The sequence below is a fragment of the Ictidomys tridecemlineatus genome, chromosome 11 (genome assembly GCF_052094955.1).
Source record: "Ictidomys tridecemlineatus isolate mIctTri1 chromosome 11, mIctTri1.hap1, whole genome shotgun sequence".
NCBI lineage: Eukaryota > Metazoa > Chordata > Mammalia > Rodentia > Sciuridae > Ictidomys > Ictidomys tridecemlineatus.
In genome coordinates this window covers 72407232-72479320 of record NC_135487.1, presented here as the reverse complement: position 1 = coordinate 72479320, position 72089 = coordinate 72407232, and the positions used below count along the sequence as shown (strand labels likewise).

General features: G+C 34.6%; 1 non-coding gene and 1 pseudogene across 2 annotated transcripts; both read right to left on the bottom strand.

Annotated features, from left to right (window-relative positions):
• Positions 1 to 12822: 12822 nt before the first annotated feature.
• Positions 12823 to 46346, bottom strand: LOC101976533 (rho GTPase-activating protein 29-like; annotated as a pseudogene). Its single transcript, XR_013427892.1, has 19 exons — positions 42175 to 46346; positions 39408 to 39456; positions 38988 to 39126; positions 37461 to 37525; positions 36941 to 37048; positions 36758 to 36841; positions 36384 to 36572; positions 35907 to 36044; positions 29747 to 29904; positions 29091 to 29226; positions 27758 to 27882; positions 25424 to 25522; positions 23976 to 24115; positions 23277 to 23465; positions 22881 to 23018; positions 19279 to 19511; positions 16349 to 16665; positions 16116 to 16224; positions 12823 to 13957 (listed from the first exon to the last, which is right to left on the bottom strand). The product of XR_013427892.1 is annotated as a rho GTPase-activating protein 29-like (transcript).
• Positions 46347 to 48135: 1789 nt separating this feature from the next.
• LOC144368786 (small nucleolar RNA SNORA40) lies at positions 48136 to 48263 on the bottom strand. The gene has a single exon (XR_013428366.1). It is a non-coding gene; the product is annotated as a small nucleolar RNA SNORA40 (small nucleolar RNA).
• Between the last annotated feature and the right edge of the window lie 23826 nt (positions 48264 to 72089).

The following is a 72089-nucleotide window of genomic DNA, read 5'->3' as shown; positions in this document are numbered from 1 at the left end:
CAAATTACTCAGGCTCAGTGCTAAAGAACCCCCAGAAACTGCTTCTTGGAGCCTGCTCCTATTAGAACATACACGGAGCGGAGCAGCCAAATTCCATCTGCGGGAAGTGCTCTGGCCCAGGGCTAAAGAACCTGCGGAAACTGCTTCTCGGTCCAGGTCCTGCTGAATACTGTGGAGGTAAATACCAACCAAGCCTTTATAGGCAGTGGCAACAGGATTGAGATGGGGCTTGTGAGGGCCGGTCAGGACTCACCCGTTGCTTTGGTCAACTGGCAAAGGGAATGAAATGCTGCCATTTGCATGGGATACCAACATGGCAGAGATCTGATGTCATCAGAAAGTGGCGGAGGAGATAACTTCATCAATACCAGTGTCGACAGATACAGTTGGTCTCCTGGAAAAGAAAGTGAGTCACATACACCCGAGTCTCTCTCACTTTGTCATCAAGCCAGAGAGGCAGAGCAGAGCCGCCACCTGAGCTTGCAAGGTAGGAAGACCTGCGACCCACTGGCGGAACAGGCCCAGTGGCCTGCCAGCATGGTAGTCACGTCACCCCAGTTGGAGTAGGGGCAGAGCAGAGCCACCGCCCGCGCCTGGAACAGGCCTAGAGACCCACTGGCGAGGTAGTCACGTCAGCTCAATTGGAGTAGAGGCAGAGCAGAGCTGCCACTTGCGCCTGCAAGGTAGGCAGACCTGCGACCAACTGGCAGAAGAGGCCCAGCGGCCCATCAGCGTGGTAGACAGATCACCCCAATTGGAGGAGGAGCACAGCCACCACCCGCCCCTGCAAGGGAGACTTTTCAACTATACAAGAGCAATATAAATATATAGGGGGAAAATTTCAAAAACACAACAGTTTCACCAAACAGAAAGAAACGCGAGCAGTATGAATAGACAAGGAAAGAAAGGACCACAAGCAATGCAGTTCAACTCAACTTTAGAAGAGGTAATAGCTGCAGCAGATGGAATGTCAGATAAAGAATTCAGGATATACATGCTTCAGATGATCTGGAGTCTCAAGGAAGACATTAGACAGCAAAATCAGACAATGAAAGATAACTTCGACAATGAATTACATAAAAAAATCCAAGAAGCAAAAGATCAACTATACAAGGAGATAGAGGTTATAAAAAACAAACAGAAATCCTAGAAATGCAGGAAGCAATAAACCAATTTAAAAACTCAATTGAGAATACTACCAGCAGAGTAGAACACTTATAAGACAGAACATCAGACAATGAAGACAAGTATTTCAACTGAAAAGAACATAGACAGCTCAGCAAGACTGTTAAGAAACCATGAGCAGAACATCCAAGAAATATGGGATAACATAAAGAGAACAAACTTAAGAGTCATTGGGATACAGGAAGGTATAGAGGTCCAAACCAAATGAATGAGCAATCTATTCAATGAAATGATATGAGAAAAATTCCCAGACTTGAAGAATGAGACAGAATCCCAAATCCTAGAAGCCTACAGTACGCCGAATGTTCAAAAGCATAAGAGATCCACACCTAGACACATTATAATGAAGATGGCCAACATACAGAACAAAGAGCGAATTTTAAAAGCTACAAGAGAAAGGAAGCAGATTACATTTAGGGGTAAACCAATCAGGATGACAGCTGATCTTTCAACACAGACTCTGAAAGGTAGAAGATCCTGGAATAACATATTTCAAACACTGAAAGAAATGGGTTCCAACCAAGAATCGTGTATCCAGCAAAATTAAGCTTCAAGATGGAAGATGAAATTAAAACCTTCCACGATAAACAAAAGTTAAAGAATTTGCAGCTAGAAAACCATCTCTTCAAAACATCCTCGGCAAAACATTACAGGAAGAGGAAATGGAAAATAACAATGAAAACCAACAGTGGGAGGTAGGACAGTAAAGGGGGGAAATAGAAAAAGAGGGAGAACTTCCAAATTCATTCTATGAGGCCAAAATCACCCTGATTCCTAAACCAGACAAAGACACTTCAAAGAAAGAAAACTACAGACCAATATCTCTAATGAACCTAGATGCAAAAAGCCTCAATAAAATTCTGGCCAATCAGATTCAAAAACATATCAAAAAAATTGTGCACCATGATCAAGTAGGATTCATCCCTGGGATACAAGGCTGGTTCAATATTCGGAAATCATTAAATGTTATTTACCACATTAATAGACTTAAAAATAAGAATGATATGATTATCTCAATAGATGCAGAAAAAGTATTTCACAAAGTACAGCATCCCTTAATGTTCAAAACTCTCGAAAAACTGGGGATAACAGAAACATACCTCAACATTGTAAAAGCAATCTAAGCTAAGCCTCAGGCTAGCATCATTCTGAATGGAGAAAAATTGAAGACATTCCCTCTAAAATCTGGAACAAGACAGGGATGCCCTCTCTCACCACTTCTGTCCAACATAGTTCTCGAAACACTGGCCAGAGCAATTAGACAGATGAAAGAAATTAAAGGCATATAAATAGGAAAAGAAGAACTTAAATTATCACTATTTGCAGGTGACATGATTCTATACCTAGAAGACCCAAAAGGGTCTATAAAGAAACTATTAGAGCTAATAAATGAATTCAGCAAAGTGGCAGGATATAAAATCAACACACATAAATCAAAGGCATTCCTGTATATCAGTGACAAATCCTCTGAAATGGAAATGAGGACAACCACTCCATTCACAATATCCTCAAAAAAAAAAAAATACTTGGGAATCAACCTAACAAAAGAGGTGAAAGACTTATACAATGAAAACTACAGAACCCTAAAGAGAGAAATAGAAGAAGATCTTAGAAGATGGAAAATATACCGGGTTCATGGATAGACAGAACTAACATCATCAAAATGGCGATATTTCCAAAAGTTCTCTATAGGTTTAATGCAATGCCAATCAAAATCCCAACCACATTTCTTGTAGAAATAGATAAAGAAATCATGAAATTCATATGGAAAAATAAAAGACCCAGAATAGCAAAAACAATGCTAAGCAGGAAGTGTGAATCAGGCGGTATGCCGATACCAGACTTCAAACTATTCTATAGAGCAATAGTAACAAAACAGCATGATACTGGTACCAAAACAGGCGGGTGGACCAATGGTACAGAATAGAGGACACAGAAACCAATCCACAAAAGTACAACTATCTTATATTTGATAAAGGGGCTAAAAGCATGCAATGGAGGAAGGAGAGCATCTTCAACAAATGGTGCTGGGAAAACTGGAAATCCATGTGCAACAAAATGAAACTGAATCCCTTTCTCTTACCATGCACAAAAGTTAACTCAAAATGGATCAAGGAGCTTGACATCAAATCAGAGACTGCATCTGATAGAAGAAAAATTTGGCTACAATCTACATACTGTGGGGTGGGGCTATAAATTCCTTAATAGGACACCCATAGCACAAGAGTTAATAACTAGAATCAACAAATGGGAGTTACTCAAACTGAAAAGTTTTTTCTCAGCCAAAGAAACAATAAGAGAGGTAAATAGGGAGCCTACATACTGGGAACAAATCTTTACTCCTCACACTTCAGATAGAGCCCTAATATCCAGAGTATACAAAGAACTCAAAAAATTAGACAATAAGATAACAAATAACCCAATCAACAAATGGGCCAAGGACCTGAACAGACACTTCTCAGAGGAAGACATACAATCAATCAACAAGTACAGGAAAAAATGCTCACCATCTCTAGGAGTCAGAGAAATGCAAATCAACCACCCTAGGATACCATCTCACTCCAGTAAGATTGGCAGCCATTATGAAGTCAAACAACAATAAGTGCTGGCAAGGATGTGGGGAAAAGGGTACACTTGTACATTGTTGGTGGGACTGCCAATTGGTGCAACCGATTTGGAAAGCAGTATGGAGATTTCTTGGAAAGCTGGGAATGGAACCACCATTTGACCCAGCTATTCCCCTTCTTGTTCTATTCCCTAAAGACCTAAAAAGAGCATGCTACAGGGACACTGCTACATCGATGTTCATAGCAGCACAATTTGCAATAGCAACACTGTGGAACCAACCTAGATGCCCTTCAATAGACGAATGGATTAAAAAAATGTGGAATTTATACACAATGGAGTATTACTGTGCATTAAAAAATGACAAAATCATAGAATTTGCAGGGAAATGGATGGCATTAGAGCAGATTATTCTAAGTGAAGCTAGCCAATCCCTAAAAAACAAATGCCAAATGTCTTCTTTGATGTAAGGAGAGTAACTAAGAAGAGAGTAGGGAGTAAGAGCATGAGAAGAAGATTAACATTAAACAGGGATGAGAGGTGGGAGGCAAAGGGAGAGAGAAGAAAAATTGCATGGAAATGGAAGGAGACCCTCAGGGTTATACAAAATTACATACAAGAGGAAATGAGGGGAAAGGGAAAAATAATACAAGGGGGAGAAATGAATTACAGTAGAGGGGGTAGAGAGAGAAGAGGGGAGGGGAGGGGGGATAGTAGAGGATAGGAAAGGCAGCAGAATACATCAGACACTAGTATGGCAATATGTAAATCAATGGAAGTGTAACTGATGTGATTCTGCAATCTGTAAATGGGGTAAAAATGGGAGTTCATAACCCACTTGAATCAAAATGTGAAATATGATATATCAAGAACTATGTAATGTTTTGAACAACCAACAATAAAAAAAAGGACTCAATGCTAATTTGACAGTCCAGCCCTCACTTTTAAGACACTGTGGTCTTGATGGATATCCACTGGAGACTTTGCAACCAACTCAAATATATTTGAATTGTGATTCCAAAGTAGCCTGATTACAGATTTTGATGTATTTAGAAGGAGGAGTGGAAGGAGCCAAGTAGATGTGCACAGCCAACGCACCCTGGCCAACACACTCAGCATCTCTCCACAGGCCTAGGCCAGTCATGCAAGGCCTGGCTTTGAAGTACACAGGTGTGTGGACCCATCTGGGCTTGAAGATTGGCTTTTCTTTTGGAAATCAACAGGTCAATCTCACCAATGAGAATTTTAGTATTATTTTCATTCATCTGCAAATACGTCTGCATCGGTGAAAATGTATATATAACTATTATGTTATGATGTCTATTTTGATTGATTCTGGTGATAACTGAGAAGGAAAGAAGCAGAAAAGGAAAAGCCACAGTGTCTTTTTATCTTCTAAGGGCACATATAGAGATTCATATGGGTAACTTAAACGACCATCAGAGTTAGTATATTAGACACCAAGTGTATACCAGATCCAAAGTAAAGCAATCTGGCTAGAATAAATATTTCTAGATTTCCCACCATGACCTACTCATAGAAGCAAACAAACACACAAACAAGCCAGGGAACCACTTACATTTGTCCTTTTAATTAAATTTACTTCACAGAATCTAATGAAAGAAAATCTGCCTCAGGTTTTCAGTTGAAGCATCCTAAATATTCTCACCATAGTCCCACATTATCTCTGAATTCTAATGCTATTCATGCATAATTTTAAATTAGAAGTATTTAAATGCTCATGAAGAATTCCAGGAACTCCAGCTTACTCATATTTTTTGAATCTTATTTTAGAATTTCTGGAGTCTAAAACGCATATTAGCCATTGAGTTGCATGGGCAGTAGGTTGGAAAAATCTGATATGTAAATATTTATCCTCAAAGGAAAACAGAGGTGAGAATGTGGATAATAGGCAGTCCAAGTGGTAGACTTGGAGACGAAGATACAGATAAAGAGATACCAACAATGATGTAAATAATTATAAACGTGCAAATACCAGCTCAGGGAGGCTCAGCCCTGGAGTTAGTTCTAGCTTTCATTGGCTCCACAATTACATATTCATATAAGACATACCAACTAATGGTGTGACTTTCTTCCTCTTGGCTTCCTTGCCAGGGAATACATTGGCCACCTGTGACAGGAGTATAGCTGGGTCATCCGGGAGAAGCAGCTCTGGTCCCCCTGGCCATGGTGGGGCAGGAGGCCCCACCTGTGCCCCTGCCAGCACCCCGCATCTGAGGCCATGGCTTGAGAAAAAAGCACATCATCTCCATTGCTGTGCCCCAAGCATTCTCAAGGCAGGCCCAAGGCTATACCAGGAATCCCTGTCCTGATGCTCCTGGACTATCAAGCTGGCAGGAGTGAAGGAAGCAGTCGCAGCTGTGCCCCCTGACTCCATGGTAGTCCCACCTGTGGACTGAAGAAACATTATGAGTCCCCACTCAGAGAGGAGTACAGCTCAGTGTTTAAATTCCTTCCCCAGATCTACACATGGCTAGTCGATCCCAGGCAGGAATAAGAACTGAAGCTCCCTGGCTCCTCCTGTCAGTGTGTCACCTCCCTCTTAGCACACTCATGGCTGACAGGGACAAGATGTGAGAGGCACACCCACATATATGTGTGTGTGTTTAGGCTACTCTCATCACCAGACACCCATTTCAGGAACTTTGTCTCTTCCACAGCCCAGTAGAGCCAGGGCAGTGGGGTAGATTGCCGACAGACCAAAGAAAGTGCCCAGAGACAGCATGGGAGACTGTGGTTTATTGAGGAAAGCTTACAAGAGATCAGAGACTGCTCCAAGAAGAGTTCAGTGGGGACAGGCAGACAGTAGCACCTCCACCCCTCATCGGGCTGTGTCAAGCCGTGCCTCCTCACGGTGTTCTGTCCGGTGGTGGCTGGCTGGATGTGTGACATGTATTCTTAAAACAGTGCCCTCAGTTCCATGCCTGTCCCCACTCTGAAAGGTGTTTTATATCTGGAGTTGCAGAAGAGTTGCATCACCAGCATTAGCTTGCTAAGTGAGCTTGTCTGACAAGCATACCAAGGAGAACTGTCCAGGTGTACATGCAAGAAAGTAGCTTTCTACACATAACACTAACTTGCCCTAGTTCCCAATGTGCCTAGAGAAAGCCAGTGTCCTGCCAGATAGTACGTATCTGGACTTCCCAGCTCAGGCTTGCTTGTTGCTTTACCTTGGCTGGGTTCCTGAGAACAGAAAGGGGGCCTTCAGGGACATGTATTTTACAGTCTTCCTTGGTTTTAAAGATGGATACAAATTTAAATCATGGTCAACTTATCACAGAATCTGGACTTCTGAGACAGCATGGCTTCCATTCTCTTTAAGATGTTAAAATATAAAAAAATACATATGAAGTATTAAAAACAAAAAATTTAGAGTCACACACCTGGTGTTGAAATTCTATTCTGCTGCTTATTAGGTGCAGATCCTGGGAAAGATTTTTAAAATTCCATTTTGATCCAACTCATCATCTGCAAATGCGGATAACACTAACTGTTGCACAGAGTTGTGGATAATGGCTACTGAGAACTCTTGCATCATTGGGGTTGTGATTAAATGAGATGACATGAAAAGAATAGCTTATCACTGTGGTGAGTTTAAAGGAAGTGTCAAAGGATAGCTTCTATATTATTAGGACTTTGATAAGAAATATCTACTGTTGATGTCTTTCTTCTTATACCTTAAAAATCAATGATGACACAATTGCACTTTTAAAATGAAGCTCCATCTTCATACATATAAAAATATACTTGTGAGTCCAGTTATATCCAAACATTTTACTATTTACATCCAGATTCCAGGATTGAGAAAGTACATTCTCTCTCTTGCCTCATTTCTACACCAAATAATCTCCAAATATTTTCACAGCAAGAAAAATAATTTTTTGCACTAGGGATTGAAACCCAGGGGTGCTTAACCACTGAGCAATATCCCTAGCACCACCACCACCACCCCTTTTTTTCTTTTCTTTTTTTTTTTTTTTTGAGACAAGGTTTCACTAAAGTTACTTAGGGCCTGAGTTACTAAGGCTGGGCTCAAACTTTTGATCCTCCTGACTCAGCTTCCTGAGTCACTGAGATTACAGGTGTGTGCTGCTGCATCTGGCTTCATGTTTCTATAGGCTTAAAATGTGCATTAATTCAGATACACTAGCTTACCTATCCATCACACTTGCCCTGTGTTGCAGTTACTAGTCTTGTTTCACAGATGAGGAAACACTCTCAAAAAGGGTGGATGACCTGCCAAGGTGGCACCGTGTATTAGTAGAGAAGTTGGAATGGAAACAGCCCTTCTCATGCTTTCCCACCACACAAGTCTCTGACAAAGAAGAAAATGAATGGTTGAATATCCCTTTGACTTTTATTTTTCCCTTCCTGGTATGCAATGTCATAAGCTTCTGCAGAGAGCTCTCCAAGGCCTCAGTGAGTAGAGAATCATCCCAATTGCCATTGTCACCAGTGCAGGAAGAATGGTGAACTCTCCCTCCTGCTCAGTCATGGTTATATCCCCTTTATTTAAGCTGGGATATCAGGCAGCTGGAATGAAGCATTTTCTATAGGGGAAAACTGAGTCCATGTTTTTCACAGATTTTCATTCTAACCTTCCTCTGTGCTGATGAATGATGGCAAATAACTCACAGGTGACTCACCTGCATATTGGCAGCTGGTCTGTAGTTCCAGTTCAGTTCCAGATATTCATATGTGACAGTGGAATGCATTACAATTCTTTTACACATATAGAGCACAATATTTCATATCTCTGGTTGTATACAAAGTATATTTACAACAATTCATGTCTTCATATCTATATTTTAGATAAAAATGTCCATCACATTCCACCATCATTTCTAACCCCATGTTCCCTCCTTTCCCCTCCCACCCCTCTGCCCTATCTATTCCTCCCATGCTCCCCCTCCCTATTCCACTATGAATTAGCCTCCTTGTATCAGAGAAAACATTTAGATTTTTGGGATTGGCTAACTTCACTTAGCACTACCTTCCATTATCTTCTCTAACTCCATCCATTTACCTGCAAATGCCATGATTTTATTATTTTTTGCTGAGTAATATTCCATTGTGTATATATGCCACATTTTTTATCCTTTCATCTATTGAAGGCCATCTAGGTTGGTTCCACAATTTAGCTACTGTGAATTGTACCTCTATAAACATTGATGTGGCTTTATCCTTGCAGTATGCTGTTTTTAAGTCCTTAGGATATAGATGGAGGAGAGGGATAGCTGGGTCAAATGGTATTTCCATTCTCAATTTTCCGAGGAATCTCCATACTGCTTTCCATATTGGCTGCACCAATTTGCAGTCCCACCAGCAGTATATGAGTGTACCTTTTCCCCCATATCCTCACCAATACTTATTGTTGTTTATATTCATAATAGCTGCCATTGTAATGGGAGTGAGATGAAATCTTAGAGTGGTTTGGATTTGCATTTCTCTAATTGCTAGATGATGATGAACATTTTTTCATATGTTTGTTGATTGATTGTATATTATCTTCTGAGAAGTATTTGTTCAGGTCCTTGGCCCATTTATTGATTGGGTTATTTGGTTTTTGGGTGCTTAAATTTTTGAGTTCTTTATATACCCTAGAGATTAGTGCTCTATCTGATGTGTGAGGGGTAAAAATTTGCTTCCAAGATGTGGACTCTCTGTTTACCTCACAGATTGTTTCTTTTACTGTGAAGAAACTTTTTAGTTTGAGTCCATCCCATTTATTGATTCTTGATTTTAAGTCTGTACCAAAGGAGTCTTACTAAGTAAGTTGGAGCCTAATCCCACATGATGGAGATTAAGGCCTACTTTTTCTTATATTAGACACAGGGTCTCTGGTTTTATTCCTAGGTCCTTGATCCATTTTGAGTTGAGTTTTGTGCATGGTGAGAGATATAGATTTAATTTCATTTTGTTGCATATGGGTTTTCAGTTTTCCAAACACCATTTTTTGAAGAGGCTATCTTTTCTCCAATGCATGATTTTGACACCTTTGTCTGATATGGATAATTGTAATTTTAGACCTTAATTTTTGTTAGGTGCTCATATGCAGGAATACAACAGATGTCTACATACTAATTGTAAATGTAACTTTGCTAAACTACAGATATTAACTGAGTTGTCTACACATATAATCATACCAACACAGTACATTAAAAGTAGTTTAAAATACTCATAAACTCTAATTAATTCTCAGCATGTAAAACAGGCCCATGGAGGGAAAGTGTAATCAACTCTCCACAAACACTTCTCATAAAGTTGAACAATATGCTTTGCACAAGGCTTTCTGGTGGCCTAGCAGCTCTAAATGGAATCTCCATGATGCCCTTTCCCTTTGCTCACATCTGTTTCCAAGTGTCCTAAGACAACTTTCCAATGAACAATTTATACCACATTATTGGGTAGCAGGGCACTGTGTAAGCTCTGGGTACTCTAGAAACAGCAACCCCTTCTCGGGAGACACTTGCTTCAGTGCCTCCAGGAATCTGGAACATTTGGGCTGAAGGCTCCCAGCTGAACAAGATCCCAGGACGCCCTAAAGGCAGAAAGGACATGACAGTGCCGCCCTCACTTGTGAGGTCTGTATGCTCTGACTGGGTGATATCCACATATTAAAACGGAAGGAGTTTAAAGTCTATAAGTTTTATTACAGGATGATGAAAAGGTTCTGGAAATGGACACTTATAGTCACAGAACAATGTGAATATATCAGTGCCACTGAACTGTATACTTAAAAATGGTTCAAATGGCAAATTTATGTGTATTTTACAATAAAAATATCTAAAGATGCATTTTCTATTTTTCAGTGTTTCCTGCTATTATTTAGTAATCACAGTCATTAGGAGCACTAACCAGCTGGTGCAGTGACACATGCCTGTAATCCCACTGGGAGGCTGAGGAAGAAGGATCATAAGTTCAAAGCCAGCCTCAGCAAAATCAAGGCACTAAGCAATTCATTGAGACCCTGTTTCTAAGTAAAATACAAAATAGTGCTGGGGATTTGGCTTAGTGGCCAAGTGCCTCAATCCCTAGTACAAAAAAAAAAAAAATAGAAGTACTGGGCTGGGAATGTGGCTTAGGCAGTAGCGTGCTTGTCTGGCATGCTTGCGGCCCAGGTTCGATCCCCAGCACCACATACCAACAAAGATGTTGTGTCCGCCGAGAACTAAGAAATAAATATTAAAATTTCTCTCTCTCTCTCTCTCTCTCTCTCTCTCTCTCTCTCTCTCTCTCTCTCCCCCCCCTCACTCTCTCTTAAAAAAAAAAAAAAAGAAATACTAACCATCAAAATTTGACAGCCCTGTATTTGAGATTTGGTTGTGCTTGCTGCATCTGTGGAACTTAAAAGCATGTCACTTAATTAAGCCTCAGTTTCCTCATCTGTAACACAGGAATCATAAAATGCTTACTTACCCATTATAGGTTGATGTGAAATTTCAACTTGGTAGAGTTTTAGTACACAGAAGGGGCTCAATAAATGTTAGTTCTGATTTTCTTTTAGGTTTTCATATCAATATGATTGTACTTTGTATAAGGAAGACTTAAACACTTTAGCATAAAAAGGCTGTTTATGCATTTCTCCTTAGTTCTTAATATTACAGAGAACTATAAGACAACATACCATAAAACACATTTCATATTATAGTCAAGTGATATAGAGCCCAAGTGTTGACCACTGAGTCAATGGTTAATAATATTAAAAGTATCACTTGTTGGTATTTAAAATTGTTGGTATTCATAGAATCCACAATAACTTGAAATACTTGAAATAATTTAAATATATGTGTGTGTGTATAAGCCTATAGATATCATTTTTTAATCAATTAAAATCAATCCAGGAGGAAAACAAAAAATCAAAAAGTTCCAAATCTCCAATATCACCTTTGTCATAGTTCTACCATCACTGGGAGAAGGAAGTAGATAACAAAGTCCTTTCTCACAACGGTCTAAACCCAGATCACGTTCCCTATTAGTGGGTGAACAATCCAATGCTTGGTGAATTCTGCTTCACAATGATAGGAAGAGCCAACATCGAAGGATCAAAAAGCGACATTGCTATGAACACTTGGCAGCCACAAGCCAGTTATCCCCGAGGTAACTTTTCTGACAACTTCTGCTACATTGTTCCAACATGCCAGAGGCTGTTCACCTTAGAGACCTGCTGCGGATATAAAGTAGGTATTTGTTTAGACCATTATAGAAAATACCAAAAAGTTTGAAAATGTCATAAAATAAAAATTTATACAGATGAAACTAAGAGGTAAAAAACTATCAAATGTATTAAAACTATCTAAAACCTAATAAGATATAACTATATAATTTAAATTATATTCCATTATATGACATTATAATTTATATTATCATAATACTATAAATTATAATAATCTACATTACTTGTGATAATATAATTATTATATTATGTTATTTATATTACTATAATTTTTATTAACATAGTATATAATATATTATATGAATTATATAATTACATATAATTTAAATTGAATTATATAATAGTATATTAATATAATATATAATATTTTCTATAAATATACTATAATTTAAATTATATACTTTAATTATATCTTATTTGGCTTTAGATGGTTTTGATATATTTGATGGTGTTTTACCCCTTAACTTCATCTGTATAAATTTTTAGTTTATGACAGTTCCAAACTTTTTGGTATTTAAGTGCATTTTCTTTCTATAATTTAATTGACTACCACATCTAAAAACTGACAATTAGAATGCAATTAGATACAGATTAGCAAGCTTTTGGGCCATTATGTAATTAATATTTATATAAAGTTAATTGCCACTTGAAAAATAAAAGCTTATACATACCATATGTATGTATGTAAGCTGTAACAAAAGTGGTCAAAGATTCACTATAATATTGTATGGGAAAAAATATTCAAACCCTATAAAGATTTTTCAGGCACTTGCATTCAGAAACATTTTATAAATAAGCACTTAGTTTCACTCCATAATAAAGCTGGTTATCCCCTACCGCACCTATTTGTTGAAAACAATATCATATATAAGGGATGCATTTAAGTGGATCATTTTATAGGGAAAATCATTTGAAATTTTAAAATCACAATACTTATTTTATACAAAACTTCAAAAACACAGAATTTAAAGATAATACCAGTGAGGCACTATCATTCTATATGACTAAAACACTACCATTCTATATGACTAGCAAACACAATACAAGGCCAAAAGGCAAAATACATACTTTGGCAATTATATACAAAAGGGGTTCTGTCAAAACGTTCTTTCAAAAAATAAACACAATATGTAAAAATGAAACAAGAAAAAGAAAAACTGAATTTTGACAACCTACACAAATTGTGGGAGTTCAACTTCAAGGTCTTGTAACTCTTCCATTTGTTTTAGCCTGAGTCCCTGGCACATTGGATTCACATCAGGCCGGCCGTGTTCTTCAGAGTGCTCTTTAGGCTCAGGAGCTGGCTTCAAAGCATAAGCTGATGTGCTGTCTGCCTCTGGAAGGGATTTCTCCACATGACTCAGGGGAGGAAGAGCTGTGCTAGGAGGCACTGCTGCTGAAGGTGAAGCTGGTCTCTCCTCAGTCCCTCTGACTTTGCTGGTTGGGGAACGAGGTTTGTAAAATGTTGTCCAGTGATGGGGCTGCAGTGTTCTTGCTGCTCCTGCAGGAGCAAGATGGTAAGAATGAGAGGACCGTCTTTCTGAGGCTTCTCTTGCTGATCTGGCTGGCGTGTTGGGCTTTGTGGCACCAATGGAATGGTCACTACTAACTCTGATGCTCACTGTCATTTTTTCCTGGAGTGCACTAGGCACAATCACTGCACTCCTGCCAGTTCTTTTGTTCACATTGTTGTCCCTGAGATTTTTGTGGAAACTGCTGATCAAAGCCATAAAATTTGGAACAAACAGTAGTAGGGGTATCTTTGCTATTAAGCCCTTCAAAAGCAAGATTCTTGCAAAACTTGTCTGAATTTACATTTCCCACATTTCTCCTGTTTCTCTCACTAGGAGAGCTCACAAGATGGAACAGACAAAATTGCATGTCCAATCTTGGTGTTTGGTGTATGCCTCTGTATGTCATTCGTTGCCACATCAGATTTCAAACTAAGTGGTTCAGTGGTTTTACACATATCATCCATCTTTCAGGATAATGATTCAAGTTCTTTGTTATCTGAAAAAGAAAGATTTTTTTTTAACTTCATGGAGCTATGGTTAGTTATAAATGGTCACTCTCTCAAAACAACACAGTCTTTTATATTTTTCCCAACATGATATTCTCAGTCATTGATGCAGAGGTATTACAAATTCACATAGCATTAAAGGTACATTTTGAATTAAAGCATTACTTTTTAAAAATTATCTAAATCAATACAATAAATAACCACAAAGCACATCATGTGTTGGTTAAATAAAACAATAACAAAAAAATTAACTCTTCCTGAAGTAACTTGTTTTAATATATTACCTATGAATGAATATTTTATGGGTTAAGACTGTGCTGATTTCAACAGGCAGACACTGGTAACCGCAGAACAGTAACACTATTCTATAGACCAATCAGAGCCATGTCCTGAATCCCAAGAACTTTGCCTCCTCACTTCATCTGCTTTCCAGCTACATTCTGTCCATACAGAGGGGAACACACCAGAGAGGACTTGGATGCTCTCCCAGCTGATCCACTAATACATGGCAACATCCTCTGGTCAAAGGAAGGTTGAAGAGCTGTCAAAATTTCCATTCTGCTACTGTTTCTGGTGACTCCAGATTTACTTCCTTCTCTTTCTCCTCTAGTCTGGTCCCAAGGTCCCTGTTTTCTCACCTAGAACCCTAGCATCTCCCACTCTGTCTTTGCTGCATGTATCCCAGAAGCTGCTGTTGCTAGAAAGGTGCAGCCCTCTAGCCAAGATGCTCCTCGCCCTTCTGAGAAACATCAGACAAACTGTATGACTTGCCAGTGGTCTGACGGCTTTCCAATGGCCCTGTTCATAGCCCATGGTCCTCATCCCAGCCACCTGTTCCTCTTCCCACATTCTTGGACAGTGGTTTGTAGACAGGTGCACACCAGCATCACTTGCAGGTCATCATCTCATCTGACCTCCTTCTTCACCTGAGGCTGCTGGCCTCTTCCCTGGATCCCAGGCAGCACTCATGTGATTTGCTTTCCTGGGCCCTTCTCCCCATTGATAGAAGAGAGCTGAGCCATTGTGGTTGGATGGTAAACACCAGACCATAGTTACATCCTGCAGAACTTCTAGCACCATGAAGAGTGCAGGCTCTGCAGCCAGCTGCCTGGGTGCTGTCTCAGCTCCTGCTACAGTTCTGCCCTGGGCAATTCCATTGCACTAGCCCTTCCTGCCTTCCTCTGTCAGGACAGAGTCCTATGGAGCTATGTTGGCATGTGGTCTTAATGATCTAATAAAGAAAAGGCTTAGAATTACCTGGTATGTAATGAAAACTTCAAATATTTTAAAATTATTTATTGTTATTACTATACCTACCTGGGAATCCAATTTCACTGGACAGCAAAGCAAGGTTACATTTAGGAATGAGACAGGAAGAGGTTCAAATCCTGAATCAACAATAATTTAGGTACATGACCCTTGGCATTATTAACCTTCCTCAGACTGTTAGCTATGGCTTAAATGAGGCCAAGGTTCATAGCACAGAAGTGCTAATAAGATCAAATCAGGTAAATGGAATCAGTGAGTCCAGTGCTTTTCTTAGCAGATAGATAATTGACTCCTTTTGTTTTCAGACATTGTCAGGCTACATTCATTGATATTTCATTAATTTTAGACATCAAATTTAACATATATGGCTATATGTTGAAAAAATTGGAATTTAGCTCCAGTAAAGCAGTAACAAATGGAAGCTTTTTGATCACCTTAACAGAAACCATTCACTGAAATAAAATTAACAAAAAAATAATGAACAAAAGGACTGGGCCAAGAAAATGGAAGACATGTGTGCTTAATATGCTAAAGTTAGGTCACAGGTAAAGGGACATCAAAAAACTTTAGGAGTCTATTTTTTTGAGTTTCAGGAGTCCACTTTATTTCTTCCTTGACTTTAATTGATGACAAGAAGTAAAAATAAAAACAAACCTCAGAAGTAGAACAAAAAATGAATTCCAAGATATCTCCTTAGAAGAAACAAAAACATGATATTCATTTAAATGACATTCATTAAACTTTCTCAATGGCTAGCAAAGTTAACTAATAAAACCTTGAAGTTTGAACTTCCCTCAACTTCATTCACCTTGGTTTTTAATCAAGACTTATTTGCAAAGTTTGAAAATATGTAAACATATATGTTACATGACCACTCACCAATGAGATATGAATCACATATTTCCAATGCATTTTGCTTCCATTCTGATTCCTCAAATGATGTAGCTGATTTAAAATTTTCACTTTCACTATCTGCAGTGTGGATATCCTATTAATGCAAAAAAAATTTAAACTGAAAAAGCAAAATACACCTCAAAATAAACAGTTCAAAGACTGTTGTTAACATAAACATCACAAAGTTCTAATGTAATTCTGTAATAATCAAAACTCACTTGCTTTGAAGAAAAATATTGTGACTTTGTGGAATGTTCTGGTGATATCATGGGTTTGGAAGGACAGCTTTTATCCACCAGAGGTGCAATAACACCAGTAGTACATGTAACATTTTGTGACTCTAGAAACTCATCGAAGATCATCTGTGAGTTGGTAATGAGGAACTCTACCAACAGGGCCTGATTGGCATATGCAGCAAAGGAGGAGGAGATAGTAACAGGAGCAGTTGCAGGTCTTGGCCTCATGAGACATGGTCCAAATACCACCTCCCAAGTTTTTTGAATTCATCAGGTTTTCTTCAGAATGGTCTACTACCCTGAAAAGAAGAACACATAAAGTATATGAGATTTGCCTATTAGAGGTCCTCAATGGTAGTTTGCTATGAATTGAGAAGGGTCAAGAAAACATGGGCTATAGAAGTCTACAAAAGATTTGTTAAGGGTCAAGTTTGGTGGGTCTGGGAAAAGAATCATTTGTTTGATCATAATACCACACACCTAACTGAGTTTCAGAGTACTATATTAGGATAAAATTCATGTAAATAGAAGGAACTACTGAACTCTTACCAGCAGAAGGAAAAAAATACCCCTTAAAAAAATTGCTCCATCTTTGTATTTACTCCCAGTTCCTAGAAACTGAAACATCACTGTCAATTTCTCTCACAGCCCACAGTTAGTTTTCTTTTTTAAAAAAATATTTTTAGTTAGTTACCTTTATTTTATTTATTGGTTTTTTGCAGTGCTGAGTATTAAACCTAGTGTCTCACATGTGCTAGGCAACTGTTCTACTCACACTCCCAGCACCTGACAGGTAGTTTTCTAGCCTAGATGATTCTCTCTCCTGAACATCTCTCTGTTCTACTGCCACTATCAATGTTCTAGTTCTACTTCAAGCACTCGCTGCTTTTTAGTTGTATGACTATTCAAAGAGATCTGACGCTATCATGAATGGGGTAGTTTTCCTAATTTCTCTTTCAGAGGATTCATCACTGATATATAGGAGTGCATTGGATTTATGGGTATTGATTTTATATCCTGCTACTTTGCCAAATTGATTTATTAATTCTAGTTTTCTAGTGGAGTTTTTTGGATCCCCTAAGGATAGAATCATGTCATCAGCAAATAATGATAGCTTGAGTTCTTCTTTCCCTATTCATATCCCTTTAATTTCTTTCATCTGTCTAATTTCTCTGGCTAGAGTCTCAAGGACTATGTTGAATAGAAGTGGTAAAACAGGGCATCCCTGTCTTGTTCCAATTTCTAGAAAAAATGCTTCCAATTTTTCTCCATTTAGAATAATGTTAGCCTTGGGTTTAGCATAGATAGCTTTTGTAGTGTTGAGGTATATTCCTACTATCCCTAGTTTTTCTAGTGTTTTGAACATAAAAGGGTGCTGTATTTTGTCAAGTGCTTTCTCTTCATCAATTGATATAATCATATGATTCTTTTCTTTAAGTCTATTAGTGTGATTAATTAATTTATTGATTTCTGTATGTTGAATCAATCTTGCATCCCTGGAATGAACCCCACTTGATCATGGTGCACTATTTTTTAAATATGTTTTTGTATGGGATTGCCAGAATTTTATTGAAAATTTTTTGCATCTATGTTCATCAGAGATATTGGTCTGAAATTTTTTTCCTTGATGCATCTCTGCCTGGTTTTGGTATCAGGATGGTACTAGCTTCATAAAATGAATTTGGAAAGGTTCCCTCCTTTCCTATTTCATGGAATAATTCAATGTCCTTCAATATATGAATGGATAAATAAAATGTGGTGTATGTATACACAATGGAATGTTAATCAGCATTAAAAGAGAATTAAATTATGGCATTTGCAGGTAAATGGATGAAGTTGGAGAATATCATGCTAAGTAAAGTAAGCCAATCCCAAAACACCAAAGGCCAAATGTTCTCTCTGATAAGTGGATGCTGATACATAATGGAGATGATGTTGTAGGAAGAAAGGAAAATTTTTGACTGGGTCAAGGGGAAGGAGGTAAGGGAAGAGGGCATGAGGGTAGGAAAGATGGTGGAATGAGACGAACATCACTACCCTAGATGCATGTATGACTGCACATTTGGTGCAATTCTATATCATGTACAACCAGAGAAATGAAAAGTTGTGCTCCATTTGTGTATAATGGATCAAAAAGCTTTCTACTGTCATGTAAAACTGATTAGAACTAATAAAAAATTTAAAATAAATTTTTAAAAAGGAGATCTGAATTACAGAAGGCCTCCCCTCCAACGCATTTTTCATATTGCTATTAGAAAGATCTATCAGGCAAATCTGAGCATGTGAAATTCCTGATTCCAAGTCTTTAGTGGGTACAGAAATAATATGGTAACTCATCTGCCAGGTACATAGATTTTCTTATCAGGCCTGTAGGTAGCTCAGTTCCTGCTACTTCTTGGTATGTTATAGCCTAATGAAATTATATTTTCCAAATGTAAAATGTTTTCTTGTGTCTCCATGTCTGTTACCCTCTGCCTAGTATGCTCTTCTGCACATTCTCTACCAAATCCCACTCAGTTCTTAAAATGTGACTCAAGGGCTTGCCTCCTTTGTTTTACCCCTCATCCCAAACTTCCTCTACATGCCTTCATGCTGTGCACAGCTACGAGAAAAAGGATGATGCTGTACTGTGGTTATATACAGATATGTCCCCCAAGATGATGAGCCCACAAACAGAAACCCTGAGTTTCCATGCTGGTTTGCCCAGCCAGATCCTGGCATACAGGGGGCATCTGAGGGAACAGTGTTGGCTGCATGAACATATATTCAATGTCTCCCTTTCCCAACACAGAATAAAAACATCATAAAAAATGAAACAATCATTTTGAAAACAATACCACAACAGTATAAATGTACTTAATACTATTGCACTGTACAATTTAAAATGGCTAGGACAGTATAAAAATTCATACCGTTTAAGATGTATGATAAGGTAATGAAGACTGTTAAAATTTGATGTTGGCAATTGTCTTAGAAGGACCTTGCTTTTTAGAAGAATTTGGTTTATTTCTACACACATATTTGGGTATGTTTTGTCCTCAGGGTTATCATTTTTGGTATCTTGCTCTTCATTAATATGTTGGATCTCTCGTGCAAGGTCCATAAATTCCTTGTACCATCGGAATAAAATTAATGGTTCTGGGAGCTAAAGAAATAAAATTACATTAAAAATTACATTACATTACATTAAAAATCTCTCTTTTTTGTTAAAAATCAACAATTAGTGAGAGTTACTCAAATGATTTTTTTATCATTTCGGTGTACCTATGGCTACTTGATGTCCTATATTATCTGTAGAAGGTTAGGGTGTTGCCCTGTGATCAGTTTGTAGCCTCACCACTCTGGGGTTTGAAGCAAGTCACTTAACCTCTTGGAGCTTTATGTAATAATGAAGGCTACTCTCTAACACTATTGAAAAAATTGAGCAGTTTTCCACATAAAAATCTTGGACATACAAAATTCCTAAAACAGAATGCAAGTTTATCATATTGGACCCAATTCATCTCCTCTCCCTTACTGGCTAATAAAAGAAATAAAGGATGACACATTATGAGACTTATAGTCATTCAAAGGTATCAACCTCCATTTCTCAGTTGAGGTATCTGTAAAATGTGATTAAAGAGTTATCAATACTTTCCTGAAATAACATTGTAGATCCAGCAATTAATACTTAATTTCTTTCTCTCCTGCAACCCCACTAAAAGACAGTAGGCCAATGAGGACTAGAAAAATAGAGAAAACAAAAGCAACAACTCACAAATAGAAGAGCAGATTAACAAGTCCTGATGCAACAGTTCCAAGAAAGCTGACCCCTTATCATTCAACATGATTTTCAGAATCCTAAAGGGACTTGGACAATAAGTACCAGGTCCTCTGACCTTGGGGTAGGGTGCAGGTGGGCCAGCTGAGACAGCTTAGCTCTCTATAGAATCCTGTCTCTACTCCATGTTCTCGAGCAATCTCCTTCCTAAAAATCTGGAAATGTTTTCTCTGGGCAACATGATACAGAGGCTCTCTGAATGGGGGCAATGCCAAACCTAAGGAACAGAGAGGTGAATGTCTGAAAATGGGGATTTGTTGGCTGTATGCACACTGAATGCACAGATCCTGCAATCATCGTTCCCACCCTGGCTCCCACAGTATTGGTACCATATCTCTAGGCAAGTAAAACCCCTTTCCAGGAGAGATCAAACCAGACCAAGAGCAGGGACCTAAAGACATGTGATCAGGCATATATCAAATGGTCCATCTAGATCACTTTATAATAAAGTTCCAAGTTTTTAAAAAGCCTTGATGTGTTCAAGAGCTTCCAAAGAGATTTCAAGTCCAAAATCTAACATAACTAGACATCATTAAAGACGAAAATCAAAATGGGTATAAAAAAAACAAATTGAAGTTCTAAAACTATGTTGTCAATATGCTGACCACTAGTCATATATGGTGAAAAAGTACTGGAAGTACAACTGATCAAAATTAAGATGTGCTCTAAATGAAAAAAATAGATACTAGATTTCAAATACTAAGAGCTCAAATATAAATCAATAAATAAATATCTCATAATTTTAAAATAATATTCAAAATGTTAAATAATATATTAAAATTAACTTTACCTATTCTTAAAATTTTATATGGCTATAGAAAATTTAATGTTATATATGAGGGTCACATTGTATTTATACAGAGGGTTTAGAGGCTAAATAGAGAAAAGAACCCTTACAAAAAAATCTATGACTATCCACAGGAAAATAGCATGATATAGTCAATTTAAAAAATGTTATCAAAGGAATAGAAAATCACAATTCTTGAAAATTAAAATATGATCTCAGGAATGAAGTAATTTATATTAGTCAAGAAGATAAAACTGAGGAAATGTCTTAGAAAGTTACTGAAGAAAGAAAGAAGAAGAATAGAGGAAAGGTAAGGGAACTAGAGAACCAGTATGGGTTATTGAGTATGCAAACAAGAGCTTCAACTAGAGAGCACAAAGAAAGAGGCGGAAATGGGCAATAAAAATCAAGAAAAGTTCAAAGAACTAAAGCACTGACAACTATCAGAGCTCATGGAGTGTCCAGAATAGTGGATGGAAATATATCCACATCATTATTCATCACTGTAAAATCTTAGAATAATGTGGCATGGGAGAGATTCTATTAGCTATACAGGGACAAAACAACAGGCACAGAGTTAGGAATGAAATAAGATGGATTCACGGTGTGAATAGAACAACAACAACAACAACAAAGAACCTTGCTTTCAAAATTCAGAGGAAAAAGAATTTCCAGCCTACAATACTAAAAAGTCCCACACTATCTACCCTAGTCCATTTCTGTCCATTTCTGACAAACATAACCAAAACAGAATACCCCCCCAAACAAGGAAAACAGGAGAGGTGTTCCATCACAAAATAGAGGAGAGGAGAACCATCTCAGGATGACAGCTAATAACCAAATTAAAAAGGATCTGCAAGGGAGCAAAAGAACAACAGAGAAGGACAGATCAAGGACTTATCAGCATGACTCTATCATTATCTCTTCATTTTCACCCAGGGATAGATGCCAGCTGGATCTGACCCAAATCATTTTGTACTTGGCTCATGACAAAATGCCAATTAAGTTCCTGTAACCCCTCTGTAAGCCGCTGCCTAAAGCCAGCAATATCACTTCACTCCACAGGTGTGTGTGTGTGTGTGTGTGTGTGTGTGTGTGTGTGTGTTTACCTATTCCCACAAACTGCAGGTATAACAGTGAACATAGAAAATGACAATATAGGACAGCCCACTCCCTGACCATATTCCTCCTAGACTTCTAGTATCCACCTTATAGGAAGAGTTATGCCTGATGCCCCAAATATTATGAACTTCATTGCTTTGCCTACTAACCTCTCAAAATAGCTATTTTGAAACATCACTAAAGGCAAAGCTAGACCATGATCTAGATACTGTCCTACTTATTGAATATTCCTAACAGTGTGAACACTGGCCTTTACTTATACAGATACATTTATGCTTTTAGTCAGTGTTCTAAAACTTAAAGATAACAAAAACTTAATGAGTGTTATTTATTCCTGTATGTTTATCCCTTTAACATGGTTAGGAGGGACTCCAAGATGGAGTTGGGAGGCTGCAACATGGAAGAGGTACATGGAAGTCTTGTACAAGGAATAGTAATATTTTATTTTCTTAAGTGGAATTTGGTTTTATTATTATTGTTCTTTAAATTGTATACATATTTTGTATCCATTTTATGATCTGTACATTAATAATGAGAAAAACATCAACATGGGAGGATCAGTGGAGTGGGGAGATAAAGGGAGGAAAAAAGAGGACCAAAGTAGAGTGAGTCAGATCTATGCATGTATGAAATTGTCAGGATAAACCTAGCTACTATGTATAAATATAATGCTCTAATCAAAAAAATAGAAAGACATCGACATAATCTGTGCCAATGAAAATATATGAAATATAAAATATATTTTTGCTCTTTTTATTTGATGTAGTTTAGAATAAAAACTTTACCTGTCGAAGGTATAATTTTAAGGCTTCAGAGATGTCGTGTGAATTAAATTCTGACATGTCTACCAAATGCATTCCATTCTCCAAAACTTGACACAGTTTTGCAGTTTTTGCTTTGTTTCCACTGACACGATAAATTCCCTTGAATAGAAAAGAAAAAAAATGATGTAAAATTCTATTTAAGTACAAAGAGCTAAATTTAGACATCTAAACATATTTGATGTATCTCCTTCAACTTGTATTAGTATTTTAGGAAAAAAACAAGTTAAAGTCAAATAAATTAACATTTCCCAAATAAATGTAAATAAATTCAGTTATTAAAAACTGAGAGTATTGATTTTCTTAAAGTCTCTTTTTCATTAAAACAAATCACACAGGCATTATGTTTTAACAACATACCTGTAAACACAAGGCTCTCTTTTCAATCTCCGAGGCCCATATTTTGAGTATAAAAGGAATGCCATCTGGCTCCTTTTCTGTAACTTGTGTGAATTCTGCTCCAAATAAGTGTGTTTTCCCCAGAAGTTTCCGGTGACTACAAAAGATAACTAAGTTTTCCATATATTTATGATGACAAACAAGAAGACACTACAAGAAAATGATATTTTAAAACTGATTAACTCACCCTAAAACTATTCAAAACTAAGCAAACTACAGCCAGACTAATAACAACAAAAATGAGTTTAAAAGTATTACTTGTGGTTTATGAAATACATTTAACAGCAAAACAAAGTAGAAAACTATAGAAGATAAATTGTGGGACTTTATTAAAAATGTACTGGCAGAGCCAGGTGTGATGGCATATGCCTATGATTCCAGCTACTTGAGGGGTTGAAACAGGAAGATCACAAGTTGAAGGCCAGCTCAACATAGAAAGACCCCATTTCAAAACACAATTTAAAAAGGGGTGGGGATATTGCTCAGGGGTAGAGTGCTTGCCTGGCATGCACAAGACCCTGAGTTTAATTCCCAACAAATTTATATATATATTTAATACATGTGTGTGAATACATACACATCTCCTAATAAGTAAAACCATAACAAAAAAGCATATAGCAAAAAAATAAGGGGGCCAATGTGATTCCAAAAAGATCTTACCTCTTTACATTTAACACCTTGGAACACTACAATGCCTTCACAATATCTGCATTTTGAGGGGGATTTCAATTTTTAGAACTTGTGAGTAACAGCTGCCTTTGACATCAATGGTTTCTTAAATGCTCCAAGGGAACTGGGTTCTTATAACAGAAATATAAGAAGGGTAAAATGACAAAAAAATATACTACATGATATTGTACTTGGAATAATTTTTAGACTTTGAGATTATTCATATATTACAAAAAGCTATTATTTTGAGTTTTTAAACATGAAAAAAATCTCCTTTATAGATCTCTTTTATAAAACACAAACATTTTATTCATAAGTAAAAATCACCATCAAACCAATAAAATTTTTATGATACTATGGCATAATGTTTTTAGAATCAGCACATTTAAGCCAGGCACAATGGTGTATTCCTGTGATCCTAGCAACTCAGGGGGCTAAGGCAGGAGAATCACAATTTTGACGCCCATCTCAGCAACTCAGTGAGACACTGTCTTGAAATGAAAAATGAAAAAGGCTGAGGATGGCAGCTCATTTGATAGAGTATTCTGGGTTCAGTTCCCAGTACCAGGAAAAAAAGAATCAGCATATTTATACTTAATAATATTAACATGCCCTTTACACAGTTGGTAAGTATGTTCATGGGTGGCATATAAATGCTATAAATGTTTCAAAGAAATACAATTACATGAGGCAAGTATGTTAGAATTATTTACATTAAGGATAAAGCTCCTCTTTATTCATTATAAATTACAGGCAATCTAGCTTATTTTATTTTAATATTATATTGGTATTACAGGTATCAAATGTACAAAATTAATTTATGAGAGTCTAATTTGAGTTACTAAGATAACTGACTCTACTTTTATATCCTTTGACACTCAAAACATTCCTTATTCTCAAGAAGTACACTGAATCTGCTCTTCCTGCTTGGTTTCTTATACTCTTTCTTTCAAAGGAGATTTCTCAGATTTTTTCATGCATGCTTCCTTTTAACAGTAAGTCATTGTACTGGGTTTATAAAGAAGACCAGACCTACCCTGCTATTTTAATACTATGCCAATACATCTCAGATCTACTAATTTTGTTGCTATTTGTGTATGTGTGCGTGTGTGTGTGTGTGTGTGTGTGTGTGTGTGTGTGTGTGTGGTGCTGGGAATTGAACCTATGACCTTGTGCATGCTAAGCAAGTACTCTACCACTAAGCTGTTATTCCTAACCCTGCCACTTATTCTATTTGTATTTCAGATAACTGATTAGTACATTATCAACTAATCTTTGAACATAATTACTGGGATATATTTAAGTTACTGTGTGATGCTTTTGTTTATTACACAGCAAAGTAATGATTCTTTAAAATTATACTATCTTTCAGATCTTATGAGATGCTACTACTTCAACTAGTTTAATGGGTTTTCATTCAGGTGAATACAATATAATACCAGCTTCTAAAGGGGAAGGTGGCTCTCTTTCATCTAAATCAACTGCAGAAGACATTGTTCCACTGAATGGAGTTTGTGGAAGCTTTTGATGAAAGTCTCCTAAAAGAATATTGTTAATACCATTGCCTGGCTATTTATTTTAGAACAGAAATTGGAAATGACAATATTTTTGGAATTATGCAAGTCACACTATTTTATTAGCTTCAATCCAAAAATTTGCTTCCATTCTTATACTCTAGATAACAGGGAATTATGATGCTCATTCCTTCTTGGGAACAAAAGGAATTTAACTAAATTCATCTGACTTTTCCAAATAAATTTAAAACTTAGGATCATATATTCCTATGAGAACTTACTGCCAACTTCTGATAGAAAGTTTTAGAGGTTGTAAGCTTCACAAAGATAGGTAGTATCTAGGGGCTGGAATTGTGGCTCAGTGGTAGAGCACTTGCCCAGCATGTCCAAGGCTCTGGGTTTGATCCTCAGCACCACATAAAAATAAATAAATAAAATAAAAGTATAAAAAAGGTAGTATCTTATATTAATGTTCTATATCTAATATCTGACAGAGTGGCTAGCAAAATAGTAAAGTTGTCATTAAATGTTTATTAAATTATTAATAAATGTACACAATACAATCTAAGGCCTTCTAAAAATATACAAAAATTATCTGAACCCAATAGTAAAATTAAATTATGTTATTAGTAAATCAGGAGATAGGAAACAGGGAGAACCCAGGGATCTCTAGCCAAGAGCTGAAATCACAAGTTCAAACTATGTCACAGGACACTACTATGTATATATCAAAGCATGTTTGGAAGTAGACTGACTAGCAGAGATTTACTCTACTGAAATTATAAACAGGTCTACAAATGAGAAAAGAATTCACTTTAACTCAAGGTCTTTAAACAATCTTAGCTTCAGTTAGTAACACTTTTCATAAATGATTTTAAGCAACACCCTCTTCTCAAAAGGGTTTTTCTGTTCAATATGCTCACAGGTGGGTGTCTAGTTTTTACTTTGAATGTGTTCCCAATGACTAAAAAATCACAAGTTCACATGTTCCATTTTAGAACTATTCTAATTATAAAACAGTTCCCTTATATTATTGAACAAAAATCTGCCTCTGTATGAATCCCAGTCTTTGGACATATTTTTTTTTCTCACAGGGGCAAACAAGAACTCTAATTCATTTCATTCCATGTCCTTAAGTTTCTTTTCTCAAGTAAGGCATCTCTCAGTCTCACCCATTTATCATGAGATAGAAATTCCAAATTTTTGCCTTCATCACATGACATCTACAAGATTCCAAATCGGTTAAGGGTTGCTCTAGATTAGGTCTTAATTTCTGGCACTACCTATAATATTCAGTTAAATATTTAGGCTCCAGAATGTCCCTGGAATAGAGGTAGTGGGAAATGAGAAAGTAGCACCTGTTAATCAATCTATAAACCTCAGTGCTTCATGGCAAAAATTCTAACTTTAAATACAAGACATTAATCTGAATGTATAAAACTGTGCAATATGTAAAATACTTTAAAAATGGCTTTGGAATTTGATGAGGTCAAACCCTAAAACATCCCCATCATGAGTCTAGGAGGAAGGCAGATAGCCAGAAAGGACTATAGCAGTCTTTGGTGGAAGAATGTGGAAGCAAGAATCTCCTGGCTTTAAATGCTACTTCTCCTGCTAGCTATAAAGCCCATGGCGAATTATCCTCCTTGATATTACTAAGAGGGAGTTCAAAACATTTGCTCTATGAGGATTTTGAGACTATTTATATCATAGTACCTTAAAGCACATTTGTAAAAAAAAATAGCAATAATCAATCATAGGCTCAAGGATTGGCATAATGGAATTGTTTATTATAGCACATACTGCAAAACAATTTAAAAGATCAATCATGATATTCAAGTTCATGGACTAGAATACAGTAGTAAAAATAAGGCCAACTATTCACATTAACATAACATGCATGAATTAAGTCACAAAATAGTATGATTGAATTTGAACAACATCCAGAAGAGGTCAAAACTCTACTACATATAGGTATTAAAAACATTTGAAATATCTACAGAATGATTTTAAAATAGTCAGGATAATGGTTTATGCTGGTGGGAACTAAGGCAGTGTAATCAAGAAGGAGTACCCAGGGTGCTTCTAATGATGTCCTAATATGTTTATTGAGGGTCTGTTTCATTCTCTTTCTTTAATCTGCCCTTATATATTCTCATCTATATTTGAGACACTTCATTATAAAAATAAGTTAGTTATAATTATTCCCCAAATGATTATTTTAATAATTTCTACTGCTAGACTTAAATATTTATGTACCTGGACTTATAGATTCTGAATCCAAGGATCCAGATTCACTGCTCCCTCCAGTACTTTAAGTCACTAAACATCCCAAATGTCCATGATCTTATGAAAGAAGATCTTATTCATGTGAGGCAACCACTCTACCAACTGACCTATATCCCCAGCACCACAGATCCCCTTCAACAGATGAATGGATAAAGAAACTGTGGTATATGTACACAATGGAATATTACTCAGCATTAAAAGAGAATAAAATTATGGCATTTGCAGGTATAAATAGATGGAGATGGAGAATATCATGCTAAGCAAATTAAGCCAATCCCAAAAATCCAAAGGCAAAATATTCTCTCTGATAAGTGGATGCTGATCCATGGAGATGGACAGGGGTGGAGGACAGATGGGAAAAATGGAGGAACTTTCACTGGGCCAAGGGGAGGGTGATGGGGAAAGGGCATGGGGACAGGAAAAAATGATGGAATGAGATGGACATCATTACCCTAGGTACATGTATGACTGCACATATGGTGCAACACTACATAGTATACAACCAGAGAAATGAAAAGTTGTGCTGCAATTGTGTACAATGAATCAAAATGCATTCTGCTGTCATATATACTAAAAAGAACCATCTTTGGGCTGGGGTTGGGGCTCAGTGGTAGTGCACTTGCCTGGCATGTGTGAGGCACTGTGTTAAATTCTCAGCACCACGTGTAAATAAATAAAATAAAGATCTATCAACAACTAAAAAAATATTTTAAAAAATGAACCACCTTTAAGAAAAAAATATTTAAAGTCAAAACTTAGCTAAGAGGTAGATTTCATAAGGTAAAATATTGACGTTACATAAAATGAGACAATTCAGATTTGTTTAACAATGACCAATTATGGACTTTAAGGCAGGCATGGTGGTTACAATCATGACTAGGTCTCACAGAGTTACATTATAAAGCCTGATTTTCTGGTTCTAGAGCTCCAGTTCATTTAATGACCAATGAACAATTTGCTCTTTCATAAACCTGTATTCTCTTCAGAGTGAAAAACACCTGTCAGAGGATAGGGTTGTATCTCAGTGTTAGAGCACTCTCCTAGCACGCATGAGAAACTGGGTTCGATCCTCAGCACCACATAAAAATAAATAAAATAAAGCTATTGTGTCCAACTACAAATGAACAATAAATATTTTTAAAAAAAGAAAGACAGAGAGAGAGAGAGAAAGAAAGAAATAAAGAAAGAAAGAAAGAAAGAAAGACAAACACCTGTTAGATCTCCATTGTTAGAGTGATTATAACCAGTGATTTGAAAAAAATTAACCTTCAAGTGAATCACCTGGGAGATCTTGTTCAAATACAAAGTCTGGATTGAAACTCAATCTTTCCTCTTCAATTTTATTACAACTGTCAGGAAGGCACACAACATCCTTTAAAGAGTGAGAAGGGCCACATCTGGACATCTGGGAAATATTTGTTAATGGTTTATTTACATTCCTAAGAAAAAGCAAATAAAGCTCAGCACTAACAATATATTTACTTTGTACTATAGTCAGAAAAATTTGTTGATTTAATATATGTAGAATAATTAACTAAATATAATGAACAAACTGTTACATGGTTCAGCTTTTTTAAGGAGATATGGATAAAACTTTTATTTTCACAGTTGAAACATTGATAGAAATAGCAACAGTCAGTAATGCATGTTATGATTAAACTTTTGTAGTATCATCTCAGTGGAAAATATAGGTTAAATTTTGTGGACATTCAAAATGTGTATGATTGTCATTTGCCATTCCCAAAGGATTTTTAAGAATCACAGAGTGAGGTCAGTATCAAAATGGAAAGCTTTACTCTCAAGTGAGACTTACTAAGAAACCAAAAAATAATACAAATAAAATTTTTCAGAAATTTTTAAAGTTAATTCTATCAATAACACTAAATATACCTCTTTATACCACATAGGAACTTAGTAAATGTTTTATTTCTAGAAATTCATCTATATATTAATTTTTACCAATCAACTTTTTCTTCTTCAGTTGACTTTGTAGCCTTCACAAATTCACTGTACTCTTGGCCTGGATCATAAAGTTTGGCATTATCACAGTGAAATTCTAAACTGTTTGCAAGGGAGGCAGCCTGCAAGTGCTGCATCTGGAACAGATTAACTGTTACCTATCATCACAGACACAAAAGGCAGGAAAGACTTGTGATATACAGAATGCATTATAAATAAATGTACGTTGACTTCAATGAATGAACCAATAAAAACGGGCACACAAGTGAAACAGCTCTGAATACCACTGTACACATGGTATATTGACCAATATTATGAAAGATAAAGATTGTAAACTAAAAGAGAAGTTTGAATCTAATATCTAGGTGTGCTCATTTGCTACAAAACTGTTTTTAAACTGTAAAGTTTAAAAAATACAAGCCATGTCCCTGATGGTTCACAATTTGAGGATCCATGGCTCTGTACCCTGATGGTCTGACCACGCTGCCTAAACTTACTTGCATGACCATGATGATCAAGTTATTTATAACCAGTGATTTGAAAAAAATTAACCTTCAAGTAAATCACCTGTGAGATCTTGTTCAAATGTGAAGTGTGGATCGAAACCCAAGATTCTACATTCCTCATAGGCTCCCAAAGTAATGGCAATGGGACTAGTTCAAAGACCTTAATTTTAGAGGAAAGGCTTTCTAGAATTTTATTTCTGCATCAGTTCAAAGGAGATCAAAGAATTATATTGTTCCAATATGATTATGTGCAAATAAATAACTTAATGTAGACAAGCAGTTTAATACACTGGTATATAAATACTTAATCTTAAATATCATTGACTATTTATTATTTGAGGTGAAAGGTAAACAGCCTAAATGACTTACAAGGTAATTTCAAATTCTGGGATGATATAACCCTATTCAATTATTTTATACTTCTGTAAGCTGTAACATTAATTAATCAAAATTTGGTAAATGAGAACTGGGGCTATAGCTCAGTGGCAGAGCACTTGCCTAGCATGTATGAGGCACTGGGTTCAATCCTTAGCACCACATAAAAAATAAAATAAAATAAAGGCACACTGTCCATCTATAACTATAAGGAATTTTTTAAATTTGGTAAATGAATGAAACACAATTTTAAATACCCAGAACATTTTAATGGTTTCTGATTCAGATGCAGTAATCTCACTATCCCTTGGTCTATATTGAATTTGCTCGAAAACCCTGGTCAGAATGCATAAATCAGCTGTCTAAGAACTCTGAAAAGAAAATGGTAGCAGGTAGAAAGTAGCAAATAAACCACAATTCAATCCTGCCCCAACCCCAATCACATATCCAGCCTAGACTTGTCCCCTACTCAAAAACAGCTTGAGTCCCAAAAGTGTAAACAGGGTATGGACAGAAAGATCTCCAAGAGAGATCTTCTCTTGTCCAAGGAACAAAAAAAGAGCATGGAGTAGGAGATATGACTAAAAGAGTAGGTCATAACCCTGATTTCTTTGGTGGGTTTATTTCCTCTCCTGCCCCAGTGCCCAAACAAGCATAAACCCCTAAGACGCCATCCTGTCCTGTGGCAGCAGGTGATGTGAGTAGAAGTGGAACAGAAACTTCCGAGGGAATCCTTTATGACAAGATGAATTGTGCTCCAAGAGGAATAATACATCACAAACAAGAGGAGCTAATCCCAAGGTAAGATCAACACTCAAATAACAATTTAATTTACCACATTAATGGGCGAAAGAAGATAGACCACATGATTATATCAAATGATATAGAAAAATATTTTATAAATTCAAACACTTATTAATGATAAAACTCTCAGCAGACTAGCAAACAGAGAAATTTCTTAATCAGATTGAAGGATATCTTCAAGTATCTTACAGGTATCATCATATTTAATGGTGAAAGACTTAATATTTTCCCCCTGATTGAGAATAAGACAAGGATGTCATCTCTTACCTCTCTTATTTGACAGTGGGACCCTATTCAACAGGGAGCCCCATCTAGTGCAATAAGAAAAAAAAATGAGGGCTTGGGTTCTGGCTCAGCATTAGAGTGCTCACCTAGCACATGCAGGGTGCTGGGTTCAGTTCTCAGCACCACACATAAAATAAATAAATAAAATAAAGACATAAAAATATTTAAAAAAGAAAAATAATAGAAGAAGTACACACTGGAAAGGAAAATATAAAACTGTTCTTATTTGCAGATAATGTGATTTTCTATGTAGAAAACCCCAAGAATGTACACAACTCCTAAAACAAGTTTATCAAGGTTGCAAGTAATAAGATCAATATAAAAAAATTAATTGTATTTCCAAATGTTATTAAGCTGGAACTTGCAAGTGTATGTGTACACAATTCATTCACAATAACACATAAACGGATTTAAATTTAACAAAATCTGTAAAAGATTTTTATGTTGAAAACTACAAAATGCTGATTTAAAAAAATCAATAGCCTAAGTAAGTGGAAAAATATATAGTGTTCATGGATTTAAAAGGATGCTAAATATACAATCAGTTCTCCATAATATCATCTAAGAATTAATAACAACTTCAATAAAAATGTTACCAAGGTTTTTCTGTAGATAAACACAAGTTGATTCTAACATTTTAATAGAAAGTAAAGAATTTTAAACAAAACCAGTTCTGAAAAAGAAGGAAAGTGGAAGACTCCAATTACCTGGTTTTAAGATTTGGTATATATGGGGCTGGGGTTGTAGCTCAGTGGTTGAGCACTTACCCCTCATGCGTGAGGCACTGGGGTCGATCCTCAGCACCACATAAAAATAAAATAAATAAATAAATAAATAAATAAAGATATATATAAAAAAAGAAGACTTGGGGCTAAGGTCGTGGCTCAGTGGTAGAGTGCTCATCTAGTATGCATGAGGCACTGGGTTCGATCCTCAGCACCACATAAATATAAAATAAAGATATTATGTCCACCAAAAACTAAAAAATAAATATTAATAAAAAGACTTGGTATAAAGCAACTGAATCAAGATATTGGGGTTTGGGCAAAAGGATAAACAAATACATTAATTGAATAACGTTGAGAATTCAGAAACAGACACCCACAAATGCGGTCGAGTGATTTTTTTTTAAACAGGTACAAAGGCAATTTAAAGAAAATGGCACAGTGTTTTCAACTAATGGTATCAGAACAAGTAGACATCTATATTAACCATGTTTTTTATTTTCTGTATTACATGATATTTTGATGTCTCAAAAAAAGAAAAGAATACTGGCCAGGGAGAAACTGCCCTCCTTGGGCTAGACAACTCTTAAAATAGTCAGGGCCTCAGCTGGTATCACATACTTCACACATAAACCAAGAAGTCCCAAATTTGTAGCCCAATCAACTCCATATCTAACTCTTACCTTAAGCCAACTATTTCCTCTGACCTTGTATCATCCTAAGGCCAGATAACAAGAAACTAGAGACCATTCCTGTGTCCCAAAGCCCACCAGAATTATTCAAACTAGCCAATTCTAAACTGTTATTTTACCCACTTTGCCTCTCCTGAGGAAACCCCAATAAAGATTCTAACTCAGCTTTCCTTTCACTCCTGCATCTGCCTGCCAAACCTGCTGTGATAAATCGCCTTCTCAGAAAATGTAAGCAATAAATTCTTATATCAATGGCATTGACCTCTCTGTGTTGGTACTCAATCACTTCCGTAAGTTCAAATTCTACAGGTATAATTTTAATATAACATCTATATGCTAAAAATCAAACCTCAATCTTTACCTCTTATGAAAATAGAAAGGAAATCAGTGGAGAAAGGGGGTCAGGGGAAGGGAAGAGAGAAGGGAAAAGGTAATTAGTAGGGAACAATATTGCCAAATTATTTTGTTATACTGTATGCATCTCTGAATATGCAACCACAAAGCCCACCATATGTACAGTTATAAAGCTCCAACTTAAAAAATAAAAAAAGTAACTCAATTGGATCATGTATATAAATGAAAAAAAATACACAACTTTGTCAGGAACCACGGTGTATGTCTGTAATCCCAGCAACTCAGGAGGCTCAGACAGGAGGAGCCTTGCAAGTTTGAGACTAGCCTCAGTAACTTAGTGAGATCCCTGTTTCAACATAAAAAGACTGGGGATGTAGCTCAGTTGTAAAGAGCCCCTGGGTTTAATCCACATTTCAAATAAATAAATAATAAAACTTTCAGGAGAAAACTTTGTGACCTTGGGTTAGATGAAGGAAGTATCCTTATCCTTAGATATAATTTCAAAAAACATGACCCATAAAAGAAGAAAATAATAAGCTAGACTCCATACAAATTAAAATATTTTGCTCCTTGAAAGACAATACTAAAAATATAAAGAGAAGCTGTAAATAGGAGAAACTGCATGCAAGCTCAACAATAAGAAAACAAACAACTTGACAAAAAAGTAAAGATAGGTAAAATACAGATTACAAATAAGCCCTTTAAAACTTTTTAATTTCAGGATAGGAATAATTATAGAGAGTGCTTGCCTCGCATGCACAAGGCCCTGGTTCAATCCCCAGAACCACACAAAAAAATTAATATCATTAGTCATTCTGGAAACAAATTGAAGCCATAATTAGATAACCCTACCCATCTATTAGAACACTTTAAAAAATTTATTTTTAAAAAGGAAGTGACAAATGTCAAGGACACAGAATAACTGAAATTCTCATGTACCACTGGATTATAGACACTCTGGAAAACAGTTTGGCAGCTCTTATTAAATTAAACATGCATTTAGCATACCAACCGTAAACCCACTCCTAGGTTATTTAAAATAAAGAAAACATAGTCATCAAAAACCTGTATATAAATATTCTTGTAACTCTATTCATAATTACCCCAAACTAGAAACAACATAAATGTCCAATTGGTAAATTGAAAAACACTGTGGTATAGTCATATAATGGACTACCACTCAGCAATACAAAGAAATGGACTACTGATACATGAATAACATTGATGAATCTCAAAGGCATTAGGCTATGCAAAAACCTATTTCCAAAGGTTACCTACTATATGATTACATATATATGACATTCTGGAAGACTTATGATAGTAATGAGATGGAGAACATAACAGTACTTGCCAGAGGTTAGGGCAAGGTGGAGAGTTTGAGTAAAAAGGTATAGCATGAAATAACTTTTTTTCTGGCACTGGGGATTGAACACACCAGGATCTTTCTTGAGCATGCTAGGCAGAGATTCTACCACTGAGCTATATACTTTCTAAGCCCATTTATTTTGAGTTAGGTTCTCATTAAGTTGCCCAGGCTAGCCTTGAGCTTGGAGATCCCCCTGGCTCAACCTTCTGAGTTGCTGATATGGCAGATGTGTGTGTGTGTGTGTGTGTGTGTGTGTATGTGTGTGTGTGTGTGTGTGTGTGTGTGTGTATGTGTGTGTTTTAAACTGGGGATTGAAACCAGGAGCACTTTACCACTGAGCTACATCACCAGCCTTTTTATTTTGAGACAGCTTCTCATTAAGTTGCTTAGGACCTCGATAAGTTTCCCAGGCTGGCCTTGAACTTGCTATCCTTCTGCCTCACCCTCCTGAGTCACTGGGATTGCAGTTACACAATACAGTGCCCAGCAAAATAAATTCTTTGAAGTGATGAAATTGTTTCAAATCTTGACCATGGTGATGATTACACAAATTTATATGTATGTTAAAACTTATAAACTGTACACCAAGAAAGTTTTGGATATGTAAATATTTTACAAAAATAAACATTTTAAAGAGGTAATGAAAACAAATGCAGCCTGAATGCTTTGTCTTCAAATATGTCACTGGGTTCAATTTTAATATTTAGTTTATTCAAATTTTGAAGAATAGATCTCTCTTTTGTCACTCAGCTGACAGCATTGCAAGTTAAAATCAAATTTATCTACCAAGGCAAAAAGACAATGATTTAAAGGCAATTTCAAACTCTCACAGTTCAGTTTTAACCAAGCAAATCATAAATCTAGGGGACATGGAAGGGAGACAGATCAAAAATAAATCAAATTATGTCACTAATGAAAATTGAAAGTCAATCTTCAAATATGTTCTATTCTCAAATCATAAGAATCAACTTATCAGGCATCCCTCTCCCTTCTGCAGATAAGAAGACTTTTTTCTCCCCTCTTGCCTTCAAAAATACTGAAGAAATCACTTACAGCTTTAAGGATAAGATCACAATGGAAAACAAGTGTCCTGAGTTGTGTTAAAATTTCTCTTTTGGTGTTTTCTAGATCATTTTGTCTTTTTTCAACATTTGTTACACAAACTTTGTAGAATTCATTTGCTGCTTTTACCTTCAGAAATATCAGAGAAAAAAGCAAAAAATAACACTGATTACCAGAATTTATATTTTAAAATATATACTTATTGTAGAGAAGTTGAATTTAAATAACTAAGAAGCCTTTTATTCATGAAAATTTTGAAACAGTCTCCACCAGCATCACTGGGGAACTTGTTAGAAATAGGTTATTTGGGTCTCAACCTTGACCTACTCAATCCTCAACTTTAAGGTGGGCCAAGCAGGCTGCTTGAATAAGCCTCCTAGATAATTCCAACACATATTACAAGTTTAAACTCAAATCCTTTGTATATTATTGCTAATTGAGCTTTCAAATAACAAAAAAATATATTACTTTTTGAAGTGCTTCTGCTTCCAACCTTCGATTTTTTTCTAGTTGCTTGTTGGGATTTTTTGCTAATCCACCACATGAGCACTGATGCTCCTTCTCTGCACAAAACACAGAATATTTTGCTTTTTCATATTCATCTTGACGTTGCATGCATAACAATTTTGCCTTTTTGAGAGCAGTTTCTGTTTTGAGCTATACAGAAAAGAGTATATTAAACATAGAATTTGAAAGAAACCCTACTATACAAGTTTCTTTAGCAATTCAGGAAGATAGTTAAGCAGTACTTTAGAAAACTAGAGTAAGGTTAATGGTTATATAATATAGATGATTTTTAGATGCTCACAAATAGGTAAATGAAATTCCAGTAAAATACTAACCATTTTATTTTGTTCCTGTTTCCAAAGTTCCTTTATTTCTTTCCTTTGCTTTTCTATTTTATTTTTCCTCCCCAGTAGAGGCTGTCAAGGATATTTTTTTAAAAGACAAAGAAAAAGGTTGTTATCTAAAGATATGCTACTTTTTTAAAAATCATGCGATATATAAATAAATTAATTTTACCTGTAAAATTCATTGGCTTGGAGAGCTGCAATTCTTTGTTCTAAAAGGAGACTATTCTTTACGTCATTAAGAAGAACACTGGTAAACACAGACTGTAGTGGCATAAACTCCTAGAATTTAAAATTAAGAAGTAAATTATACAATAGAATTGGCACTAGAATTCCAAATGCACACATTATTCTTAAAACAGAGAAACTTAAGTTGAGATTTTTTTCTCCCAGAAAAAATGACTATTCATGAATACATTTATAAGAAAAATTCTAAAGAAAGTTAATTTTAATCATAAATTAGAAAATTAGCAGCCATCATGATAATCAATATTTGTATACAATTGTGAATTTCCTAGTTTTTTCATAATTCACAGCCATATAAATTTAAAAGGATTATATTTGTCTTTAAAAAGACTAGCAATTAAGTTCTTTCCTCTAGTAACTGAAATTTTCTGATTTTACAAGGCACTATTTGGAAGTCATCTGACTAGTCACTTGTAAATAGATCCCTAGAAATTCACAGAACACTTACCTCTAGTCCAATGTTAGTTGTGGTTGCTTTTGACAACTTTATAATATTTCTGGTGGATTCCATTTCTGAAAAGATTAAAAAAGGTATCAGAAAACAAAATTAACTACTTTTTCCACTCCATACTCTATTTGTAATTCCCCAATTGAAAAGATTACAAGCTGGGAATGATGGTGTATGCCTGTAATCCTAGCAGCTCGGGAGGCTGAGGCAGGAGGATTTCCAAATTCAAATCCAACTTCAGCAATTTAGGAAGGTCCTAAGCAACTTAGCAAGATCCTGACTCAAAGTATTAAAAAGGGGAGCTGGGGTTGTGGCTCAGTGGTAGAGCACTTGCCTAGCATGAGTGTGCCACTGGGTTCAATACTCAGCACCACATAGAAAAATAAATAAATGAAATAAAGTTATTATGTACAACTAAAATATTTTTAAATAATAAATAAATAAATAAAAAGGGGCTGGGAATGAGGCTCAGTGGTTGAGTATCTCTGGGTTCAATCCCTGGTGCCCCCAAAAAATAAAAAGAGAAAAAGTGATGACATATACTAATGAGTGCATCTTGATAAAATGCAGCCATTCTTAACATTTTTTTAAAGTTTTGATGGACACAGTATCTTTGTTTTATTTGTTTTTGTTTTTATTTTTTTATGTGGTGCCAGGGATTGTACCCAGTGTTTCACACATACTACGCATATACCACTGAGCCATAACCTCGGCCCCTCATTTTTAATTTTAAGTGTTCATCAGAATCAACTGGGAAAGTTTTTCAAAATACACTGGACTAGACTTCAGCTCTCTGAGAAATGGAACCTAGGCCTTTGTACTGTCCCTTTTTAAAGCTATTGGAGAGATTCTAATTAACATTCCCTATTAAAAACAAATTATATAATGGAAAGAACACAGGCTTTGCTAGATTCTGTTTTCTTCCAATTATGCTATACGACTGAATCTGCTATATGACCTTAGGAAAATCACTTGTTTGTCTCATCTGTAAATGCGGCTAAGAATTCTTGTTTTGCCTACTTCCCACAGTTTTGTAGGACTAAATGAGATAATGCCTAGGAAAACATTTTTTCAGCTGTAAAACTCTAGGCTAATATTAGCTATTAAGGGGTTTCTTCGAGCTGGTTTGTAGCTCAGTTGTGGTAGAGTATAGTGTGCTTACCTAGCTTACCTGATGTGCTGGGCTCAATCCCCAGCATGGGGGGACAGGGGAATGTTTCTTTTAAGCTTTCACTGTCTTCTGCTTAAACATCTATTATTGCTTTTATCTCCTTTTACCATATTATCTGATTATATTTCTTTTCATCCACTAGAATATGACTTCTAGATCTAGTGGTCAACCCATAGTAAATATTGAACAAGTATATCTAGTGTAAGAAAAGTCTCAGGAAGAGAAAATGAATAATGATTTTATTACAATGAAACAACTAATCTGTAATCATGATACTTACAGTCTATAGAAAATGATCATAAACAATTTAGCTCTTACACTCCAAAGTTATTCAGATGCTCCAAAAGAAAACTCACCCAAGTTAAGCTTTTGTTCAATCCATGACACTATGTTTTTTTGTATATTTTGACCATGTTTTAGCATATGAGAAAGCCAATTCAATACAGTCAGTGTCTTTTAATAGCACATTGTCTAATTCTAAAGGAGAAAAATTTCCTGAAAATAAAAATATCAGAGTAAGTATTTGTTAAATATGGTCTATAATAATTTTAAGGCAAGCAGAATTCAGACAAATTTATAACTATAGGACACAACATAAACATAAAATGGCCTCAAATTACAATATATTTTTATCTTTATATGTCATTTTGCACTAAAAATGAGTACCCTAGGTACATTAGGTTACATTAATCAAGAAGATATTAAGTAATCTAAAACACTCATTGAAAAAAACTGCAAAATTTTTTGACAAAAATTATAAGCACATTGAGTATTACCTTGTTCATTGGATGGCTTGACTGAGTCCACAGAAATGTTTTCAAAAGACTTTGCAACATGGAAGAAAAAAAATTTAAGATTAGTGCAAAAGACAACAAATCTCTGCTTCAGAAAATTTTTACCCCAATTCATTGCTTTGATATAATTCCCACTAAAGAATTTCAAGTAGTAAAAACCTTTTAAAGAGCCTGAGAAGTCTGTTTAAATACCAGAACATTTATATTTTCTAAGAATTATATGGAATTTTTGCCCAGCAGTTCTTAAGATCCAAGAATAAACAATCTCATTATTTACTAACAGCATTAGTTAACATAAATGAATCTATGCAAAACTTTAAATTTTGCATATCTCCCAAATATTAGGAAGTCAAAGAAGTCATCTAAATATATTGCTATCTAAACAGAAGATATAGAAGAAGTGATCTAAATAGATTGTTATCTAAATAGAAGATATAAATCTATCCAGCCATCTTTTACCATTTTATTATATGATAAGCATATTCTTGAAAGTTTATTAGATACTTTAGCACAGAACTTTCTGTAAAGATGCAAATATTTTATAATGTAATATCCTATATGGTAGCTATTAACTACCATATATTTATACCATATACCATTGTAGCTACTTACTTGAACATTTTAAAAGTATCTAATAGACTAAGAAGATGTGACTAGTGGCTACCATTTGCAGGGCTAGAAAGCAACATCTATCAAAACTGTTAAATCTTAAACACATTTGATCTGCTTGGTTGGGCAATACAAGGCATATAGGGATTCAATGCAAAAGGGATCAAAAAGACCTAGGTCTGAAGTCCAGCTCTGTTTTTCGCTCTGTGACATAGGGTTACACATTTAAACTCACCTAAGGTTAGTTTGCCCTTCTGTAAAAAGAGGATAAGAACACTATATTCATAAGGCAGTTTTAAGAATTAAGATGTTGTAATGTTATTAGCACAGTAAAGAGAACATAGCAAGCACTATTAAAATGAATTGCAGCTATTATTTTTAAAGTGTATTATTCAAAAACCTTCATCAAAAAAGTAATGTTATTATTAGGATTATATCATGAGCTTTTTAATCTTAATCTCTAGGGAAAATTAAAAATTTAAAAAGGAAAAACAAGGAATAACATTTTTTAAAAAGGGAAAAGTATTTTTCTATTAAAGGTCTGTATAGTATGTGTCTAAAGAAGCAGGAATAGAAAATACGATTCATATCTAAAATTTAAATTGGGCACAGCTCTGCTACACATATAAAATGTTTTATTACCTTCTGAAGAATCAGTTACAATTTTAAAAGGTAAAATTGAGGAAAAAACTGAAAAAAACAGTAAAATATTTAACAATTTTAAGACTCTTCCTTATTCTCCATTTATCAATGAGTGATTGTAGAAATCATCCTTAATTTTTTTGCAATATTATAATACATGTTCCAAATACCTTAAGTAGTCATGTTCATATTTTGTCTCATTTTAAGAAAGATCTTAAGGTTTTCTTTTGGGGGGGTTGCCAGTACCAGCGATTGAACCTGGGGTACTCAACCACTGAGACAGATCCCCAGCTCTTTTAGTTTTTTATTTAATTTTATTTTTTGGTACTGAGGGTTAAACTCAGGGGCACTGAACCCCAGCCCTTTTTTGTATTTTATTTATATAAGGGTCTCACTGAGTTACTTAGGGCCTTGCTAAGTTGCTGAGGCTCGCTTGAACTCACAATCCTCCTGCCTCACGAGCCACTGGGATTACAGGCATGTGCCACTGCACTCAGCAGCCCTTTTTATTTTTTATTTTATTTTGATACATATTCTTGCTAAATTACTGAGGCTGGCTTTGAACTTGTGCTCCTCCTGCCTCAGCCTCCTGAATTGCTGGGATCACAGGCATGTGGCACTACACTAGCTTAAGATTTTATATTATTCTGATATAATACGAGTACCTGGTGCATTTGTTGAAATCCTTTTTGGATCTGATCAATCTTTATTTATTTATTTATTTATTTATTTTTGGTAACAGGGGTTAAACACAGGGGTGCTTAAGCACTGAGCCATATCTCCAGTCCTTTTTTAAATTTTCAGACAGGGTCTCACTAATGGATCTGATCATTCTTAACAGGAATTATCAACACATGTCTCTGAGGGAGTATGTTTAAATATGATTAAGTGAAAAAAATAATAAGTAAACTTAAAATATTCCTACTATTATAAATCTTTAAGGCAACATTCTCCATACATTCCAGACATTTTATTATTACAAAGAAATTTTTCTTCCAATTAGAAATCATAACCCCAAACCTATGGATGCTGGTAGGGAGAATTAAGATATACAGGGTTAACAAGTATTTCCTAGCCAAAAGAAACAAACAAAAAACTGTATGGTATGTGAGATTACCACCCTCCTTACTTTATCCATTTTTCTTTTTTTTTTTTTTCAAGTTTCACCAGTCTCAAGGTCTATGGCAAAGTCAGTAGGGGAAAAAGGTTAAAAATCCTTTCTAATATTTCAGATCTATACCATATGGATTCATTTTATGTTATAAAATATCAGGCATACTCTTTTAACAGATCAGTCCACTTAAAAAGTATTACCAAATTACTGCTTCAGAAACTCATCATATTATCAGATTTTAAATGAATTGGTCTGGTTTTCATGCCATAATGTGGTAATTTATAAACTTCGCTATGAAAGTAATTCTGAGATTAAGATTAGGAAATAAATTAAATACTTAGTTAAAAACATTAAAGGTTTCACTTTCACATAAACTTAGCCTACCTTATTTTCCCGAGAAACAGGCAGTCTGTGTACGTGTCCCATAAGGAAGTTTGCAAAGCTATCCAGGGAGGTTAAAAAAAAAAAAGGCATACCATTATGCTTCTTTGTCATAGGCTTTACAATCATGTATTCTAGGACAATCTGTCTTAAGTAAGAACCTGAGAACTTGCAAATGAACTTGCAAGTGATGGTTGCTTCTAAATAGCTATAAAGACACCTCCAAATACATCGATATAGCAATATGAAATATGGCTTTTTCAAAGTTGTGATAGTATGTTACAATAGTTAATACTTTACTTTCTATGGCTTCTACACCCAATGTACTCGAACACACTTCAGCCAAGTACATTTAAATGTCAGTCCTCTACTCACATATCCCCAAAGGTAAATGTCAAAGTTTTAACAGAAGAAAATACTTCTTGGAATAGATCATTTTTGTTGTCTTCATTAACTTCTGTAAAATTCACAGCTATAAGGAAAGGTTGGTTACAATAAATGATGGAGAAAATATTCGAAACTACATTCAAACAAAATCATTTAGTACTTTAAAAATTTACCATTACTTCATTAAAAGATTCAGAAACTGAAAGGGTTAATATACAAAACCAATAGGATATTCAGTTATTTTATTAAGAAAATCATAAAATATCAGTTTGCATGAAAGTAGTTGGCATTCCAAACTCCCTACTCCATGATTTACATAATTTTACACATGTAAAAAGTGACTTAATGTGAAATCAATCTGTCTTGGAGTTGGAGTCCATTACACCAGACCTCTTCATGAAGAATGTTCTGCACTACTTTCTCTTGCTTACTGTTTTCTGATGTTTTAAAAAACTGTTGAAGACATTGTGGCTCATGGAAATCAATAGGAAGCACATATTTACTATGAACCACCAAAAACTAAAATTTTATATGCATATATATATAAAACCTATATAATACAACATATCACATTTTTAAAAAATCCAGTTCTTTATAGAGAATTTAAATTCATATTTATTCATAATATTATTGTTCATAATAGGATCTTGGGACCTGAGATCTATGTTAATTGACATATAGCTGTCTTTTGTTTATAATAGAGACTTTTTTATTTTTTAATGCAAATCATGAAACAACTAAAAGGGTTTCTTTTAACTTCTGTACACACTCTTGATAAAAGCCCAAACACAATTTACTAAGACAAAATCTGAAGATGGAATTGGCTTTTTTCCTTGAAGTAAATAAACCATGCTACTCAGGCTGGTAATAAGGAGCAAATGATTCCTTATTACCCACCCTCTCTAGTATACTACCAATAAGGTGCAGGTAGAGATACCATGTGGAGAAGAAGCCATCCTCTGCTTTACCAATCATTTTAAATATTGAATTAGGAGTCTTAAAAACAAAGTCAGCCCCATTACCAAAGATTCAGATTTGAGAAGTCTGTAGTAGCGGGGCTCAGGGGTGCATGCCTATAGTCCCAGTGCCTTCAAAGGCTAAGGTGGGAGGATCCTGAGTTCAAAGCCAGACTCAAAAACTGAGTGAAGTCATAAACAACTTAGTGAGACCCTGTCTCTAACTAAAATATGAAAAAGGGTTGGGGATCTGGCTCAGTGGTTAAGTACCTCTGGGTTCAATCCCTGGTACAATTAAAAAAAAAAAAAAAAAAAAAGGTCTGAAGTTAAGGCACAGATATTTTTCCAAAATCTCTCCCAAGTGATTCTAATATGCAAACAGAGTTGAAAAGCAAGTACTACTAGATTTGGATGAATTAAACCTTTAGCCTATACACTCTATGAGATTACAATCAGATTTTACATGTATAAATCTTCGCAGATTGGGGAGGGGCGGGGTGTCCACACAGTTCATCACATTCTTCTAAATATTCCTAATACCAACAAAAAGAAAAACTAAGAATCATTGCAAATCATTTTTAAAACACTCTTAAGACTTCAGTTCTGAACAAGAAACAGGTTATAATTATGCCTGAAATAACTGAAAAAAACTATATAAAATTTAAGAAGCAACATTTTTCAAGACCCTATATAATTGGACAGTAAAAGACAGTAATCCCTGACAGACAAGAAACACCATGGTAATTTACAACTGCCTGACTTTACTGTCTAATATTACATAGTATGGATTCACAAGCAAAGGAAATTACAGGGGGCAGTGAGGCGGGGAGTCACAGATGGATACAACCTTGTTTTATAATTATGAAGGAGTCAATTCATCAAGAGGACCTAACAATTCTATACATTTATGCATCCAATAAACAGAGCTTCAAAATGCATGAAGCAAAGATAGCCAGAGATTTCAATAGCCTTCCCTGCAACTGACAGAACACACAGATGGAAAATGAGTAAGGGTAGGAAGAGCTGAATGATACTGTCAACCACCTTGGCAAGACAGACATTTATAGAGCACTCCACTTAATGACAGCAAACACAAGTTCTTTTCAAATAAATATTTACCAACACAGTTCATATTATAGACCATAAAACATGTCTCACACTGAGTTTGAAAGTATTCATATCAGACAAAACACGTTCTGCAACTCCCTGGAATTAAAACAAGAATAAATAATAGAAGTGCTCTGTGAAATTCCCAAATACTTGAAAATTAAATCTCAAACTTCTAATAACCCATGTGTCAAAAAAGAAGAGAAATTAGAAAGTATTTTGAACCAAATGAGAATGAAAATAAAAGACCAAAATTTGTGAAAGAGGAGGTAGAGGATTATAATGGGAGTAAGCATTATCATGACCATAATGACGTTTTCACAGGAATGTGCATTTGTCAGAATTTAACAATACATGCATGTATTTGCTTGTATATGTATAGCATATCTCTGGAAAGATGCACAAGAAAGCAGAAGTAGTTATTACTTATCTAGGGAAAGATATGGGTAGGCAAAGAGGTTTAGGTAAAAAAAATTCATTGGTGAATACCCTCTTACACAATTTGCATTTAATTGTGTGTATGAACTGCATATTGAAAGAATCAAGATTGAAGAATAGAAAGAAAATATGAAACTTCTATAATCTTAGGGGTATAATTAAGGTTTATTTTTCTGCTTGCCAATTTATAAATGTATGGCAAAATACAGATCATGAAAAACCTAAATAAACGGTCTTTTTCTATTTCATATTAAAATTTTCCTAAATAAATGAAAATATAACTACTAAATGCAGCATAAATTCCTGAGTTCTGAAAATGTCTTTTTCTGCTTCAAAAATAGCCTGTATCTCTCTTACCACATTGCAAATATTTTGTCAGACTGAACTTCCTGCTTGGAAACAGAAGAGATGAAGGAAATACAAATCATTACTATAATGAATGGAGGAAAACTAAGAATTTTTCTTTTAAAGTTATGACAAGGTAAATTTTATATTTATACAATAACAAGTAAGAGAAATTAAAGATTTCAATTTCTCATGTCTTATGCATAGGAAATGGATGCACTTCATGCATTCAGAACTGAGGAACACAAATATTATATACACAACAGATTCTGAAGGTATTCTGTATTGTGGGGTGGGTTGTTTGTTATTGTTTGGGCAGTCTGACAAATTTGAAAAATGCATTTGGTGGGTAAGAACTCTAAACAAGTCAACTGTTTAGGTAACTGTTGTTTATTTAAAATATAATCAGGGGGTTAAGACTGAATGATCTTCATACTACAGCTTTTTTATCCTACCATATAAGAGTTTTTCTTAACAGTTCTCTCTGAAATAAGCATAACAAAAATGTACATTTACAGGTTTTTGCAAAGATTGAAGTATGCAAAGCACTTAGATTGCTTGGCACAGAACAGACATTTAAAAATGGCTTCCACCTATATCTTGCCTTTTCAGGTTTTGAAAACTAAATTGTCATTAAATCAAAGAATTTAAAAAGCTCTGATCTCCATTTTGCAGACCACTGAATATTTTGCATTTATAATATCAATATATTTTTAGGGGGCTTCAACATTAGGAGCAGGGACAGGGAAGAAGGTTTTATTTAAAAACAAGTAAACCTACCTCCAAAGAGAACAGTTTTTAAAGTTTTCTAGTCTCACAAATTCTTGCTGAAAGAATAAATTTCACAAGTAATCTTCCTCTTTTAAGTTTCACCCAATGCAAAAGTAAAACAGTAACAATCCCAAGTGTAAAGACAGTCACCGTGGGAAATCATATTCAAAAGATTACTTTACCTCAAAGATAAAAGGATCTCCAAGGCAACTGAGAGACCATTCTCTTCATCTGTTTCTGGATTGTGGACACCAACCACAGGCACTCCTTCCCCATGACGTCCTGACTGCACACAGTAGCCACTGACAATTATTGAACTAGGCCACTATTTCAAGCATGGAAATTTACTCTCTAGACACAAATTTCCCTAAGTAGAGTTAAATAGCACTTGTAAACAATCTATTTAAAAACAAATCTGGTTACTAAGCACAGTTTTAAAAGCCTCGCGAGAAACTACCCATTTTTCCCACTTAAAATTATCTACCACCTATACATCAATTCCCAAGTCCACACTTTCCATCTCCAGACTTCTCCATAATCCCTAATATGTTCAACTGGTTTTGTCAGTTCACATCTTTCCCCTCTAGATGACAATCAACAACCTACCACTACCACATCCCAGTTTCTGCCTTAGATCAGACCTTCAATTCTTATCTTGCCCATTACTTCTAATAGTCTCCTAATTGATCTAAATACTCCCTCTTCACTCTCAATTCTTATATGTTGCAGCCCAGAATTATTTTAACGATGTTGAGTGATAAGCCATTTCAGTGGAGAGTCCCAATTCTTGACTGTTTTAGCACATATATGCTATGTGAGAGCTCACACTCATATACATATATCGGTTAAACTTATTTTACAATTTTAGTTTCATTTCAAATCATAAAATAAGTCTTGTTCGTGTTCTCCACTTGGTTTCTTTTACAAACTGGAATTGCTACAATTGAACGTTTTCTAACACCACTCTTTCTCACATAACAAAGACACCTGTACACTAACAAACTACCTCAATATATCATGAACTCATTCATAAAGTTCAAATTTTAAACATTAGTTGTTTGGTTTAAGTCAGAAGTTTTACAGTGTTCACTAACAAGTTAAATTTTCATTTTTAAGAGGAAGAAAGCTGTAGGTATGAGTTAATGGAAGTATTTAAATATCCAAGTATATATAACTCTTTACTGATACACCTCATACAAATGCCATTAGAGGAGATGGTTATACAGTCACTATGAACTAAAGTGTCTCACTGGATACTTTTTGTACCAAGCAACCCATTTTTAATATATCATCCTTACCTTTCACTTTTGCAGCAAGCATTTCTGCAGCATGTTGTATATCAACAGAATTGAGGTTCTGATGCTTATTAATTACAGACGTTAAAACATCGAGAAGTTCATCCAGACGTATATCAATGACTTCTTTAAAGCAACCTTAAAAAAGGAAAAAAATTGTATCCAAAAAAAAGTTCTGGAAGTCTAAGCTACAAAAGATCACATAAAATACATTTCAAGTGAATGTTATTAGAAAGCATCCCACAATTGTTGCCTACTATATGTCCACTTCTATTTCTACTACTGCAGTTATGTTGCCTTCAGAAAATTCTTGGTCATTTTAATTCATTAATGATTTCAAAGACAATTATGATCAATTTAGTGCTACTTTTTTCAATTTTTCTCTGTCTATATATGCTCTCCATATTTTCCTTGAAATAACCATATAAAGTATTTTCTGTCTTACAGTTTTTACTATCATATAGTTAATATATATGGTAACAATGTTAAAAGCTCTAAAAAGTTTGATATAATTGCATAACTAGTATGTTTTAAAATATATGTTCAGTTTCCACATTAGAATTCTTTTCTTTTTCCTCATGACCTGTGCTTTTTATTAACTTTTTAGTCTTAGGACCAACCTTTTCATTTATCAATATCCCATCATTTTAAGCTATCTTAGGTACAATATACCTGCTTATATTTATCAAAACTCATACTGAACAATGAGTTCTGGGTTGCAAAAGAGGATCTATTTTTTGCACTTGTCTATAAGTATTTGTCCACAAGTTAAACAAAAACATACACAAATGCTACTAGAATCAATTCTTTCCATTAAGGAATTATCAGTTATTGGAGGTAGTATCTCTCAAGCTATATGGAAAGACCATCATTTGTCCTGCATATTTTAAAACTGCAATATGAATTATGTATGATCATTTGCATAGATTTTTAATGAATTTTTGTGCTTTTCAGAAAAATTTAATCAGTTGCTAATGATGAAAAATTTGGTGAACCATTTTAAATTTTCCAGATTTCTGTCTACTCTAAAAAATGCAAGAATGTATTATATCAGGCCTACTATCTTCCTCAGCAGCTGGAGCAAAGCAGTCTACCCTCTTAGATGTGCACATTTCCCAGGACCCACTAGTCTAATCCTAGCGTCCTGTGCTCATTTATTCCATCCCTGCCAGAGGGATACAGATAAGAGTTTTATAGCCCCTGAAAATTAAGTGATCATATAATTTGTCCAAACCAAAATACTTTAGTGAGTAAAAAGGAGGATGCTCTTCATAATCAGGCATATTCTGGATTATCATCCCAGGCAAACCAGTATGTATTATCAACCTACCTTTAAGGCTGTGAAGTAATCTTCAGAAGTTTGAAAAAATAACCATCTTAAACATAGTAGTATGCTATGATTCTCCTTTCCTTGACCTTACATTGCATTACCATTTAATAATGGTTAATATTTATTTAAGTGCTCAATATATGATAGACACTCTTAAACATGCTTAAAAGATATATTGTCCCATTTAATGTTCATGATCCTATAAGCTATAAAACCCCAAATTCTCCATTGTGCAGATTTATTAAACTGTAGAGCCATAATTTAAAGTCAGCACACATACTTCCAGAATCCATGCTCTTAATGTTATACTGCCTCCCTACTGAAACAGTTCAGCTTAAAAACCAAAACTTTTTTAAATGTGGTATTATAATTAAATGTATATTCATGTTTTGCAGAAATGTTGAAAGATAATCATTAAACAAATTATTCATTTTTCAGAAATGTTTAGACACCAAAATGAAATATTATCTATAGCATAAAAAATAAAAAATATTCCAACATAATCCATAATATATTCAATTTATTAACAGCACTATCAAGAGTGAAATAAATGGGTTTATAGTGTGGAATAAATGTGCAAGGGGCAGGGGTGCTGGGCAGACAAGATAAAGAGCTGGGCATATCAGGGCAAAGAGAATTCAGAGAGAAGCAACAAAGAGTGGTCCACGTAGTGCTAGAAGCAAGAGAGAAAACAGTGCCTTCCAGGAAAAAAACTGATTCATTCATCTATCAAATTTTATTGACAGGGGAAAATTAAAGAAGCAACAAACCAGGAAATTAAGTGCTGGTTTAATTAACTCTGGAAAGTAGACTAAATGAGTAAAACTAAAGGCAAAGGAAATACTCTTGAGTTCTGTACTCCAATTGGTTTATAACTGATACCATTATAGATGTACACTGGAACTGAACAAGTGAATAAATGGATAACATGGTGGAAGCCAGACATCTCACTATTAGAGTGGAATTTAGAAATGAAACAAATAGGAGATTATAATAATCCAAGTAGTGATGGATCAAAGTTTGAAACTTTAGTAAGAACTGATATTCGATTTGATATAAATGGTTACATATAGAAATATTTATGGATATGTGTGTATAAACGCATGGATAAGCATAGACATATGTATTTCCTTGCTGTCAGCTAAGAGGGTCTAAAAGAATGACACCCCAGTAGCAATAAGTATACCTAGCACACAGGTCTTGGTTCCTGAACCATTCTCCAATAAAAGGCATCAGAACTCCTTGGAGAAATGACTAATTGTAGTGCCTGGGCAGAAAATATATAGGCTGAAGTCAAAAGCATCATGTAGTTCCAGAAAGAAAGGAATAAAGAGGGAACAAGGAGGGGAGGGCATGGAGAAGTATCAGGGGAACAAAATCTATCAAATTATGCTATGTCCATGTATGAATATACCACAATGGATCCTGCTTATAATGTACTAATTGAAATAATAATAATAATAATAATAATAAAAAGATTAGTAGAGTCAGCAGATCAGGAGGAGGAGGGGAAGGAAAAGAGGGGTGCAGGAGAATAAGAGTGGTCAATAATGTTATGTGCATGTACAAATATGGCATAATGAATCCCCACCATTATGTTTAGTTATAATGCATCAATAAAAATTTTTTTAAGTTAGAAGGGTATGTTCAAAGGTGAATAAAAGTCAACTGAAAAGGTTCCCTCTGTCCAAAGCTGGAATAATTGGAGCAATAAATAGTATTTGACTTTATATCTATGGTATAAAATAAACATCCATGCATTCATATTGACATAAATGACTGAATAAATTAATAAATGGAGAAGAAACAAACCTCTTGTGTAAAATACTAAATGCTTTATGTAGATAACTTTGCCCTCAGAGAGGTATGCATAGTGATTTCTTCCAAAGAGTACCCTATTCGTGGGAGGATAAAAACAGTAATTTCACTGTGCAAGAGTTGATGAAGACCACATAAAACAATTGATCAAGGTTAACAACAATGACAAATCGTGTTAGTAGCAAGCGCCCTTGAGATGATGTGATGAAAAAAAAACACTTTACATCTGTAATCTCTAACCTACTGTTTTACAACCTCAGTCTAATCATGAGAACACCAGAAAATTCTAACCAAAGGGCATGTGATGTTATATCTAGCCAGTACTCCTTGAAACTTTCCTCACCAAAAATGAGGAAAGTCCAAGAAACTTAAGAGCCAAGGAGAACCTAAGGAGACATGACAATTAAACATACTGTAATAGGTTCCTAAAAGACAAAAAAAGGACATTTGGGGAAATCTATAAAATTTTAATAAACTATAAACTTTGCTCAATGATAAGGTAGCATTATTCTTGTTTACTGTCAAATATTGGTTCATTAATTCTTATAAAAATAAGGCAAACTGCACATAGGCTTATATGGGAACTCCATACACTTTCTCAATTTTTCTGTATCTAAAACTGTTCTAAAAAAAATGAAGTCTGCTTTAAAAGTGAAATACAAGCTGGTCAAAGATTTTAGGAATTTTATGTATAGCTGGAATTTTCCCCATAAACCTAATTTTTTAAAATCATTTATAATTTTTAATCCTTAGGATAAATTTGAATATGCAGCTTAATTAATTATATTAATTAAAAAAACAACTATTTGATAATTATGGGTGTTAAGTTTACTTAGTTAAGCCAATATAGCACAGCAGTTAAAAAGTACAGCCTTTGGAACCAGACTCCCTGACTTCAAATTCTGCCTCCATGGCTGAGAAACTTGGGCAAGTTACTTAATATCTCTGTGCCTAACTTTCCTCACCTATAAAGAGAAGACAGTGAGGGGATGGAGTTGTGGCTCAGCAGTAGAACCCTAGCTTTGCAAGTGTGAGGCACTGGGTTCGATCCTAGCATCACATAAAAACAAATAAAGGAATTGAGTCCATACACAATTTTGAGAGAGAGAGAGAGAGAGAGAGAGAGAGAGAGAGAGAGAGAGAGAGAGAGAGAGAGAGAGAGAAGACAAAGAGGGTTACTTCATAGAGTTGTTAGAGTAAATAAGTTAAAATACATAAAGCACTTAGAACAGTGGCTGGAACATAGTAAGCCCTCTATCAACATTTGCAGTTCCTATTATCTTAAGCAACAGAAGATATAGGTTACAAAGTTTGGCTCTGAAACAGAATCCAGCATTGAAATAAAAGAAACTTTTGGGAAAATAATACAATTTGATAGTAAAAAAAAAAAATCTGTAAAACACTCCAGACTTTCAATGTTATCCCAGTTTTACACCAACAAGTCTCTTCTTTATACTAGGAAGCTAGTCTATGATAATATTTCTGGCTATTTACCAAAACCAAGGTTAAAGTGATGATCATCACAGAGAATTGTACTGGATTCTTTTTGAAACCTAATCTATGGTAGTGCTAAATACTCCCCAAAGGCCCATACTGGTTCTTAGCATGGCACTACTGGAAGGTGGTGGAATCTTTAGAAGGAAGGCCTGCATCACTGGAGATATGTCCTTAAAGGAGACTGTGGGATCCCTGTCCATTACCTTTCTCCTCTCCTCTACTCTTTTGTTCTGTAGCTCGATTTGTTCTACCATGCACTCCCACAATCATATGCTGCCTCTCCACAGGCCCCAAACTGTGGGGGTGTTAATTGATAATAGACTATGAATCAAAATAAACTTTTCTTTATAAATTATCTATTTTGTTTAATGACCCAACATTGATTAATAGTCTTTAAAAAGAAAATAGTCATTTCTAATATTGACAATAAAATCAACAGATATTAATTTACTTGAGGAATACTCAAGAATATATTGTTTTATTTTGAAGTCTCACCAAAAGAGATTGATTTTAAATGATTGTCAATAACCACCACCAACACTCAAAATTAGTATAATATTAAGTAAGAACTACAAAATACTAATGACCTAAATGTCTAAATAAACCAGGGTAATAAATTCTAGCCTTCTCAGAGTCAAGGAAATCAAATATACAGACATTAATATATTTATATATTTTGAAATTATTAAATATTTTTAAACTTTCTCAGTTTTAATGTCCAGTATAGTAGCTAATATGTAATAGATACAAAATACAAAAATGAAAACTCTCTGGGACCCTCGGTAATTTTTTTAACAAGTGTCATGAGAATCCCTGCTATAAGTTTTCTTAAAAATAATTGCAAAACATTCTAATAACTGTCAGCAAAAAATACTAACTCCCCCTTTTCCTACAAGAAGTCTTCATAAAAAGATATTAAATTTGTTCCAAAACAATTTACTAAAAAAACAGTTACTTAGTTTTTTAGAAACATGTTTCAGAAAGACTAATAAATTGCATCATAAAATAAATAATTCCAATTCCTATGATTAAACATATTTCTGAAGCCTATATAAATCAACCACAATGAACAGGTCAACTAAATAAAATGTTAATCACAGATTCATAAACTTTCCTATAAATTTGGGCAGAAGGGTCAATAACTAGATTATCAGTATATCCTGGTAATACTTTTAGCAAGCCCTCAACTATCTGTGCCATAAAAAGTAAAAAAAATATATTTTTTTTAAATACAAAGGTTCTGTTTTTACCAAATATTCTTTTCCCCATAGAATTAAGTTCTCTTCAATGAAGCAAAATGCCTCTAAATTAAAACTATAACTTAAAAAAAGTTTCAAAGAGTTTAAAAAGCTTGTTCACCAGCACTAAATATTCCCTACCCTGCCCCCATAAAATAAAATAAACAGTCACACAACTGAGTAAAGCAAGAGGCAGTAACTGTTCTTTCCCAGTATGGAATAAAGTGACTGCTTGGTGTGTTAGAAGACAAAAGACTTAAAAATAACTGCACTAAAAATAACTAACTGACTAATAAGTAACTGACTTAAATATAACTAAGAAATCCTTGATCTACTAATGCCTTGAAATGACAATATACAAAATTCTTGGCTTCTCTGATCTTAGTCATCATCAGTAAAAGAGAATTGGTAAGAATATTTGTTTTACCTTATGTTGTGAACATCAAATAAATTAGTAGAAATGAATTGCTTATAGTCTTAATATACAAATAATGATTATTATTAGTAAATATGTAAGCCATCCAAACTAAGTATTTTTGAAAATGAATATGCCTCAGGTATATTCAGTAACAAACATATTTATAGGCAAATCTCAATGTTTTAGTTAAGGAAAAAGTTACATTAAAGTTCCAATTTCATTTTATATGTTAAATCTAAATCAATTACTTGGAAATAATATAGTCATTAAGCATATATTTTATAAAAATACTTCTATACCTGTCAATTTATAGTATTTAATTTTGTTCTATAATTAAGACAGGGTAATTTTTAAAGCCATAGTGGCTACACTGTAAATGTAATAAAGCTTAATTAATACTACAAAGGTATTAAAGATATGAATATAATAAAATTCAACCGAATTCTTAGCACCAATTATCTAGAACAATAACAAAGTATACCAATGTTTATCCCTTGTAAGATGGTAATCTGACTTTTAATTATTGTTTTGCCTATTTGAGCCATTTATTTTCTGCTTCATTCAGCTTATCAAGTGAAAACAGATCGGCCAACTCTGTTGTCTGGTTCTCATGTATTAACACAATACCATATTGTTTATATTGCAAACATTTTGTGGAAATATTTAAGTAAATAAAATTTAAAAATACGTTTTCCTCTATTAAAAAATACTGACAATAATTTTAAAATCAGTCTTGTTAATTCTGATTAATCTAACTAGGGAGAGGAATGAAAAGACCAAGGAGAAAAAAAGCATCAGAACTCATCACTAGGAAACTCCTATTTTTTTGCTATAATAATTTTTGAATTTATAGGAAATGAAACCTGAGGAATAGCAGCTTATTCCAGTTACCTAGGGACTGTAAAAACAACAACTGGTGACACTTTAAAACACTTGCTCTAAACTCATTTATTACCACAAAAATCCAGTGATGTACATAACTGTTATCTCCTTTTAACAATTGTAGAAACCCAGGCACAAAGGTTAGAGCTAACTAGCAAGTAGGGAAATGAGGATTCCTACCTCAGGTTTTCTGACTCTAAAGTTTATATTACTAGTATAATACATTGCCACATGGTTAAAGAAGTTAAAGCTTAATGACATATCCCACAATATTTGATTTAACTTCCACAACTATGCCAGTTGTTACTATATATATTATTAAATTATGAAAACCATTCCAGGCACGCACAGAAGAGGACTACAATCCCCAAGAACTGGTAGAGGTGTACTAAATGAGCTACCCGTATTTCATACTTCATTCCTCAAAGATTCATTTCACTTCTTTTTGTCTCTAAGTCATAACCTATTAACATTCACATTCATTTCTCCTAAGTGATACCTGTTAGAAATCACTTCTAAAGGGGATGACTTCTAGAAGACAGCACAACACATGGGGCTAGCAACTTAAGTTTTCGAAATTTCCCACAAAATTTGTGGCACACCATGAGACTAAATTAAGATTATCAATGAGGTAAAATTAACACTGAAATTTTCCTGGGAAAAAAATTTACCTAACTTACTGTATATTCACCCTGGGGGTAATGGGGACAGACTTAGATAATCTCAAGACAAGTAATTGAAAGTGCAAATTTATGCAGAATCTTTCACAACAGAACATTTAATGGCATTAAGCTTTTCACTTCACTCCTACTATTTAATAAAATTTGCCTTAGAAAGTTGACATACTTCTTTCCACTACAGTTCTATAAATTCTAGGATCTAGAATTTATCAGAAGCTATCACTTATAAGATCAGTTATGGTTTTACAAAATAAGCTTCTTAAAATTATAAAGCACTTTTAAAAATCCATGAACTTAACTAGGTTATTTGAAACTGATGATGAATTTTTATCTCTTTCTTGCCTATTTACAAGACAAACCAAAAAACAAACAACAGAAAAATAAGGCACCATAATTAAAACAGTAAACTTTCACTAAAATCCATTTTACAATAGCATTGCATAATCAAAACAAAAAGCCTATAAGAAATATTAGACTGGTGTTTCTCCTTCTAATATTTTATAATGGCACTTAACACTTCCAAGCACTGAGTAGCAAAAAAAAAGAGAAAAAAAAAGGAAAAAGAAATGAGCTATTCTGCACTATTCCTTCAAGCCTAATTTAAAAGACTTACATCTTTAAAATACACAGATTTTGAACTTCCTTAATTTATACTTTATGTGGAAATGGGAAGATATGTCACAAAAGTATACTTTTAAATTACTGAATAAGCTAGAACAACATTTATAAATCTATTATTTGAAATTCAGAAGACATTTTTCCTCAGGGAACAACCATAACCCTGAACTAGTATTTACACTGCACATACATTAATCTACAGTATTATAATTAAAAACAAAGTATATATGCATAAGTTAATACCTCCAGTGATTTAATATAAGATGTAATTTTATCCCTGTAATTATTCATAATGTACCTTAATGACACTGGATGAGATATAAAACTTCAAATTCTTTATCTGCTACATGTTTAAGACTTCAGGGCAATCTCACTCTGCACCTAAGCAGTAGAAAGAGAATCACCAAACTACTTATCCTATTGAAATAAGAATGAGTGATTTCATAAGTCTTCAGATCTCTCATATATAGCTATTGTGAAAATTTATCAACACAAAAGTCATGAAAACATTCTAGAGCCTGGGGAGAAGCGAGGATACCCTATGATATGTATTTTATAATTCGAAAATAAGTATTTGGCTGTGTTTTTCAGCTTCAAACTGAAAAGTATTCAAAATGATGTATAATCTCCAACTTGAGTCAAATTCTGATTCACAAAATCATAAGACTGACAGAACCTTATCCAAGTAACTCATTCTTAAGAAATGATTATATGACTTAAGACATATTCCAAAGCAGTAGCAGAACTAGGTCTAGAACCTGGATGATACGATTCTCTGGGAGAATTTTTTTCTGCCGTCCTTTACTGCCACTAAATCACTACATAACCTAGCTAGAAAATTACCTGATGGTTCAAATCAAGAAGGGAATAAAACTGACACACTCCAGGAACAACTCAAAAAAAGGGGATTTTAAATAGACTTCTGTTTCTATTGGGGAAAAAAACTTAAACATTTGCTTATTGTTATCAAACAACTTTTCTAGGTTTTAAAAAATGCTATAGAAATAAAATGAATATTTACAGTGCAAGAACTCATCTCAGTAGTCTCAATAATTATGAAGACCAAATGTCTCCATCAACACTATCCAACAGAAATTTCAGAAATAATGGAAATTTTCTGTATCTTTACTCTCTAATATGGTAACCACTAGAAACATGTACTACTGAGCATGTAAAAAAGGTGGCTGCTGCAACTGAGGAGTGAAGTTTTTACTTTAAACAGTCATATATATCTAATGGCTACCATATCGGACGGACAGTGCAAATTTAGACAATCCCCAGAGAGTACAGAATTGGCTAGTGAAAAATGAAAACTGAGCAGTGCTTTTATAGAGTGCCTGCCATGTAAGGCAGGTGCAATAGGCTAGAAAGAATGTACCATTCTGTATCAATGACTTCTGGGGCTCCAAATAAGGTCATTATTTATCAGCAATAAAAAGCTGACAAAGATCATACAATCTTAGTTATACATACACCTTATTGGTAAAATGTGGCTAAAAGTACTTGCCTTTATAGGAACTAAATGAATAAATTTCTTTGCATATGCAGGTATTCTGTAAAATGGAAAACACCATGTACAAATGTAGAGCTTGAGTATCCCCCAAATTTTTGGAACCAGAAATATTTTAGATTTTGGAATTTTTCAGGTTTTAGAATACTTGAATAGACTTCACCAGTTCAGCATTCCTAATCTGAAAATCCAAATGCTCTAAAATTGGAAACATTTTTTTTTCCTATGGCCATGGTACTCAAAATAAAGCTTTGCATTTTAGAGTTTGGGTTCTGGAATGATCATTTTTACAACTCATTTGGGTAAATGAAAATATGACCATAAACCAATCCAAAGCTGCTTATCTAAGTCTATCCTCAACAGTAGAATTAAACACCTGAGGCAAAGTCAAGTGAATTTGAGTATTACTGCCTCATTACAACTAAAGTATACATTAAAAAGGGGTATTCTGATTAGACCAAAAGGCGATTTGTTATCCACATTTTATATTCTTAAAGCTTAACTTTTCAGTTTTTTTAATAGCTAACAGATGTGAATTAAAAGGTAATAAACAGTGCCAGAATTTTGAAGGCAAAAGACAAAGTACTGGCAGCGTCTCTGGCAAAATACTGACAAGGTTCCTTCACACCAAGAGAACAGTGAAACAGCTCTTTGCTGTCTGGCCACTGTTTATTGCTGTAGTGGTAACTACAGAAGTCCAGGAATAGTTCCCAATACACATGGTCCATGTCTATAGAAATGTATGTAATTAATACTACCTCAAAGAGTTATAGCATTTTAAACATTTTAACTGTTTGCCTGAAGATTATATCTTATAATAACTCTTAAGTAAATAAGAAATAATCTGATACTCTAAGAAGCTAAAAATCATGCTCAAACTTAAACACAAGCATATTATTATATAGCAATCTCCTGATCTTTTATAATGGGGTTCATTTATGTTTGTATATACTTCCTCACTTAAGGAAAACAAAAACAAAAGGTTCTAGCCAAATTAATTAAATAGTAATTTTCAGATTTGGACTACAATTTTCCAGAGACAGAGAAAACAAATACTTACAAAATTCAAAACTCATTCTGACGTGTTATACATGTATCTTTTAAAACCTGATTGATAAACCAAGCATTAAAATCAATCTCATTAGTATGAGAATTGGTTATCAAAAAAAATTGTTTTCCATGGTTTTTAAAAATTAATTTACAAGATTTTTAATTACTGATGACACATCTGTTATTTAAGTACTGGAATTTTTATTATTTTTTAATAATATCCTTTTGGATAATGTCCATACAAATTTTTAAACTTAAATTTCAGTGAATAAATCTTTCCCCTGTATATCCTTTTATCTGAAGGGTGGTCTCTTTCTGTATCTTATTACCATTTTTCTCTTTACTCGCTGAGGATCAGCTTCTTACCTCAGTTCTTTCCTATTCTCTGAATTGTCTACTCAAAAATTAAAACTCAAAATTTTTTTGCCAATAAGGAGTGGTTCAACTTGTTTTAAATTACCACCATTTAAAATCTGTGAAACAAGGGATACCTATGTAAGATGAAGATGTTAAAAGGTATAAAACTCCTAAGGAAAAAAAAACAACAAACAGAAATTCTAACTAAAAATCCTATTTACATTATTAAAAATGTACTTCCATTAATATATTAAGTAGCATCATGTTTTACTCTAAATGGAGGTAAATTATTTGTCATTGAATACATTATTTTAAATTTCACCTTAAAAATTAACCCAGTTATATAAAAGGTACATCAAAGAGAACAAAATTTACTACAGGCAAACTTAAAAATAAATTTTAAATGATTAAGCCAGTTAAGAAGAAATCTTTATTACAAAACTATACTCCTTTGAATAAATGGCAGATGTATCTTCATACTAAGGAATTTGTTACCAGTATAATACTTAATATATTTAGGATATTTTCCATAACAAGTTATCTTATTTTTATAATAAAGCTTGTGATTTTTTAAACTTTTTTTTAATTGTAGTTGAGACAACTACATACATACAATAAAATACCCTTATTTTTTAATTGATTTTTATATGGTACAGAGGATCAAACCCAGGCATTCCACCACCGAGCCACAACTCCAGCCCCCATAACAAGTTATCTTTACCACAATATTTTTTTAGTTGTAGATGAACATGATACCTTTATTTAATTTATTTTTATGTGTTGCTGAGGATCCAACCAAGTGCTTCACACATGCAAGGAGAGGATTCTACCACTAAGCCACAACCCCAGCCCTCTTTACCACAATTTAATCATCCATTTTAGACTTCAAAATCAACCTGTTGAAATTAACAAGAGTGTGAGCAACCCCTTTCTAATAATATTTACTGTCTGGAGCCAGATGTGGTGGCATACCTGTAATACCCAAGGAGCCCAGGCACCAGGATCTCAAGTTCAAAGCCAGCCTTAGCAACTTAGCAAGGCCCTAAGCAACTTAGTAAGATCCTCTCTCAAAATAAGTAACAAAAAAAAAGTGTGGGGGGACTGGGAATGTGGCTCAGTGGTTAAGTGCCCCAGATTCAATCTCTGGAACCCCTCCCAAAAAATATATTTTACATACATGTGTGTGTGTATGTATGTATGTGTGTGTATATACATATATTTATATATATACATATATACATATATTTATACTCACACATCACACATAAGTGTATATATATGTTATATAAATTATATACATATTTTTTAATGTACTCTCAAAAGAGTAACATATGATTTCTGCTGTGAAGAAAATTCAAACACTAAAATTTTGAGGCTTTGGGACTAGAGAGGTTGTTCAGTAGTAGAGTACTCACCTTGCATGCGTGATGCTCTGGGTTCAAGCCTCAAGGCCAGAAAAAAATAAACATTTTTTCTTTTTTGGAGGCTTCAATTCTAGTTCGGTTATTTCAGGAATTTCAACTTAAACATTATAATTAGGTTAGAAATAAACTCTGAAATTTAGTATAAGTATGAAATGTGGTTTTAGATTCTGGTTTTCAAAATGCATACCAGAAAATAACCAAAGAGATATAGAGAGAAAGAAAGATATATATATATATGATTTGTTGAAATCTCACAAATTTCTATGAAGGCCCATGAAGTCTCATATAAATACAATGAAAGTGAAGAGTGATCTTCACTTCATATAACATACATTATGAACATGAAAATGAACTGCTACTTATCACAAAAGTTCAGGAGCTCTCTCTTAACTATGTATTATCACTGATATCAAATTGGGACATTAAAGAAACACTAAAAGACTTAGGTACTATAATTAAGTCAGGGAACACATAACTCTTTACTTCAGGATAACCAAATCTTATTTTCTATTTCTAACTAGATAAATTCTGTGATTAGTCCTTAATTTAAGAAGAGGTTACAAATCAGCAAAACAGAATTAAGTTTGAATACTGGGGAATAAAATTCATTCAAGTACAGTCAGTTTGAATTCGACAAGATATGGAAAGCTGAATTAAGGTCAAAGCATCGACAATCTACATTGTAAACATTAATTTGCTTATTAAAGACCAATCAATGTGCTGTATTGCCTTTAACAAGAAGGTTTAGATTCCAAAGGTCTCAAATTATCCTAAACCAAATTGAGAGGAACCAAAGACTTCTTTTTCTTTTTTGGTACTCTTGTTTCTCCAGCCTTACCAATTTTTTATTTTATAGTGCACTATTATTTACTTTTTAATTTTTATTTTGCTTTTATTCATTTTCCCCCATTATTCTTATTGGTGCATTACAGTTGTACATTATGGTGGGCTTTGTTTTTACATATTCATACATACACACAATATAACAATATAGTTTGGCCAATATCATGCCCCAACTGCACAATTATTTAACTATAAAATGGTTTACATTGTAAACATCAAACACATAGGTAAAAAACTAACCATAAAATTACTGAAACAGAACAATTTTACCATTGTATATACACTTATCTGTAGATAAGCTAGCATTTAAAATTTTACAACCTATCCAGTAAGTATGCTAAGAGAAAACAGTGAACAAACCAGAAAGAATAGCTTCCTTGAAAGATTGTAACATGTGGGTGACCTCGCTGATATCATTCAACACCTCCTTGATGAAGTCCTTTCTTGATGCTAAGTTGGAACTTATGGACTTATCAGCAGAAAGTTGGCCTGATGCTGAAACAGACTTTTTCTTTGCCTTCTTCTTTCTGTGAGCAATCATCCTCTTATTTAAAAGTCAGAAAAACTGAAATCCTTAATGGGGCAAGAAACAAAAACAAAAAAGAATAAAACACAAATACTACATAAACTAGGGAAACATATCAGTTTTTCACAAACTGCCCATAGTCTACCTTAGTATTCTATTTTTAATTTTTAAAAACAAATGAATAAAACACTGTACTATGAACTGTGGATTCTTAAAAGTGTCTGTAATCCTGACAATGTCCAATATGCAAACTATCATTCTTGTCATTTCACAAGTGAGGAACCTGGGTTTAGAGGTTTAAAAATATGTCTATGCTCTCTACTGCTAAATGATGAACTTCGAGTTAAATCTAGATCTGCCTTAACTTTCTCTTAATTCCTAAGGTATAGAACATTTTTTAATTGTAAAAGTTGTTTAAAATCCTCCTCCATCATTTACTATATGACCTCAGAAGCTGTTAATCATCTCTTCACTTTAGTATGCTTATTTATAAAATCAGAAAAACATCCTGACAACACCTACCTGAGGAGCATATTTTACAGAATTAAATGAGACAGTAGTATAGAAGTATACATTGAGCACATAAAAGTAGATGAATTACAGTTATTTTCTCTAGTGAGATACACACACACACACTGACATTCTGGGTTATTAAGTTTCATAAAGAACATTTTTGTTGAAAACAAATTCTAAGGATGCCCCTTAATCTGATGTATTCTGACTAAACAAATAAATGTCATATTATCAGAGTAATACTTCTGGTAATTTAAGGATGTTAAAGACAATGTTTTGGAATTAAAAACAAGTTAGATTTGAACCCTGGCTTTAATATTTTCTAAATGTGTGACTTACACAATTTACTCTCATGTTTGCATGGAGATTAAAAGGGATCACAAAATTCAGAAAATTTTATGTTACAATATCTATTCGTGGCCCACTGGGACTCAGAGAGAATCTTAGTTTCTTTTTCATCCTTATTTTAACTTTCCAGAATTAAAAGACCCAATTTTTAAAAAATTCTTAAAATAAAAAAGGAAACAACTTGAGGAATTAGCACAAGCATGATCATTAAAAGATTTTTCAAATATTTTGCCTTAAATATTTGGATACTTTCAAAATGTAAAATGACAAAGGACTCCTATGAATTAACAGTAGAAAGTTTTATGCAATATTTTAATCATTGTAAGATACATTACTGTATCATGTACTATTACACCATGCCCAATTCCACAGACTTGGTTTATCCCTGTGATTACAGTTCTCTAGTCTGTCCACTTCTATTTCTGCCTCTCCCACACTAGTGAATTGTCATTTCTTGCCTGAGCTACTGCACTAATTTCCTAATGATCGTTCCACAACCATTCTTGTCCCATTATAAATGTAGTAAGTAAACTTTTCAAACATAAAAGATACCAAACAAAAAGATACAAAGCCAGACAAACACATTACAAGAAAACTGAGCCCAAATTCCTCAATACAGAATTAGCAAATTAAACCCAACAATACCATGGCCAAGAAGGCTTTGTCTCAGGATGCAAACTTAGTTTAACATTCAGTAGAGAAAAACTATGTGACCATTTCAAAATGGTGTTATTTCTCTACTTAAACCCTTCCAAAGGAAAAATGTCATGTACTGTGAGACTGAGAGACATGGCTTTTGCCTGCCTCTGCAGTACCATCATACTCCTGGGCTCTAAACATTCCTGCCACATACACCTCCTTTTCATTCTTCTAACAGTATTTGTTTACTTTAACCCACAGTATGAAACAGTTTTACATCATGGCTATTAAAATATATATATATATATATATATATATATATATATATATATATATATATGTATGTAATGTTGGTGTGTGGTATGTGTAAGAATCTTTCGTAAAACAGATTCTAGCTAAGGATCCATAAGATGTACTTGTGACTTGTGGTGAGCCGTTCCTGTGGACTGTGGTCGCCATTACATGATGGCGCTGGCTCCGCTGTGGTCTGTGAAGGACAACTCCATATCAGAGAGAGTTGGCGTATTGTCAACTCCTTATCAGAGAAAGTTGGCGTGTCGTTTTCTAGCACCCTGTGAGAAGGGTCCACGTGGCAGCTTCGCATTGGTGTTCACTGTGCTTTATTAAGGCTGGGAGGGGCATCCGAGGAGGATTAGAAGAATTATTAGAAGAATGTCAAGGGCCTGAATAAACTGCTGAAAGAAGATTCCTGAGTCGCGTCTTCCTTGCGGGCAAGGGGGTCGTGACATGTACTCAGAATTTTTTCATTATATTCAATTTCATTTTTATAAATGCTGATTTCAAGTTACTAAATTGGCTTCATACATGCAATAGGGTCATGACACTATAGCTTGAAAAACACCTATTGTTCAACTGGGAGTCCAGTCTACATGCAGATCAACTTGCCTGCAATATTCCTTCTTCTTCAATCACTGACTCTAATCTCACTCCAAGATCACTTCCTCAGAGAAACTCTCCTGCACTACTCCCATGGTCCCATAACCACCATTACCAAACTAGAACAGAACCCCTAGCAATGCTCTACAGCATCCTACACTGTTCATCACTGCACTTACCACAGTCCAAATAGATAAGTCAATCTTACCATTTAGACTAGAATCTTAAAGAAATTAAGACCTTGTCTTGGTTGTTAATTATTTGTACTCTTGCTCACAGCACAGTGCTTAACAAAGAAAGAATGAACTGCTCAAAACTATTTGCAGAATGAATCATGAATTTGCAGAAACAATGAACATAAATTAATATAGTTAGAATTGACTTTTACAGAAACAAAAATAACTCTGGATTTTTGCAATATTTCAAAGAGAAAATTTTTAAAAAATATATCTCTAAAATGTTATCATTTTTTAAAAAAAGTAAATGAAGCCGAGTGAAGGCAAAATTACAAAAAAAATTGAAATAAAAGTTGTATTTCTATTATGTTCTTTGTAAATATGGTAACCCAATACTTTTTAAAATATTTTTTTAGTTATACATGGACACAATATCTTTATTTTGTTTGTTTATTTTTATGTGGTGCTGAGGATCAAACCCAGTGCCTCACATGTTCGAGGCAAGTGCTCTGCCACTGAGCCGTAACCTCAGCACCCCACCCCCAATACTTTTTAATAGCTTTTAAAGTTCCTTTATTCAATATTCTTTTGTTAATTCCAAATTATTTAAAAATAGATTTTCTACACTTAAACTAGTTTCAAGCCTATCTAATGTTAATCCTTAAATATGTAATTTCTAAAATGAACCTCAGATCATGTTTTAGCACTCTTATTACACCTAATTTTTGCCATCAACAGAAATAAACAATTCAACAAAAAATTCAAGTGCCTTATTTGGGAAGCTCTTGTGTAAATCACTAACTGAAGAGCGATTAACCTAACAAATCTTATCACTTTTGCAGTTTACTTAATCAAAGTCATTTTTTACCTCTGGCAGCTTTTAAATTTAGTAAAATTAGGCAACTTTTTCACTGTTATTGGTAAAGATGTTACAAAAGTTAAAGACATAAGACAAGTTTGAAATAAAACACTTCACCTATCTGAATAAAAAGAATAGACCTGAAGTAACTGTGTCAGATTAGTAACCCAGAGGGCTGGGTATGTGGCTCAAGCAGTAGTGCGCTCCCCTGACATGCATGAGGCCCAGGTTCGATCCTCAGCACCACATACAAACAAAGATATTGTGTCTGCCAAAAACTAAAAAATAAATATTAAAAATTAAAAAAAATAGTAACCCAACGTTGTAAAAAAAACTTGACAATTTTTAAATAAGACAGCAAAATCTGTTCTCTCTCTCTCTGTCTGTCTGTCTCTCTCTCTCTCTCTCTCTCTCTCTCTCTCTCTCTCACACACACACACACACACACACACACACACACACAGAGTACTAAAACAGATTGTATTATACCTCTAATCAATATTATGATTAATGTTTTAATTTTATTATTCTACTTCTTTTCATGTTTAAAACTGAAAAAGATACCAAAGCCAGACAAAGACATTACAAGAAAACTGAGCCCAAATTCCTCAATACAGTATTAGCAAATTAAACACCAAAAAACAACACCATGGCCAAGAAAGCTTTGTCCCAGGAGGCAAACTTAGTTTAACATTCACTAGAGAAAAACTATCTGACCATTTCAAAAGATACAGAAAAGAATATCGAACAGGATTCCATGCCCTTTCATAATAAAGTCATCAAGTCAGAACAGAAGGGAAATTCTTCTACCTCACAAAAGGCGTTTATAAAATTTTTTTTTTAAAAACTAAGACCTATTCATCATAATGGTGACAGATAATGCTTTCCCTTAGGAATCTGGATCAATACTGTTACCAAAGGGCTTAGCCAGTATAGTAGATTGAAAATAGAATGCATTCAGACTGAAAGGGGAGAAAGCATTTTAATGAGATGACATGTCTGTGTTCCTAAAAAAGTCTTGAGGAACTCATAAATAAGCTACTACATCCAATAAATGAATATGGCAAGGTCACAGAATACAAGTCAATACACTACAATATATTAACAACAAATAATTGAACTACAAAATTTTAAAAACCATTTATAATACCATCAAAAAACAAGATATTCTTAGAGATACGTTGAGCAAAGCATATGTAAGATTCTAAATTAAAAGTTACAAAACACTACTGAAAGAAATGAAAGAACTGAATAAACTGACAGGTATGCCACATTAATAGAATTGCAAAACTCAAAACTCTAAAAAATTTTTTCTCTCAAAATGATATACAGTTTCAGGCAATTCCAAGATCCCTTCAGGTTTTTATGCAGAAATTAACAAGCTGATTCTAAAATTTATATGAAAATGTTAAAGATATGGAATAGCCAAAGAAATTCTGAAAAAGAACAAAGCTGGAGAATCTAGACTGATTGACTTTAAGATTTACTGTAGAGCTACAAGAATCAAGACAGTACAAGATATTAGCATAGGAATATTCTCTTACAAATCAATAATAAGAAAGCAAATAAATAAGTAAAATAATGAATAATAAAGTGAATAGACACATCACAAAAGATGATACACACTGAGAAATATATATGAAACAATGCTTAACCTCATTAGTATTAGGGAACTACAAATTTAAACTGAAAGACCACTAAATTTTCACAAGAAATTTTAATTTCAGCTAGACTGAAATACTAAATGTTGATAAAAATGAGCAACTATCATAACTGTAATACAACAGTGCTCTACAAGGTCCACAAAACCTTTGGAAAACAATTTGACAGTTTCATTTCTTTTCTTTTTTTATAGTGGGATCCAATCCTGGTGACCTTGTGAACACTAGAAAAATTCTACTACTGAGCTACATCACCAGGTCCCTGACAGTTTCTTAAACACTTAAATATTCATTTAACATACAACACAGCAATCTTGTTCTTTTATATACACAAAAGAAATTAAAACATACACTCCCTTCAAAAGTTGTTCAAAATTGTTCATAGGAATATTTTTCATATCAAAAACTAAAAACAACCCAGCATCCCTGATTGGATAAACAAACTGTGGTATATAGTCTTACTTAACAATAAATATCCATTACATAATAAGAAGTCCATTACATAGTTCACTTTATTACTCATTATTTTATATTTAACAATATATATCCATTACACAGTAAAAAACTATTGATGAGTCACAAAAGCATTATGCTAAATCAAAGCCATTCCTCTCCACCCAAAAAAATACTTATATGTAACAGTATTATTGCAAGTACATGAAATATTAGCTAATATGAAAGCTAATCTTTAGTGATAAAAAGTAGGGGCAGGGGCTATGGCTCAGTGGTAGCGGACTTGCCTGGCATGTGTGAGGCACAGGGTTAATTTCTCAGCACTGCATAAAAATAAATAAAATAAAGGTCTATCAACAACTAAAATAATTAGTTAATTAATTAATTATAATAAAGTATATAATTGATTGCTAAGGTACAGGATGGTACATAGGTGTGGGAGGAATTGAAGATGAGCATTAAAGAACTTTTTAAAGTAATAAGGCATATCCAACATGGCGGCAGGTGCAGAGAGATCAAGTCTCTGACCTCTTCAGCTGCGTGGGCATAGGGAGTTGTAAACCATCTAAATGCTGTTTGCTCAGGATCACTAGGCAATGCTGAGCTGACATGGATCTGGGGCGAACAGTCTGGGCCTCTCAGGACACACTCCAAGCCTGGATTGGCTGATTTCAAGCTCCTATTCCTCTGCGTCTTACAGACAAACCGCTGTGACTCAGCACTAAACGATCCCACTGAAACAACTGGTCGGCCCTTCTGAACCTGCGGAGGTTAATACCAACCGAGCCTTCATAGGCAGTGGCCAAAGGACTGAGATGCGGCTTGGGAGAGCCAGTCAGGACCCACCCATTGCATCGGTCACCAGGCAAAGGGAACCAACTGTCGCCATTTTCATGGGATACCACCATGGCAGAGAACTGATGTCACCAGAATGCGGCAGAGGAGATAACTTCATTGAAACCGAGGGCAGCAGGTGTGTAACCCCCTAGCCCTCCCTATCCACACAGCAGGGAAAACTTAAGGGCCCCTCCCAGCTCTCACGTGAGCGCGATAGTCAGACTGAGGGAATCAGGAGTGGCGGGGGACCTGTGGCACGGAATCCCTGGATACCGCTCCCACCAGTGCTGACAATTGAGGTCTCTTGCACCAGCTACCAAGGGCGTGGCTATTGGAGGGCAAGCAAAATTCGCTGAGGGTTCTGAGCCCCAAGCTCCACAAACTTAGGATCTGAGGGAATGGCAAACAGGGAGAGTGTGCCCAGTTGTTCAAGAAAATAGGGCTCTGGGGAGCAGCAGACCTGGCGGGTAGCCATTATTGTGGTGAGTGTCACCTGTGAATGGGGCCTGGCTTGAGGAAAAGTGGGGAAGTGACTAGACACAAGAGAAGGCCCTAGGCACTCGGGATTGGAGACCCACCCAGTCTGGGAGGAGGAGCTGCTGCACAGTGATTGGTTCTCGCATATTGAAAGGAGAAGCTTGGCCCTGTGGGCACAGCTCCACCTACTGGAAGAGAAGTTAATTAAACTCTAAGACTGCATTTATTAATTTTTTTTATTTGCGTTTTTTTCTCATTTTCATTTTTTTTATTTTTTAAATTTTAAAAAATTTTTTTAGTATTTTTTTAATTTTAATTTTTTTGATTGTTTTTTAAAAATTTTTTTTCTATTTGTTTTCTTTTGTCTTTTCATTTCTTTTCAATTTCCTTATTCCCCCTTCCTTGAATTCTACCTGCTTACTCTCATTCTCTTTAGTGACTTCATCCCTTCCCTTCTAATACCTTTCTTCCCAAGCATTAAATAAATTTATAGGAGTAACAGTAACTCAGCAGTCAAACAGAACAAGAAGTAACATGAGCAGCATGAAAAATCAAGGAAGAAAAGGAGCACAAACAATGCAGGACAGCCTAAACATTCAGGAGGACCTAGAGGCATCCGAAAAATGGTCAAATAAAGAACTCAAGGAATACCTTAGACAGATAGAATGGAACCTTAAAGAGGATATGAGAGCAAATTCAAACAGTGAAAGAACTCATTGAAAATGAATTACATGAACAAATAAAAGAAGCAAATAAGCATCTTTATCAGGAGATAGAGATTATTTAAAAAATCAAACAATAATTCTAGAAATGAAGGAAACTATGAACCAAATTAAAAACTCAAATGAGAGTATCACTAACAGAATGGAGCAAGTAGAAGCCAGAACATCAGACAATGAAGACAAAATATATCATCTTGAAAAGAGTCTAGCCAATTCAGAAAGGCTGGTAAAAAATCACAAGAAAAACATCCAAGAGATATGGGATAACTTTAAAAAACCAAACTTAAGAGCCATTGGGATATAGGAAGTTATAGAGGTTCAAAACAAGGGAATTAGCACCTGCTGAATGAAATAATTATAGAAAACTTTCCAGAAACAAAAAAGGAAATGGATGTACAAATTGTAGATGCATACAGAACACCGAGCATACAAAATCACAGTAGAACGACGCCAAGACACATTGTTATGAAGATATCCAATTTACAGAACAAAGAGAAAATATTAAAAGCTACAAGAGAAAGGAGGCAGATTACATTCAGGGGTAAACCAATAAGGTTAACAATGGATTTTTCATCACAGATGCTAAAAGAAAGAAGATCCTGGAAAAATGTATTTAAACACTGAAAGAGAATGGATGCCAATGAAGAATTTTGTATCCAGCAAAATTAAGCTTCAGATACGACAACGAAATAAAAATCTTTCCTGATAAACAAAAGTTAAAAGAATTTGCAGCCAGAAAACCAGCATTGCAAAGCATCTTGAGCAAAACACTACACGAGGAAGAAATGAAAAACAATAACCAAAGCCAACATTGGGAAGTACCTCAGTAAAGACAGAGGGCAGGGGGGAAAGCTAATCATGGAGAAACAAACTAAATTTAAAAAAAAGATAAATAATCAAACATGGCTGGAAGTACAAACCATATGTCAATAGAAACGTTAATGGCTTAAACTCTCCAATAAAGTGACATTGGCTGGTAACGTGGATAAAAAAACAAATCCAACAATATGCTTCCTCCAGGAGACACATCTCATTGGAAAAGACATACACAGGCTGAAGGTGAAAGGTTGGGAAAAAACATACCACGCACACGGTCCTCATAAGCAAGCAGGGGTGCCCATCCTCATATTGAATAAAATTGACTTCAAGACTAAGTTAATCAAAAGGGATAAGGAAGGACATTATATACTGTTAATAGGAACCATTCACCAGCGAGACATAACAATTATCAATATTTATGCACCAAATAATGGTGCTTCAACATTCATAAAACAAACTCTCCTCAAGTTCAAGAATAAAATAAACCACAACACAATAATTATGGGTGACTTCAACACACCTCTCTCACCATTGGACAGATCCTCCAAACAAAAGTTGAATAAAGAAACTATAGAACTCAATATCACAATCAATAACCTAGACTTAACTGACATATATACAATATATCAACCATCATCAAGTGGATATACTTTTTTCTCAGCAGCACATGGATCCTTCTCAAAAATAGACCATATATTATGCCATAGGGCAACCCTCATAAATATAAAGGGGTAGAGATAATACCATGCATTTTATCTGATCATAATGGAATGAAACTAGAAATCAATGATAAAAGAAGGAAGGAAAAATCCTACATCACATGGAAAATGAACAATATGTTACTGAATGATCAATGGGTTACAGAAGACATAAAGGAGAAAATAAAAAAATTCTTAGATATAAATGAAAATACAGACACAACATATTGGAATCTATGGGACACAATGAAAGCAGTTTTAAGAGGGAAATTCATTGCCTGGAGGTCATTCCTCAAAAAAAGAAAAAAACAACAAATAAATAAGCTCACACTTCATCTCAAAGCCCTAGAAAAGGAAGAGCAAAGCAATAGCAAATGTAGTAGAAGGCAAGAAATAATTAAAATCAGAGTGGAAATCAATAAAATTGAAACAAAAGAAAATATTGAAAAAATTGACAAAACTAAAAGTTGGTTCTTCGAAAAAATAAATAAGATGGACAGACCCTTAGCCATGCTAATGAAGAGAAGAGAGAGAACTCAAATTACTAACATACAGGATGAAAAAGGCAATACCACAACAGATACTACAGAGATACAGAAGATAATTATGAATTATTTTGAAAACCTATATTCCAATAAAATAGAAGATAGTGAAGACTTCGATAAATTTCTTAAGACATATGATTTGCCCAGACTGAGTCAGGAGGATACACACAATTTGAATGACCAATATCAATGGATGAAATAGAAGAAGCAATCAAAACACTACCAACCAAGAAAAGCCCAGGACCAGATGGGTATATAGCACAGTTTTACAAAACCTTTAAAGAAGAATTAATACCAATACTTTTCAAGTTATTTCAGGAAATAGAAAAAGAAGGAGCTCTTCCAAATGCATTCTATGAGGCCAACATCACACTGATTCTGAAACAAGACAAAGTCACCTCAAAGAAAGAAAACTCCAGACCAGTATCTCTAATGAACCTAGATGCAAAAATCCTCAATAAAATTCTGGCGAATCAGATACAAAAACACATAAAAAAAATTGTGCACCATGATCAAGTAGGATTCATCCATGGGATGCAAGGATGGTTCAATATATTGAAATCACTAAATGTTATTCACCACATCAATAGACTTAAAGATAAGAACCATATGATCATCTCAATAGACACAGAAAAAGCATTGGACAAAGTACCGCATCCCTTTATGTTCAAAACATTAGAAAAACCAGGGATAATAGGAACTTATCTCAACATTGTAAAAGCTATCTATGCTAAGCTTCAGGCTAGCATCATTCTGAATGGAGAAAAATTGAAGGCATTCCCTT